The following is a 58,277-nucleotide window of genomic DNA, read 5'->3' on the forward strand; positions in this document are numbered from 1 at the left end:
CATCAAGCTTCTAATGAGAAAGATCGTTTCCATAGTTGAACGACCGGGCATGAAACCAAATTGATTGGGAGAGATAGAAGTATCATGACGTAGTCGATGCTCCACAACTCTCTCCTACAACTTGATAGTATGCCTCCCTTATTTTTAAAAATAGATACTAAAATACTCCTCCTCCATTCATCAAGCATTTTCTTTGAGTTTAGAATCTTATTAAATAATTTAGTTAACCATGCCACTCCCATATCTCCCAAACACTTTCACCCTTCAATTGGTATTTCATCAGATCCACAGGCTTTATCCACTTTCATTCTCTTAAGTACTTCCTTTACTTTTAAATATCTAATCTTTCTAGTATAATTCAAATTTTTTTCTATTGTTCTATAGTCTATATTTACGCTATTACCATTTTGACTATTATTAAAGAGATCATTAAAATAATTTCTCTATCTTTCTTTAATGTCCTCATCTTTCACCAACACTTTTCCTTCTTTATCCTTAATGCACCTAATTTGATTAAGATCTTGACATTTCCTTTCTCTCCTCCTTGCTAATCTATAAATATCTTTCTCTCCTTCTTTAGTTCCAAGTTTCTCATATAACTTTTCAAAGGCTTGTGCTCTTGCTTGACTAAGTGCCTTTTTTGCCTCTTTCTTTGCTATCTTGTACTGTTCATATGCCTTATTATTATCATATTTAGGTAATTTCTTATACCATTCTCTATTTCTCTTCACTGCCTTTTGTACTTTCTCATTCTACCACTATCTCTCTTTTGAGGGTGGTCCATATTCTTTAGACTCTCCAAGTACTTTTCTAGCTACTTCTCTAATCTTTGACGCCATCTATATCCACATATCATTGGCCTCCATACCCAGCTTCCATACTTCGGACCCGAAAAGCTCATTTTTGAACTTCACTTGCTTTACTCCTTTGAACTCCCACCACTTTGTTTGAGCTATACTATTTCTTCTGACCTTACTTGAATTGTTACTAAACTTGACATCCAAGACCACCAACCGATGTTGACTTGTTAAAGCCTCTCCTGGATTGACCTTACAATCCTTGCATAGAGCTCTATTTGTCTTCCTGGTTAAGAGTAAGTCGATTTGGCTTTTATGTTATCCATTTTTAAAAGTCACTAAATGTGACTCTCTTTTTATAAAGTAGGTATTTGCTAGTATTAGGTTGCATGCCATAGCAAAATCCAGGATGCTTTTTCCCTCCTCATTTCGACTGCCAAAATCAAAACCTCCATGAACATTCTTATAACCTTGTTTATCACTTCCTGTATGTCCATTCAAATCTTCATCAATGAAAACATTCTCTTTATTCGGTATACTTTGTATTAAATCATTCATATCTTCTCAAAACTTTTGTTTACTCTCACTGTCTAGTCCTATTTGTGGGACATAAGCACTAACAATATTTATTGTTTCTCCTTCTAGTACTAGCTTTACTAATATAATTCTATCTCTACTCTTTTCACAGCTATTACTGCGTCTTTCAATATCCTGTCTATGATTATGCCCACTCCATTCTTGTTTCTCTCCTTTCTGATAAACCACAGTTTGTACCCTGAATTACCCACTTCCTTACTTTTCTCTCCTACCCATTTAGTCTCCTGAATGTAAGCAATATTCACCGTTCTCCTTTCCAAGGTATCCACAAGCTCCATTAATTTTCCTGTAAGTGATCCAACATTCCAAGTACCAACCCTGATCCTCCTCCTATCCTACTCCTTCCTAATTGGTCTCCTTCTATGATATCTTCTATTATTTTCTATGTCTATCTTATAGTTTGTTTTACTATCTGTTCTACTATCTGTTCTATAGACTAACTTATTTACCCACACTCGTCCATGATGTGGGAACCCTTGCTCACTTAACACCACACCCGAGCGCCGGCATGGCGCGTCACTTTCGGTAAATGCCCTACACCCTTGCATATTTCTCACTATACCCGAGCTCCGATATAGCGCGTCGTTAGTAGAGGACGTCCCAACGTTTATATCATTTGAATCCATATCATAAGGTGTGACGAAATTTTTACGCTGATTGTCACCTACCGCAATCCTCCTCCTTTATCCAAGCTTGGGACCAGCTAAGCGCAAACTACTTAGGCAGAGTTGTTAAAATTATGATAATTTTAATAAAATTTTGTTCTATATAAATCACATACACACTCCACATTTGAGGTAAAATCTCAAAGGATTAGTCCCTAAATATGTCTGACTCATAAAACTAACAGAATATTTATATCCCTTCTTCTTTTATTTTGTCAATAAATAAAATACATACATACATGAATTAATAATAAAAATAAATCACTGTTAAAATGAATTATGATAATTTTAACCAAATTTTTATTCCTATATATCAACCGCATAAGTTTAGTAAGATGAAATCATTGAGCAATAGAAAGAATGGCAATCAGACTTTGGGCTCCTGTCCAGCCCAAACCAAATTAATTGCCATGTTTGGCTTTTAGTTGCTCTGTTGATCAGGTCCCAGCCTGAGCCTGCCTAATTTAAGGGCAGTCTTGGACTCTTGGTTTTTTTCAGCAACCAAGCTTCAGAAACCTCTTCCGGAAGGGGAGAAATACGACCAAGCCCGATTCAAATTCAGGGCTAACGCCGCCGAACCTTAGCAGAATATTTTAAGCAGAGAGACGATTGTATTGAGCTTGGGCATAGATTCATGCAGCCTCTGCAAACAAATCGTTGCAATTTTAAAGATCAAACCCATAAGTGAGGCTGACTAAAGCAGTTTCCTTATGCAACTCCTGAAATGAATAAATGCATGCCCCCTTACTCTTATAAAAAATGTTATTGAATGAATGGATTAATTAACCATATTGACAACCCCAGTTTAGGGTACAATTATTTTACCCAGTTGAATTAAATTGGATACATGTTTTCCAAATAAAAAATATCTAGGAAAGTTCTTGCTCCGCAGGAACAAGCGAACTTTAGTGGCACGTATCAACGCAATAAATTTCACCCAGCCAGTTCACTTATAGGTGGACGGTCCAAGATATCAGATGCAGTCTTTGCAGTGCTTTGCAACATAGGGTCAATATCAGGCAATTTTGGAATCTGAGCCAGAAGATCTATAGTTCGTCTTATTAGTCGAGCTAGATCCCCATCATCCATTGCGCAATCCATCATCATTTCCCTCCAAGTTAGACCTGAAGCCCAGGCTTCAACCATACCAGAAAATTGGCTATCCAAACAACAGGATATCTCCACATCATGTTTTTCCTGAAGTTGCAAAAGAGAGCTTCTTTGCTCATCCAAGACACTAAGAACATTAATCACTGCACTAGAAGCTTCGTATATGTAGCTATTATTTTCCCACGGACGAACTTTGATTCCTTCAGAAACTACACTTGCACAAATAGCAGCAAGTTGTGCTGGTTTTAAATCCACCAAGATTCTGTTTCGAAGGACCATTGCAATCCAGAGTTCATTTTCTCCTCGAATTGCAGCTGCAGTCTCACCAAGAGGAAATATTACCTGCGTATTGATGTCCAATGCCCTAATTTCATGTACAACATTGCTGATCTTCAAGAATTCCTTCCAACCAGATGGTTCAATTTCGTCTATTCGATTGATCAGACGGTTTGACCTAACCTTCAGGCGTTTAATCTTATCCCCAGTAAAATTCTTCCAATCTAAAATCTTTTTATATTCTCTAAAACTTTCTGTACGGGCAATCTTTTTCTTCAAACGTGCAACCTTGGTTCTTTGGCTCTTGTAATGTTCCACAGCATCATGATAGGTTTGTGACATGTGTAATACCTCATCATCCTCAGAAAGACTATTTAAAACTGGCACATTTAAACTCCACGACCATGTCTCCAGAGAACCTTCCATGTACCATAAGCCACCAAGTTCTGAATCAGCAAGTTTTTCCCATTGCTTCTCTTCCTTATTAAGTAGCATCCACATAACTTCATGAGGTAAAGCATCCCCTTCAGCCAAAGCAATGTTAGGAAAGCCAGTCCTATAAATAGTTTTAACCCATTTCTCTGTAAAAAGATACCAAGAGTTATCTGAACCAAGAGCCGCATAATAAGATGGTTCAATATCTGCAAGACTTTCCGCATCACTAGAATTTGTCCCAGCTTTTACAGCATTTATTTCAAATGAATCTGTAACAGAAACCACATTTTTAAGTTTTGAACCATCCATAACATCAACCTTCCCCAAATAAACAGCAGGGACTAAATGTTCAACTCCCTCAGAATCTTTGTATTGCAAGCACAAAAAGGGTAAATGATCATTTCCTAACTCCTCCAATAAAGATTTAAGGGCACTCAATCTCTTCATGTCCATAATTCTTCTTAGTTCTGTTCGAAGGCGTTTTTCTTCTCTCAGTTGTTCCTGCAGATCTGCTATCTCTTTATATGCCGCCTCAGATAGGATTTGCCTGCTTTTTCTATCTATAGCATCATCACTGATCTCTGAAGTTAGTTTCTCAGTCTCTTTCTGTATTTTAGCAAGCTCTTCTTTTGAAGCAAGCATTACATTGCTGCCAATATAGGTCCCAAAACTTTGCTCCACTAATATCTTTGCTTCTTCCAAAGTTCTCCCAGCCCGAAGAACTTTCATATTATCTGATTCATTTGATATATGAGTGACTTTTCTACCAGCAAGAAGATTCAGCACCATACCATAAGAAGCTGTAAACTGTGATACAAGAGGTTCTAGTCCGGCAAAAAGAAGTTTGCAGCACTCTTCAGCACCATCATTAGGAGTCTGAACCAGTACAACATGGCCCCTTTTATCGATACCTCTACGTCCAGCTCGCCCAGCCATTTGAAGCAGTTCATTGGGGCTTAACTGGATTCGTCCACTACCACTTCTCTTGCTCAGAGATGATATAACAGCTGTTCTAGCAGGCATGTTGATCCCAGCAGCTAGCGTTTCTGTGGCAAACACAACTTTAATGAGTCCTCTTTGAAACAGTTCCTCAGTAAATGATTTCCATACAGGAAGGCAGCCAGCATGATGTGCAGCAACCCCATTCAAAAGTCCTTTGACAGAAGTCTCCCTGACAGCATCAGGATTCTGAATGCTGAACCTCTTCAAAGCCAGTTCAACCTCACTCGTCTCACACTCATCTAAGAGTTTGCAACCTTCAAGGTACTGCACAGCTGCATCACATCCTCTCCTATTAAAAATAAACCAAATTGCTGGCAGCATATCCTTTACCTTAAGCTGTGTTAATGTATCAATTACTAGAGGCACCTGAAAATCATAATTTATTATGGATAAATACAATGCCTTCCCCCCTTAAATTATATAGGTATGTTACAAGTCAACCACAAGAAGTATATTTAAAAAGCATGATGAAAGAAACAATGGACTAAGTCCTTACCAGAGAACGGCGGATTCTTCCTATGTTGTTCTTTGAGAGAGGTTCTCCAGACATATTACCAATATTATTGATTTCTCTGTCATTCCCATGTTTTCTTGAATTTCTCCTTCTGGGCCCATCATCCTTGAAAGATTTAACTACTGAAGCAGAAAGTTGTAAATAATTAAGTGACAGCTTCCTGTTCCAATGCAAAAAGCAAACCAGAATTATTGTTAGTCAGAGAGGAAAAACAATATACGCGACTATCTAAAAATGATGGCATTAGAAATAAGCAAATTGTGAGCACCACAAATTCAAAAACAATCACAAGTACTTAGTATAGCAGATGATATCTTTGTAAGTCAATTACTGTTTCCACAAAGGAAATAGTATAGGATTATAATAAGTTGTTACAGTTATTGGCTTATACTAGGAGCCATTTGTCCAGTGCAGTGGCAAAATTTGGGCTTTAGTTTACAACTTAATCTCCCCTCCCACTCCAAGGACTGTAAATGAACAAGAAGGCACTAGGAAACAGTTTTTCTTGGCATATACTAATATTTGCAAGGTGTTACATAGCAGAGTTTCCAAGACCCTAAACCTGCAGAATAAGAAGAAAGAGAAAGGAAGAACAACAGAGGAAGAATATCAAGAAGGAAAGAGGTAGCGAGAGAGAAAGAAGTAGAGAGAAAGAGAAATAGAAAGAGAAATGTTTTGTATTATTCAATTCTTGGCTGACCCTCATTAGTTACAATGCTTCCTATTTATAATATTTCACTCCTATACATTATCACAGCTCTATCCTCTTCATTATCATGACATTCATCAGTTCTCGAGATCATTCTTGTCCTCAAGAATGAATGTGAAAAGGTTCCATGAATTATTAAAAAAAAAAAATCTGTTGTGCAAGCGTCTTGAACGCTAAGGTGAAAGCTGCACCTGAACGCTAGAACTTGATTGGCAGGAAGCATTTTAGACCAAAGTGGAATGTGTAATGTGTGCTGAAAATGTTCTGCACGTACTGTCTTATAATCAGCGATCGTACATTCTCCCTCCAATGACAGAATCTCAATTTCATTTTATTTCTTTGCCATTTCTCATACTCATCTTCTTTGAGAAGTAAAATCTCAGAGGAATCCAACTCCAAATCATAACCAAGAAATCCAAAAGCAACCTCAATTACTTTTGAGTCATCTAGCTTATGCCATGTGGTTGGAAATGCCCACATATAGCAAAAACAATGCCCAGACATGTAGCAAAGACAATGCCCACAAGCGGATAAAAATCCATTATGTACCATAGTTAAATGCAGATGGAACTTCAAATGTACCTGATTATCATTATTCCCTTAACCTCCATTGGTGGAGGGTTTCAAGTCCAATTCCAATGGAAACTCTATATGCTTGCCAATCTTCTCAATAAATTATGATTTCCCTGCCTTGAATCTCTTCAAATGCAAAGCAGCAATTGTAGGAGCCTGGTCTACCATAAATTGCTGCTCCTTAGACACTTCCTCCACCTTGGTGAGAGATTCTAAAGCATCTTGAATAGTTACCACATCTTCAATGTCCACACTAACGTCAATTAGAAATTTATGTTTATTAGAATAGTTACCACAGTTGTAATATAGCAGCGATCCATCAATACATGCTCCATCCAATACTCTGCAGAAATCTGTTTTTGATAGCCAGGGATCTATTTTTCCAGCTTGGCCTACAACGGACTTTCCTCGAATTGGCAATCCAAATTCACCTCCATTGTTCCCCTTCTCAAAACAATTATTCTCACCATTTGCACCACTAATTTCATCTTCAAAACTTTGTTGGATTGAATCTTCAAGTTGAAATTTCTAAACAATCTCCTCTAAATTTTCAGTTTGAAATTCCTGAGCAATCTCCTCTCCATCATAAATAATATCAATCTCTATAACATCAAAATCCCTTGTCTCTCTGTTTTATACCAGCAATCCCATTTCATTGCCATTATTCCAAGAATTCTGAATTACATGGTCTTGAATTGGCTTCTGAAACTGTTCCCATCTCCAATCTCATTTTTCCAGAAACTCATTTTGTCTTTTAATATTTCTCAGCAAACGTTCAATCAGACCCAAAATAATCTGTTGTTGCCAAGGTTCTATTTCCATGGCCCGATAGTAAAAGGGCTTGGAGTCGGTTATGACAGAAACAAAAGGGAAAGATTTATTTCCAAGAAAATTGGGTGAAAGAGTTGAAAAATGAAAGGATTTGAAATAGACCTGAAACAGAGAAGAGATTCAAAGAAGAAATCCTAATTTCTGGGTTCTTGGGAAAAGAGAGAAATTAAGGAAAAGAGAAAGAAGCTATTGTAGAGAATTAGAGGAGGAAGAAAGAAATATAAAGAGAAAGAAATATGAATTTCAAGAAAGAAAGAAAGGAAGGAGAACGAGAAAGAATGAAAAAGAAGAAAGGAAGAAGAAGGAAATAGAAGAAGAAGAAGAAGAAGAAGAAGAAGAAGAAGAAGAAGAAAAAGAAGAATTAAAGAAGAAAGAAACCTAGAATTTGGGAAGATAGCCACTGATCTGGACTTGTTTGCGACTCCAGCAATTCATTTGGAAGCAAAGCCCATCCTCGAACAAAGCTCTGATATCAATTGTTACGTAGCAGAGTTTCCAAGACCCTAAACCTACAGAATAAGAAGAAAAAGAAAGGGCGAACCACAGAGGAAGAATATCGAGAAAGAAGGAAAGAGGGAGTGAGAGAGAAAGAAGTAGAGAGAAAGAGAAATAGAAAGAGAAGTGTTTTTGTATTATTCAATTCTTGGCTGACCCTCATTAGTTACAATCCTTCCTATTCATAATATTTCACCCCTATACATTATCACAGCTCTATTCTCTTCATTATCATGACACAAGGTTCAAATGATAAAACAAAAGGACAACTTGAGAGTTTCCCATTACAGTATGTCCGCAATTTATTTAAAAGGACAGTCAATATTGAAAGAAGTTTCCAACCAACACAAAGTGAATTAAAAAAAAAAAAAAAAAAAAAGAGAAAGCAAAATATCCTTCACCTTTAAATTTTTCTAACATGAATTACCCTAGTGGCTGGGATAGGGATATCAAGATTGAAAGAAAAAATCAACCATTATATATGCATGATATCAACTACTAATACAAGCAATTATCTCTTCAAGCATAGAAACTTTAAGATCACTTTGCACAAGTACTAGAGAAACAACGTGCTAAATTAAATGAAGTGTTCTAAGAAAAACAATTTTCTTGTAGGGGATAAACAAGGATGATGGAAAACCTATTCATGTTCTTTCCTTTCTCATCAAGAAGAGGATACAAAGCAGTCTTTGTGGAGAAGTGCCAAGTCAATGGAACTGGACGCTTTGATGATGTCACCAATTCAGTTTTACCATGAACCTAGAAAGAAAATGTAAGTAAGAATCAATGTTTTCACCCTTGAAAAATGAAATAAAGTTGAACGTGGCTTATAGATCACGAATCACAAAACATTTCATAAGCCAACACTGACATAACTAAGATGTAGAATTTAATGGAAACACATCAAAATATTTAACCCATTTCACATTCTAGAAGTCATCTCCATTTAGTTTACACTATCAAGTCCAATATAATTTTCATTTTGACAACAGCAGAAGTGACAGTTTGCATTAATTAATTAAGTTGTGTGCAGCCACTAACAAGAACCAAGATGCTCAACGAGATGCCCATATGAATATCATTAAGAATAGTAGATAGGCATGACAAATTATCACCATTGTGAAGTTTATTTATTAGGCATCTCACAAGTTTTTCATTAAATGAAACAAAAAACCTATTTGCTGTGCGTGCCCAAGGTAAGTTGATTATGTGATTGAATTTTGAGTGCATTCTAGCACATGAGAGAGAGGGAGGGCATCTTTGTTATCAACAATTATTTTGGTTGCATTGAAACTGTATGGAAATCCACTTTCTTTTAATTAATTGAATTCTGTAGACTAAAGGCTCTCAAACACAACAATTTACTTCAATTAAATTTCTCTTTTTAAGAAATATCCAACACGATGTAAAAAAGACTAGAGGGACACTGAAGACATTAATTCTGGATCCCTAGAGGCAATGGAAAACATTAAGAACCAACTGTCACAATAGGAGATATATAATTACCACCAAAAGCCTCTTAACTTCTAAAAAATACCTCTTAACTCCTAAAAAATAACAGCAAAAGACTCTCCTCTGTGCTCTCTTAAAATGAGTCTAGAAACAAAGTTAACAAGATCCGTATGCCTGTGTTCTATGAGAAAATGGATGTACTCCCCTGCCATGAACACCCATTAAGTAGAAGAGAAGTATAAAGAGGAACAAAGAAGATAAAGCACCATATTTGAGTATTGTAAATAAAACCCAATATCAGAGATATTACACACATTAATCTTCATTGACAAAGTCTAGTTCTTCAATGATTTTGCCCCATCACTATAACTAGGTGTCCATGTCAATCATGTACAAGAGTGAGCCTAAAAGAGTATAGTTCTGGTCTAATCAATTTAAAGAATGTTGGAGTGATGGAAATCCCACATGAAGAATGTATGAAATGAAAGGGGAAAATATAAATGGTTGGGTGGCAACATCAAATTGGTTAGTCATTTTTATATGTAAAGTAACTCAACCACTTATATACGCATATTAAAATGAATTAATGTTTAATTTGCCCAACATTTTCCGAATTTAACATGGTATCAGAACACAGTTTCAGTTGTGAATTTCAGCCACCTATAAGGTTGTACAATTGGGCCCATATTAGGTTATATTAACTATCAAGTGACAACCGTATGATTGCACTTCAAAGGATAGTGTCAGAGTGTTGGAAATCCCACATGGAAAACGTATTAAATAAAATAAAAGGGCAAAATACATATGATTGAATTGCAACATTAAATTGGTCAGTCATTTTGATGTATAAATCAACTCAACCACTTATATGCCTATATTAAACTGAATTAATTTTTAATTTGCCCAGTATTCTCTCTGAATTTAACAGATAACAACATGAATTTGTCATGTTGAAGATCCGTAGCAGTCCATGTATTAAATATTTGGAAGGACAAAATGTATTAAAAAAGAACTAAGATAAAAGCTTCTAAGGATGTAATTTATGAAAAATAAATCTTTGACAAGTTATACTATTATTGGACGAAAAGTAAAAAGAGTGGTTTTGGCTTTGGGTTTCGGAAATGAAAGTGCAAAATTTTTCATTTCATTTTATTCTCTTGGACTTGGCTGCCTACATATATATGGGCATAAGATGGAATATTGAACTAAAAGAAGCATGTTGTTAGAAGCTAACACGCATCACCAGCACATTACCGTGCATCAGTCATATCTAAGACAGCTCCAAGCAAGTTAGAATAGTTATTCACTCGGTAAAAAATCATACCTCATTAATCCAGCCAGCCAGTTCATTTGGATTCTTTACTGTTGCTGACAGACATATTAGTTGAACCTCCTTGGGGCAATAAATAACCTGAAAATATTTAACAACATAGATCAATCTGATGGCAATTGGTCTCTACGTGGGATCCTGTAGTATAAATTATACTTACTATCTCCTCCCACACTGTACCCCGAGATATGTCACTTAGAAAATGAACTTCATCCAAAACAATCACATCCACCTGGAAAAGCCCACTCCCAGAGGAAACCATTCCAATGCTGCATGAGAAGGTTAACCACCATGTCCATACTTGATTCAAATATCAACTTAAATGTTAAGAAAACTACAGGGATCAGAAGAGAAGTTTGGAAATTGCCACTGCATCAAGGAAGGATACAGATTTTATGATACAAGAATGAAATTGATAGCCAAACGATAGTTTTCTTCCAGAAATCACAATAAGAATCACAATAAGAATCACAATCACCTTTTCTATTTCTTAACATAAATAGCTTCATCATGATAGGGATGGGGGGAGGGGGGGGAGAAGGATAACCTCCAAATCTTCTTTTAAAGAGAGTTTTAAATTTAAGGGTGAAGGGTAAGGAACCCGCAATTCATGCACCTCAATTAAGTTACTCCATCAAAAAGGTAAAAGTTATGTTATTTTTTTTATTCCTACATTTTTTGGTAAGTCCTTTCTAAAAATGACTACCTTTTTTTTTTTTAAGATTAAGTCCATCCCTTTCCTAAACTCCTCCCAAGCAAAAAGAGGGCCATAAATTTTTTTACTTCCCTTCCCTTCCATTCCCTCCCCTCCCCTACCTTCTCCTCACCTGAACCAAACATAATTAGGACAATTACAGTCCGATGGATTGCCTAAAACTATCTTAAATCTACCAAAGACAGCAACAATTAGCAGTCTCCTAGGATATAGCTGCAACCAAGGATCACTTACAGTCAAAATCTTTTTATAGTCCAAAATAAACAATGGTTATTTCAATATTGCAAACTAATCCCCACTGTGTTACCTAGTAAGTGTGTTCATGCGTCTCTACGAATGATAAACTTTTGGACTACAATCTAATATACCTCTGATATAACATGTTGCGCAAAATCTCAGTGGTCATTATCAAAACTTGGGCATCTTTATTGACGGCAGAATCTCCAGTGAGAAGACCAACATTGTCCTCCCCAAACGTCTCCCTAGAAATTACCAAGAAAAAGAAAAGATGAAACTATTATCTCACAACTGGTGAAATTTTCCTTTTATTCGCGCCAATTCCTATGCAATTCATGACGATTACTAACCGAAAATCACGAAACTTTTGATTCGATAATGCCTTAAGCGGAGTGGTATAGAATATTCTCCTTCCTCGAGCTACAGTGGCAACGGCTGCAGCTTCAGCTATCAATGTCTTTCCACTGCTTGTTGGCGCCGAAACCACTACGGAAGAACCATTCAAGAACGCTTTTATCGCCAGTCGCTGTCCAATAACAAAAAATACTTATAAAACCTAAAACAAAACCAAATCGGTTTGAATTTTGAAAGGCCATTAGCTCTTATAATTGCGTATGCACACCTGAAATTTGTCAATACGGAAATCGTAAATGGAGGCGAGTTCATCAACATCTATTATGTCATTTCCAAACTCTTTGACTTCATTACGGATCTTCTCAACTCTCTGCGACTTGGTTTCCTTGCGCCAAGCTAACACTTCTTCTCTCGCATCCATCGACATTTCGGTTTCATCTTCACTTTGTTCGATTCCGTCAGAAACCTCCACGGGAATGTCGTCATATTCATCGGCAGCTTCGTCTTCGTCGTCGTCGTCGTCGCCGTCGTCTTCTTCTTCTTCTTCTTCCTCGTCGACATCAGATAGCTGAGATTCCGCGGGGAATGGGGAGTATGGGGACTTGAAGGAGCGTCGAAATCGAGTTGAGTATAAGGGTAAAAAGATTGTCTTGGGAGAGCAGAATCCTAGGGTTTGGGAGAGCGTGTGGAGTTGGGGAAACGAGGAGGGCTTGAAGGAAAAGGGATGAGCTATGGGAGGAGTACTGCGGATGGACGATAGTGTGTTCATGGCGGGAGAGATTTTTTGCTTAGGGGTTTAATGGAATTGGATTGTTTGGGACGGAGGATGATAATTTAGACATTTTGATGAAGATTCCCTTTCTTCGACGTCGTTTTAGTTGAGAATCATTCCTTCCGTTTTGGAGTAAGCTTTCCCCTAGTTTGCATTATCCGATTATAATTAAATAATTAAATAAAATTAATAAAAATTAATTATTTTAATATGAGTGTGTTTAAATCAGTTTTGTTTTTATTTATTGATTCGATTATTTAGAATTTGGTAATCGGAATAGTTAAATTTATATTAATTAATAATATATTATTTATAATTATTATTTTTATAATTTATTAATAATGTTTAATTTATAATTATGTTTTTTTAATAACAAATCATATTTATTATTTTTTATAAAAAAAATTATTAAAAAATATTTTTATTAATAATTAATTAATAATATAAAATATATATTATATTTTTTTCAAAAAATTAATTCAATTATAACAAGTAATATTTTTTTATTTCAGCTAAGTTTTGTTTTCACTTAATTTTGATTTGGTTCAATAAATATAATTAAGGTAAGTTAAATTTTTAGTTTACTCAAAATTTAGTTCGATTAATCAAATCATACCTTTAATTTCTTAGCTATTTGCTTGTGAAAAATAGTTTTTTATTTTTCATTTTTTTATTTTTTGTGAAAATTTTAATTTTTATTCTTTAAGAAAAATAAAGAAAAATATAGGAAACATATTGACATTCCAATAATAAAAAATTGATTGACATTCCAATAATAAAAAATTGTTTTTTAATCCAAAAAATTAAAATAAATGTTCATATATTTTATAATTAAAAAGAGCTAATCATTATAAAATATATTTAAAACTCTTTTTATTATTAAAATTATTTTAGTACATGTTATTCAATTATTTTATAAGAAAATAATTTATGTTTTATCATTATAAATAAATATTTTTTTAAATAATTATTTAATTTTAATTAAAAAATTATAATATAATTTTAATTATTGGAAAGTCATTATTTTTTATTTGAAAAATAATTAAAAAACATGACTTGTTAGAGAAAAAGAAAACATGACTTTTATTATAAAAAAAAATAAAAAAACAATTTAAAGTTACATTCCAAATCTTACTTAAACTTGGAAAACTGAAAAAATTAGTTTTCAAGTTCTTCGTTTAGAAAATTAATATATTATAAAACTCTGTTTTTCAGTTTTTTAATAAATTTTTTTTCAGAAAATTACTCTTTTCCATAAATGAATAGACCCGCGTCTCACACTTCACTTTGACCTTAGCGGCCTCCCTGCCCCATTTGGGTAAGAAAAGGTCTTCCTCCTTCAAGCTAGAATATGAGCATACCCTCCTAGCTTCTTAGTTAAGTGTAAATATATTTTGTTGTGATTTTGTTTCACAGCTCCGACGGTTCTCAGATTTAGGATTTTGGTTTGAAAATTTGTATGCTCTCTTGCTTGTATTTTCATTTATGTTTGTTCTGCTAGTGTCTTGTAGCGGGTTTTTAATAGTTTAGGCTTGAGCATATTCGGGATCACATGCTTATTCTCCTTTTTGGATGGCGACCCTCAAGACTAAAGGAGACTGAAAATGTCGGCGAACCCTTCTCAAGCTATCCTCCTGTATTTAAGAACTCTGATTTTCACCTGTAGATTTTAGTTTTTTAGCCCTTTGTTTGGATTGAGGGTCTACGATGGTAAGAAAAAGTAAGCGATAATTTTAAGAAAATTTTCATTTGTTTGAGATAAAGGATTGAGGGATAAGAAGGGTTATTTAATGGGTTAAAAATCTTCAAAATCTTTCTATTTCTAATCCACCAATTTGGTGAGTTGAGGGGGTTGAAAAAGTTTTTATTTTTTAATTTTATATATTACTCATTTCAATTTTAAAAAATTTATAAAATATATTTTTTACTGTAAAATAATAAATTTTATAAAAATAATAATTTTATAATTTTTATATTTAATTTTACCTTTCAATACTATTTAACTAAATAAAATAATATTATAAAATCTTTATTCATGTTACTTTTCTCGTAACATATAATATCTTTCTTTACTTCATCATACTTTATCTTATTAAACCTTCCTTCACCCATCCAAACAAACCTTAAACCTTATTTCACTAGGGCTGGTTTTATATGGCCTTGGGCTCCATTGATGATTGTTGATGGATCATTACTCTGCTTTTTCTAGCACTGGTAAAGACTTTTTTTTTGGGTCTCATATTTTCCAGCTCTATACTTATTTGGCGCCAATGTTTTTGTTGGAAGCTTCAGTGTTTAACAATGGTGCACCTGCTAGCCGGTTCCTTTAACAATGGTGCACCTGCTAGCCTTGTACTTCAGTGTTTCTCACTGCTTTGCTAGGGTTTGTGTTGTATGCGCCGGATGATTAGATTTAGTTTTAGCATTCTCTCTGTTTGTTAGGCAATAGGTTTGTTTGAGGTGTGCTCTACTCTGAGCTTTACTATGTATATGGAACCCTTATGCAATGAAATTATCTTCAATTAAAAAAAATCATAATAAAAAATAAAAATAATAATATTTATTTATTCAAAATTCATATTTCTCAATTCTAAATATGATAATAATTTTATTAAATCAAAGCTCATTAATAAAAAAATAATAATAAAAAAAAAGATAAAACCAAAGATAAGGACAATATTCAAATAGCTCGTATCGTATACGTAATGAATTCAATTTCCTTAAATTTCAATTTATTTTTTTTAAGTGGTAAGAATTTCAATTATCAAAAATATATCTTGTTAAAAAACATTTTGCCATAGTTCAGTTTTTTAAATGGATTTTTTTTTTCAAAATTTTAATTCATTTAATTTAATAGTTTTACAAAAAAAAATACATAAAACATTAAAAATATTTTTAAAAATTTATTTATGATAATTTATGTAGTGGTGAAATTTTCATTACTTATTTATTTATTTATTTTTACTGCATAAACTACATAAAACATTTATAATAATTTTTTCATTATTTAGGACAGTCCTCACTTAGACCTTATGTCAGCATCGTCAGCTTGCTTATCCTCTTGGGTTATCGTTCACGTTATAAGAAGTCAGAAACGTCATTGACTGCGTTAAACTCGTTCGCATCTAATATAATATTATTATAATACATTAATTTTTAGTAAATAATTAAATTGAGCTCTTTAATATCATAATATCAAATTACCGTAATTATATTATAACTAAGGTAGTAAAAAATTATAAGAAAAATAAATTTAATAAAATATATTATTTAATCAATTAAAAATTTTATAAATAAAATGTGAAGTGAAAAAATACGTTTTATTGCTTTATTTTTTTAAAATAAATGAAATAGATTTAAATGTTAGAATTTCAATAAAATTATGCTTTGTTTATTTTGCAGAAAAATAATTTACATATATAAAATATTTTTACATGGAAAATGTTTTCTTAAAAATATTTTTTATTATTTAGTTACAATGTTAAATTAATTATGTATTTATTTTATATATATATAAATTTTTTTATATTTTAATAAAATTATTAAAATATATAAAAATGAAAAATGATTTATACTTTAAAAAAAATAAAATTATTTTCTTTAAAAATAATTTAATTTTTTTATTGTTGACTAATATTTTTAAATGCCTCAAATATTAAAAAATATAAAAAATATTTTCTTCTACAAAATAAATGGAGCCTTAATGAGATATTTGAAGGTTTTTTTTTTTAATCCCCAAATGAGGATGATTATACAAAGTTTTAGCAGTAAACAAGAACAGGAGGGACAGGGTGAAAGCTAATCATTCTCTCCCTCTAACTGTTTCGAGAAATTAACTCTCTCTAGTTCTTTATGGTCCAGCCCTTTATTCGAACAAGCCAAAGCTCTTTTTTTTTTTCTTTTTTTGATGTGCTCCCTTGCCTAGAAGTGTGGGCTTGTTTTCCTCACCACCTTCTGGATGGGTGTAGATATGGTTTTTTTGGTTTTCGTTTCTTGGAATGACAAATCTAGAGCTTCTTAGGGGGGGGATCCTGATACGGTGATATATTTGATGTAGTTTGAAATAGGTTTCGAGTTTGGAAGTATATCCAACGGGAGGCAACCCAAGGATTAAGAGCCATCGTTTTAGATATTATTGCCGGTGCTCTTTGGCTAGAAGAGAGTGAGATGACATGATCTATACTTCTCTTCTGTCCCAAGTTGAAAGTTTAAAGAGCCTAATATTCCTAGAGAGGCAATGTTATGTTTGTTGAGTTCTTGAGTTTCCTTCTTGGCTTTACTTGATTGTTTCAACCTTGCATGGCTTTCCATAAACTTCTTTTCTTCTTGATCTCCAACAGCTTCTTTGATTCGAAAGCTTTCCAATGAATAATTTTCTATCAGTGTTTAGGAACGAAGCTAGGGTTTTACTGTGAAGGATACTTAGCCTCTTTTTGCTCGTACGCCTGCTATTGGATTAGAAGCTCCTTTGTAATATGGCCTCTTGATCTTCGTTAAGACTTTTATTCATGTTAGACTTTAATTCATTGTCATTCACAATTAAAAAAAAAGTGAGAAAGAAAAAAGAAAACATGAAATAATAGAAAAAAGGTTTTATTCCAACTATAATCTTGAAGCATTGAAGAGACGCAGTAGGAGTCCCGACTAGACTCCAGGGCAGAAATTCAAATGGGTTGGCATTGGCTAGCCATGGGCGCCTTTAAATAAAAAAAAAAAAAAAAGAAAAGCTAATCTAGGTGAGAACAAGAAAAGATGGGTTTTGTAGTGAGAGCCTTCGAGGCGGAGCCTCATCTTCTTGACAATTCCCTCTCCTCCAAATTCAACTTGGAAAATTAACCCAAACAGGCCGCCGTAAACTTGCAGTCGCTGCCCAAAACCCAAGTCCTTTACTTTTACTCATTCTCGGAAAAGTCAACATTCAAAAATAACATTAATAATAATACAATAATGATTTTTGCGTTAGTTAGTTAATTAATTAATTAATTCGGAAATTACTTTGCATTAATGCACTAATGTTGTGTATGTACACTATAAATTGAAAGAACAGAGGAAATATTGGCATTCATGATTAAGTCCTTCCCAATTTGTACCCTGATGTAGATGTTTTATTTGGCTGGATTCATATCATCACTGATTATCAAGTGATTATGCTATTTTTCATTTTAAACTCCCTGATATTAACTTTCCATGATTTGCTTCCCAATTAAATTTGAAAGTCAACATAATAAAATATTGATTAAATGCAATTGATTAATATTTTCACAGTTAAATAAACAATCAATATATAAATTTAATTCATTTTAATTATTTGATATTTTTCTCATTTAATTTTAATTTAAAATATTATAATTTTGAAGTAAATTTTAATATTATTAAATTAAAATTTATTGATTAACTATTTTTAAAAAATACAAGAGAGAAAATAATATTTGGGTAATTTTAGGGAGTCATTGTTATGGCTCATCTTTAAATTTATTTATATTTTATTTCTATCAATTAATTTTAATTTATTATTAAAAAATTTTTGAACTTTAATATTAATTTACAAAAGTCCATTTAATATGTTATCACATGTTTTCAAATTAAAAAAAAAATTATTTATTTACCTTAATTACTCCCACACTAAAATAAATTGATTATTTGTAGATATTATAGTGCAGTTTATAATGATTTTTTAATTTAAAAATTTATTATTATAAATTTATATAAAATAAAATTTAAATTTAAAAATATTTTAATAATAAATTAAAATTAAAATATAAAAATAAAATACAGAATAAAATTGAAGGATAATTCTATAAAAATAACCCATTTTAGGAAGTAGTTGATGGCTTCGGCACCGGGTGCAAATAACCCGCATCCAGGAGTAAAAAGTACTCCGCAAAATTAAGAAGGCATGATTCCCACAACAATAATAATAATAATAATAATAATAAAAATACTTTCCACTTTCCAATTCCAACCTGCAAATAATCAACCGACTCTTCATACCCCAACGGCCCAACCAACTCAGCGATCGTATACTTTTCTCTTTCTCTTGGCTCACACCAAATCCCTCCTCTGTCCTCTCTCCACCCAAACCCCTTTCTCAGATCACACCTCACTCGCCGGTCGGTATGGCTTTAGCACACCTCACTTCCTCTTCCAGATCTAATCTCCTAAAACCCCTCGCCACCGTCTTATCCTACACTGATTCTTTCCGCCGTCCGATCTCCACCTCCACCGACCCCCTTACTATCGAGACTTCCGTTCCGTTCACTTCTCACAAATGCGAGCCTCCTTCCCGCTCCGTCGAGACCACTCCTCAAGAGCTTATTTCTTTCTTCCGCGACATGGCTACGATGCGCCGGATGGAGATCGCCGCCGATTCTCTTTACAAGGCCAAGCTTATCCGTGGGTTCTGCCACCTCTACGATGGCCAGGAAGCGGTCGCTGTAGGGATGGAAGCTGCTATCACTAAAAAGGATTGCATCATTACAGCATACCGGGATCACTGCACGTTCGTTGGCCGCGGTGGGACACTTCTCGAGGTCTTTTCGGAGCTCATGGGACGCCAAGCGGGTTGTTCGAACGGGAAGGGTGGGTCAATGCATTTCTACAGGAAGGATGCAGGGTTTTATGGAGGACACGGGATCGTTGGAGCTCAGGTTCCACTAGGATGTGGATTGGCTTTCGCTCAAAAGTATTCTAAGGGCGAGACTGTTACGTTTGCTTTGTACGGAGATGGTGCGGCTAATCAGGGACAGTTGTTCGAGGCGCTTAATATCTCTGCTCTTTGGGATCTGCCTGTCATTTTGATCTGCGAGAACAATCACTGTAAGAACTGAATCTCCCCCCTCCCTCCTTTTTTTTTTCCTTCTAATTTAGTAAGGTTGCATGATTTGTAAGCCGTTTCAATTCGCTGTTGTGTGCACAGATGGTATGGGGACGGCGGAGTGGAGAGCGTCTAAGAGTCCCGCTTACTACAAGCGTGGGGATTACGTTCCTGGCCTGAAGGTTAGATTGAAGCTTTATATATATATATATATATATATAATTTACCTGGGTTGTTATACCTTTGGATTGAATTGAATTATCGTTGTATTCCTTCTATAAAGTTAATCAAGTGGTGTTTGCCGTTGACTTTTTCTTTTAGCAAGTGGTTGTAAATATTTGTTAGTTGTGGTTTTGATTATTTAAATTCAACTCTCTCCCTCTCATGAATTTTCTGTTTAGTACTATGCGTCCTGCTTTTCTTGTGCTGTCTATTAATCGTACTGACGTGACATTTTACCATTGGCTGTTGGTAATATGTTAGTCCTTTGTGCTAGAATTTTCATGGGAGGGTGTGTATTTATATTCCGCATCATGTTCCTTTGCTGCATACAATTGTTGGTTAAAGCATCATGTTCCTTTTCTAGTTGAGGTTGGTTGAATTCTCATTGCTAATGCTACCATAAACCCTCAAGTTCATGGTATTTTTTAGATAGCAGACATTTATTTTGCACACGCACGCTCTCTCCATTTTATGATGGGATACTGAACTTAAGGATTAAACACTGACATGTTTGTGGAAATATTTACTTTTGCTTCTTTTTTTTTTTTTTTTTGAGGGAGGGGGGGGGTGGGGGGGGTTGGGTTGGGGGAGCAAAAGGTTGCCGGCTAAACATTACAAAACCAAGGTATGGAAACCCCTTTATAGTCCCAACCCATTCTATCTTATAAACCGGACAGAAGTGATTGGATAATGTGCGGGCCCAGCTGAAGTTGCAACAGTTAGCTTGCAGCTAGCCTTGATGTTTACTTTTGGATAACAACTCATGTATGTCTTGTAAATCTTAACTGTATCCTTTCTGTTTGCTTTTTGGAGTGTTGTTGTGAAATGAGTTTTTAATTTCAGTGTTGGTTTTGGGAAGTGTTGATCAGCTTCATTCAAATTTCTCCTTTGCTTGGCAATTTATAAAATTAACCTTTCAGTTGAGTTGCTTGGTTAATTTTATGCAATAGTCAGAAAGCTATTCAATCAAAGGCTTTCTCATGGTGCATAAAGATTTTGCAAAATGAATGTCTTCAATTGTTAAGGTTCATCTATAAAGAAAGAAATGATAGAATTTTTACAGCAGAGACAGAGAATATGGATGACAAGATTATCCAATGAGAATGTTATTGCTTTGTGTGCTGGATCTGCTTGCTGTAGCCTTATTACGATGGACTTTAAATATATGATATCTGTTGTTGTTGCTCTAGGTTTGTTTGTGCCAGCATAAGATCTCCAATCTTTATGTGTTATAAAATTTTGGTCCTACTAAAGGGGACATCTAGCAGTGACCCTGATCAGAAAGTTCATTTGTATTTTATAACTACAATTTGTTCTAAGGGCTTCCATCTTGTAAGGTGCTTTTTCTTTTACTTTATGATGACATATTTAACTAAAATGGTATGTGACATGTGTCTTTTATTTCTTTCATTTTTTGAACAGGTAGATGGCATGGATGCTCTTGCTGTCAAACAAGCATGCAAATTTGCAAAGGAGCATGTCTTGAGGAATGGGCCAATTGTGAGTTTCACTTTGTATGACTGTGTTTTATAAATGATTCTATGTCCATACAATTTATTTTTGGCGTTCTTTGAATTATAGTGCATGCCAACCTAGACTATGAAGTATTGGAGTATTCAATATTGGAATCACTGCGAAGGAGTTGCCTTAATGGTTTTTTCTCCCTCATCTATTGTGAGGGAGTAATTCATTATCCTAGCTAAGTAGACATATGGAACAAAATTTCTCTCCTTAGGAAAGTTAAGGATTTAATAGTGAAAATTATGTTATAACTGGTTGATTGATTTTAAAGCATTAAAGTTCAACTAGTTTAAAAGAAAATTTGAGATACTCATAGAAAGGTGTAATTTTAAATCCATCTGAAATAAGTTTTGATTCACATTTATGAATCTAGTCACATCAAAATGCCTTAATTTGAAATCCTTCAATCCAAATGTGACAAACTTATTTGAATTCCATAAGAAGTGCTATATCTTGGCATCTTTTCATACCTATGTTCAATTAGATAGACAAAACGTATGTGATTTCACGGAATTCTCATTGGCTATATTGCTGGTCTTAGAAAGCTAGTTTGTTAAAATATTAATCTAATTGCTTGATGTATTGAACCGTTTTTCCTCTTATTGTAGTATCAATTGTTTTGTTTATTTTAATGTTTGATGCTTGTGTCAGATACTTGAAATGGATACCTACAGGTATCATGGTCACTCCATGTCTGATCCTGGCAGCACCTACCGTACTCGTGATGAGATTAGTGGCGTGAGACAGGTTGGTGCATAGTTTACTTAACATTTTTATTGTCTAAGCCTGGAGGTTAAAGTTCATTCACTATTTTAGTTGTTTATATACATGTTGCTTTGTGGTATTATTTTCAGGAACGTGATCCAATTGAAAGGATAAGAAAAGTGATATTAGCTCACGATCTAGCTACAGAGAAAGAGCTAAAGGTAATCTATTTAACTTGTTTTCATAAATGAATTCTGCACTACTTGCCATGTTGCTTGAAGTACTGTTAGCTTTCCAAAATTTTTTTTCTGCTCTATCCTTTCTTCATGCCTTGGGGAAGATTTTCAAATATTAATGTTGGAAATTCAGATACCATACTCGAATGTGTTGAGAAAACTGAATGTTCACTTCTTTCCTATTCTTTTCAGGATTTTGAGAAAGAAATAAGGAAAGAGGTAGATCAAGCCATTGCTCAAGCCAAGGTAAGAAGTGAAATATTGCTTTAATTCTGAATGTTATTTATTCATGTCTGTTTGAATGAAACTTTTCTTTAGCTTTCCTCTTTCTAATATGCTTAAAGTGATCTTGAATCTTCGTGGTCCTGATTCTTCCCTCCACTTTCTTCTTTTAAATTTGTGTTTACAGGAAAGTCCGATGCCAGAACCCTCAGAACTTTTTGCAAATGTGTATGTGAAAGGTCTAGGAACTGAGGTAACAAATATTTGCTTGTATCTCTGTTTTTTTTTTTCCCCCTTCATTATTTTGTTTTCCTTTTAGGATAATTGTGAACTCTGTATGATCACAATTTAATAGTGTTATGTGTGATAATCAGGATATCCTTTGAATCAAGGACACTGGAATGTGAAACTGCTCTACTCTTCAGAGTGAAAGAGGAAAATTTGAATAGCATAAGTTAGTCAGATGTAACTTTATCAACTGAAAGTTCATGCATATCTTATGCGAGTTTTATATTATGGTGTATGTTCCCAAGTGCAATGCCATTTTAATCAGTATGCCTTGAAGTGAAACATAAAGGTTTACTAATGAAATTTCTCTGTCCGGTCTAAGCAATCTCCTTATTAATTCAATCAGACTTTTGACTCTGTGCCTGTTGCCTAATGTAAATAATTTGAGCGTGTTACCGCAAAATTACGTCTTTCCTGTATTGGAAACATGAATTGTATCTTCAATTTCACGCAGAATTTTAGTTTTATTAACATATAGCTGTTATCTTTCTTCTTGTAATGGTGGTTTTATAATTTTCTATTGCAGGCATTTGGAGCAGATAGGAAAGAAGTCAGAGCTGTGCTTCCATAACTGAATATAAGCAGAAAGTGTTAAACAAGCCGCACTTCTCAAAATCCTTTTTCCAAACAAAAATTATCCGAAAATGATATCAAATAAATGTTAGCAAGGATGGGAATCTCCTGCAGGCTAAGAATTTGTTTTTCACAATTTTGTATAGAATACTAATTCTTCTCAAGTTGTGGGTTGGAATTGTTTGTGTAGTTTTATTTGGAGGAGCTATGGTTGGGTAAATGTGATCATCAATTGAATAGGTTGCTGATGTGCTCTGAGGTAGCAAGAATATTCATTGATATGACCTTTTTTTTTTGTGGTTTTCTGCTCATTTTCCATTAGATTATGGCAAAAATAAGCACTTTTTTTTATCATTTTGCCAATAAGAGATGTATTGCCCAGCCCTTAGATATATGAATGCGATTAAAAATTTTATGCCTTGTTGCGCTGGCAACTTGTTTTTGTGATGATGCACCTTAGATTGAAAGGAAAAATAAAGCTTTTTTTGACTTGGATCTGTTTCGATGATGTGAGCCATTTTATTGCAATGTGTTGAATGTTTGTTTTCTGTTTCCTCAGATTAATGGTGGATATAATCTAATCAGATTAAAATATTGTTAAGTGGAAAGTACGTCCCACCCATTGGATGTTTCCTTATTTTAAATGGCTGCGGCGCTGGCTTCTTAATAACGAAGGGTGTGCGCAGTTGAGTATTCCCAAGTCGACCTGCAAGGGGAATTTTAACTCTGGCTTGGAGTTCGCTGCAGAAGTTGGAAGTCTGAAACTCTGTTTACCTGAATAAATGTTTATGTTTACATATTTTGATTGATGTTCTACTATAGAGATTGAAGTTCGTATCTTATTAGTATTCAACTTATTTTAGGCTGACGTGAATTTTTCGCTCTTTTTAGTAATTTTGAGTCTCTACAAATACAAAAATGGTTTTATAATAGAATTCTACCATAATCAGGATTTGCCGTGTCTTGGTTCAGTTGCAAGCTTCAGTCTTAGCAGTCGGAGGCCTACTCCATATTCGGGACGACTCCGATTTACCATCTGTTATCACTTCTAAAAATCGAATTTAACATAAAATTAAAAACCGTAATTTACTATTACAAAAAATCAACTTTGTTGAAGAAAGAAAAACAAGAAATAACTTTGTTGAAGAAAGTAAAACAAGAACTTGGGGGGAGTGTTCTATTGTTGTGCTAAGTTCTCATACATATGCAGCAATTAGGCATATAAGAGAGTTCACTGTTGTTTATGAATTCCATTCAAATTTCTGATTACTACAATATAATCTCTTAATTTACTGAACAGAGAAAGACTAGGGAAATTTTTGGTAAAAGCTTGTTTTTTCCAAGGCTCAATTAAACAAAACAGCTCAAAACAAAATTGCCCATGAAGTGCTTCAGCTTGAAGGGTTAAATTTAAATAACAAAAACAGCAGCAAATAATAATCAATCTGATGGAACTCTTCTCTATATAATAAAAAAAAAAAAAAGAGAACTTGCTCATATTTCAATATAAATATTTAATTTATCGATTATTAAATTATTTTAATATAAATTTAAATTTATATTAAATGTACCTATTAAAATATATTATAAAATATTTCGTCAAAATAATCATACAAAGTAAGCATAAATTTTATAAAAACAAGAGAATGTAATAAATAAAAATATATAAATTATTAATTCTTTCAAATTGAGTATAATTATATATATGATATCATCAATTACATTAGTAGGATTAATGAATTCGATTATTGAAAATAAATTTAATTTCCATGAAATGATTGTTTGAATGGTGGGATATCATTAAAAAAAATAAAAATTTATTTATATTATTAAAAATAAATCAATCATACATTTTAATTTATTATTCAATAAAAATGATAAATATTATTCCTCCATTAATAAAAAAAATATCTCCATTGGTAGGTAGAAGATTCATTGTTGGTGGTGTTCTCATTATGAAAAAAAGTGATGGAATAATGACATTAATTGTAGATTAACTTTTTTGAAATTTCTATTTGGTTTATCTAAATCTAAAATGTCTCTTGTCAAGTTTTGGTTAATCATTTTTTTAATGCATCAACAGTATAGAATAGCCGCTCTTCGTTTAAAAGTTAAAAAATAATTAAATCACTTAAATTTTATGTCAAAATACTTTTTATCTTATTTAATTATAAAAAAAAAGAAAAATGTATTTTAAAAAATTATGCATATTTTTATTAATATAAGGATAAAATTAAAAAATATATATTTATTATTATTTTTTTTAAATAATAAATAATTATAAATAAAATAATTTAAAAAAATGATAAATAAAAGCGTAAGAAGTATTAATCTTTGGTTGGTGGAGACAGCAAGCCAAGATTCATTCAACTACCAAAATTGATTATGATGTACTATGCTCATTGTAACACGCCACTACATACATTATATCTTTAATTAATTAATTAATTAATTAATTAATTATATATTCATTTTCGTTGATATTAGCAAAATTCTAGATTCATGATACCAATAACGTATAGCACCATAAGACTAAGTAACATGGTTTTGAAATCCATGCAACAATGACATTTATAATTAAATATTACTTGTTTATATCAAATCTATCATCACCAAAATATAATAAAATGTTGATGTTAATTTTTCAATAATTATGTTTAAATGAATTGATAAAATATAATTTAATAATAAAAAAAATACAATATAAATGAAGTAATTATACGAGTGACAGTAACAATAATAATAAAAATTGATTTTGGCCATGTGTGGAATTGGGTAATTAAAGAATAAGGATTTCTCATGGACAAATATAATTGATTAATAAAGGTTAGGTTTTTCAAATGTAGGTATTAGCTTCTCATTCTACGTTACATATATATATATATATATATATATAAAAGAAAACAATATGTTATGAGAAAATAATGGAGACCCAAGTGAGAGATTCAAACTTTAAAAATTTTTAGTGAGTTTATCCATAAATAGCTTTCTAAAATTATTTCTTCTTCTTCTTAAAATTCAATAGTCTATTGCATTTCTAAATTATTCTCTAGCATGAATATGTTTTACACTTGTCTCGTTAAAAGGATTACGTGTATCAGAACGGCTATCTTAATTAGAAGTTGGAATATTTGGAAGCCAAAATATTTATGGAAAATTCAATATTAAAATAAGACAGACTCTGATATCATATAAAAAAAATTTAAGTCTAATTTCACCCCAAAAGTTAGCTTAAAGAGAAAATTTTATCCAAATCTTATATTTAGCTTAAATATTTCATTCTAAACTAATGTGAGACAACAATTAAATCATAAATAGAGGTATTTCCTTTCAAATTCTTTAAATTAAATTAGTGAAATAAATTTATTATGATATAAAAATTGATTTATAATATTATTTTATAATATATATAGATTCATTCTAATTTTTCTATCAATTCAATTATTTCAATAAATCTTCCTTTTCTATGATAATTTTATTTGATTATTAAACATTAAAATTTAACTTAATAATTAAATAAATAAAATAACTAAATATAATGGGAAAAAAATCTATCTAAATCGGCTAATCTGGCAAATAGTCCAAGCATTTTGATTTTTATAAAAAGCAATCGACCCAAGTTTGAACAGGAGAAAGAATCACTCAAACTAATAATGAAAAAAAATATTATCCATTAATATTAATTTAAATATTAAGAATGAAAAAGCTTATTCACACGAGCAGGTTATATATATATAATATATAATAAAGAACAATAATTATTTCATCAATGGGTACACTGAGGATTCTTTATTTATGGTAATGATCTATGAAAAGAAAAAAGATTATGATTATTGATTTTAGAAGGAAGGTCGGTCCAATCCTATCCAATTAAATATAAAATGTCAAAACCCGAATCTTGATTCTAAAACTTTTGATATGAGTTAATTGGTTTGCACTTTGGACAATTAAGACTTGGTGGGTGACACAATCAAACTTTTATTCATCAAGATTTTAAATTAGGTGTGACTGTGGAAAGGTGTATGAATTTAATAATTATTATATTAAATATTTGTATTTAAATTTATATATTTATTATACCCTTTTATTAATTTTATATAAATTTTAATATAAATATTTTATTTAATTATTATTGAGCTCGTTTTCATATGAAGTCGAGTTTATATTAATAGCACCTTTATAGTAATGATTTTTCTAATGAATGCAACATTATATTAATTAAAATTCATTAAATATGATTATTTATTATTAATTTAATTTGCATCAATGGGAGAAATTTTATTTTTTTATTTGATATTACATATTTTTCAATGTAATATTATATATTTGGGTGTGGTTATAGAAACTTTGAGGTCATATGATGGTGAACTTAATAATTATTAAATTAAATATTTGAATATAAATTCGTATATTTATTATGCATATTTTAATTAATTTAATATAAATCTGAATACAAATATTGGATTTATCGATTATTCAACACTTTCTCGTATGAGGTTGAGTTTATATTAGATACATTCTATATATTTCTATATAATATTATAATTTCCAATACAAAATTAATAATAAATAAATAATTAATAATAAATAATATATTTAATTAATTTTAACAAGTGTAATATTGTGCTCTTAGAAAAATCGTTATAGCAATTGAAAATGCATCATGGGATATATAGAATGTGGAAATGCTTTTAATTTTGGGAGACATACATGATATTCCCTCCCCAGCAAGCAAATCACCATAATCAAGCATTATTCTTTTGTGATTAGGAAACTAATGCTAATATTGATCATTTGCAGCATTAATTAACATAATCTAATCTAATCTAATAATGCAATTGAAGTTTTTCTCATTATTCACATTTTCTAAGGTAAAAAGAAAATTTTAATTTTCATCATATTATTTACATTCTTCCACTTGTTCAATTTTCAATTAATGGTGTTCTTGATTTGATTTTTAATTAGATTGTTATGCATAGATTATTGGAATAATTTTTTCCAAAGTCATTCCACTAACTTTCAATGAATTTCAAACTTGTCACTCAATTGAAGATTAGTTAATTTTGAATTATTTACGTAGAAATTTGGCCATATGTTTGAAATATTTATCTGGCTCTAATTTTAAAACTAGATTAAAATAATATTGATTAATTATATAAGAAAAAAAAACTAGATTAAAATAATATTGACTAATTATCATATAAGAAATATAATCTACTTCTTATTTAGAACTGAACACTAAAATTAGAATCTCTCTTATTACAATTTCTCTCCCCATTACTAAATAAATAAATAAATAATTTTTTTTAGCAGGGGTTAAAGCTAACAATGATATCACTAAAACATAAATCAAATTTGAGTAACTTTTATATATATATATATATATATATATTTACTTTTAAGGGTATTTTTGAGGTTAACCTTCATATATTGAAATTAAGTAAAATTTTTAGCAATATTAAGTGCTCAATCTTTCACATCAATGTGGTACATTCAAAATAAATAATTTTAAAGCTTTTTCCAATGAAATTAAATTCTGATTGATAGGAAAATTAACTTTTATATGAAAAGTGAAGTTTAATTACAACTTTGAAAAATATAATGATCAATTTAGTATACATGGAAAAATTATAGAATCACCAAAAAACAAAGAAGTATGAGCTATGGGACCAATAATTAAAACCTGCAGATCTCTTATGTTTCAAGATATGCAGGACCGGACGCCAGATAGAAAGGAAAACATCAGAGCCTGGAGCATTCCTGCAGACCAAGTCTGAATTATTTGGAATAATTTGTGCGCTCCAAAGATATCCATCAGGCTTTGTAATAAAGACTCCGACTGAACTAACGAGGCATAGACTAATTTGTAGTCATATATCTCCTACAGATGTTCTAATTTCAAATCTCTCCTCTTGTTGACACACAGAGATTGCAATCTTTGGATTATATATTTATAATAGTTGCAAATAAACTGAAATTAATGAGTAGAATACATTAAAATCTCGAGTCCCGAGTCCTGACCAGGTTCACCCCAAGTAATGTTCAACTATATATGTCTCACCATCGATCCAATCTGTGAGCTCTCCTTATCTGCACAGTGTAAATACATCGACCTTGTATTGCATGATTAATTTCATATAGGAAAATTGAATTATAGATGACATTACGTATCCAAATAAAATCTTCTTGATGTCTTTGACAGCAATCTTTGGGGTTAATAGTCTATCATGTTCTTCCATCCGTCAGGGAGTTGAAAGAAAGGTGTGGGGCTATTAATCTACACTAGAGCAGTTAAATCCTATTTCTTGTGGAGCTTCTAATATTTGATTGCAAGCCAAGGCCTAAATGAAGATCCAGAGATTTACAGGTTTGCTTGGAAGCAGGAAAAGGTGAAGGCTTCCTAATGACAGGCTTGTTCTCTCTGGATCGCTCAGGATCTGTTAAAGTGAACATACAAGATTCTTGTTGGAAAGGAACATGAGCAGGTATAGCATACCACTTCGATCCCTGAGACCCATTTAGGTAGGAATCTTGGTCGTAGGGATTGAAACTAATCTGAGACTCCTCATAGACGGTGAATTCAGGTGTACAGCAGGAAGGATCATAGAACCATTGTGTTGAGCCATGACAATTGTAACTGAGGTTGTTCTGGAGAGGTTGAAGATAACAGCTGATGCTGGCCTTCCTTGCTTGAAGCTGCAATCTTTTCTTCTTCATTCTTTCCTTCTTATGGGCATTCTGGTGACCTCCTAAAGCCTGAGAGTTTGCAAACTCCTTAAAACAAAACTGACACTCAAACTTCTTATCGTCATGTTCACCTGTCGAGCTCTTCTGCTTGACTGGTTTCTCCCTTTCAGACGAAAAAGTGTTTGATGAATTCACACTTTCATCTCCTTCTGCATACCCTTTCAGGCAGCTCTCATCATTCCTGTATGGATTCAGCTCAAACCCGAATAATTTGAGCTTCTTCTCAACACGGGATTCAGCAGAATGACGAATTTCTCCATCCAATGTGGAAGAAAGGATTGTAGAGGCCTCTTTATCCATCTATCTTGAACTGAGAAAACAAGGATATTTCACAGTTCTAATACACCGTCTAGTTGTTGGGCTTCTCTTCCTTTTATAGTGAACTCTGAGTTTCCAACAATGCATTGCATCACAAAACAGGATCAGTTTTATAAACATGAACACACACAAGGGTCAATATACTTTTTTTTTTTCAAAAAACAAAAAGGAAAGGAAAAGTCAGATCAGAGAAGCCGTCTCATGAAATATTGGTTTAAAAAATTATTTATTTATTTTTTAATTTTTCCATTTTGTAATAGATAAACCTCAAACGTTCTCCATCAAAGAGGATTCATATTTCATTGTGCTTTATTAACGAGGAATTCCATGGTCTATGGCTATGAACAATAACAAAGCATTCAATTATAGTACCACTTGGTTATTTAAAACAAATATTCCATGCTTAGAGAGAGGATAAAGGTTATTATATTAATAATTGTAATTAACAAAAAAGTCAAAGAAAGAAGGGGATGTAATCAAAGGGGCTCTAGCTCTGCAACAAATCTCCCACTGTACTTAAAATGCTTATCCAAAATTATTTTAATAAATCAACTAATGACTCAGTGGATTCATGTATTGCCCTCTACCTGAGCTTATAATGTAATATACCAAAAAATTATCCATATAATACTGCTGTGGGTACTAAAATTTATATAATGTTGAGAGGTGTAGAAATGTGATTATTCAGCATTTGATGAAGCTTCTGTGTAATTATATCCCACTACCCACATGATTAAAAAAAAAAAAAGAATGCTTTAATACTATCTATCTTGACCATATTTGGGAATGCTAATTTAGAATAATAGGGAAGAGTAGTTGCTAAACAAAGGAATATAAGAAGTGGGAAATGATGTAAGCATATATACTAATTAAGGTCTTTAATAAGATCTGAGCATATCTTCTTAAAGCAGGCAAAACCCTATTTTATATACCCAAAAGCATATGTTTTACAGTGAATCAAGTCATTAACTAATATTATTATATAGATGGGCAAAGCATTTGTGTTGGACAGTTGTTTTAGTTGGACCCCAGTTTTTGTAGCTTTGGAGACATGTTAAAAACTATTAGATTTTGTTGTTATTCCATTGTCTTTAAATAAATCTTCTGTTAGACTTCTTTCACCAATGGATCTCTCCTGCTCATCAATTCCCACTCCTTTTTTCTATCTATTCAAATCATTTTCTTGCTTTAGAGAAGAATTCCAACGAGGTATGCTGTCATCAAGCATTTCTCCTTCTTAAAATGTGGAATAAAATTGAAACCAAAGAGGAGAGATTGGCTTATGGTGGCTTGGTGGGTGGGTTGGTTGGTTGATTGATTGATTTTAGCTCATTTCATTTAATTTATCCATGTGTTGATAGAGGATCAAAAGGTGGGTCCCTACCATCAGCCAACCCCAAATCCCTGTTCCCATCCTGTATATATATTTTACTTTCCTTCTGAATAAATCCATGGAAATTTTAAGCATATTAAGAAACCGCAAAAGAATGCCAGGATTGACTAAGCGAAAATGAAAGAAAATAATATATTGTTTGTTGAAGATTAAAGCAAATGACCACAATCCAGGAGAAGCCATGGGTTGTTGTGGTATGCCATGTGGCATATCTGAAGCAAACCTTGCTGTGCATCAAAATATGACAGTACAAATCACAAGCGCCTAGTCTTCCTCTGCATATCTATCTGAACCTGCTTCACTGAATTAAAGCCTTCATAGGCTAAACAATAACTGCAAAATCAAAGAAACTATCACGAAAAAATTTTGTCCCAAGAATTCTCAACAATCTCATTCAATCAATTCAAAGACACTAAAAATTAAAAGCAGTAGAGAGAGAATAGATCAAACACATCAATTAATAATGGTTCAGCACTTACATCTACTTCTTAAAGATCTCGATTTGAGAGTTCTTATTTATTATTGGACTCTTTTCACAAACAAGAGTCAAGTACACTCAAGAGTTTTTCCTTGGAGTTTTAGAACCAATTACAAGAGAATCACAATCCCATTCACTCAATTTCCACTCAAGATACTTAATGACCTTTCCAATCAACAATAACTGAGCTTAATTAGTTGGTGTTTGGGTCTCTCACAGCTCAATAAATACATCAGAGCTTGATATAAAAAGAATGGAGATAATATATGCCAATAGAGCTCAAGAACTTTTGTTTGCAAGATTAATGCTTTGGTATGCTTGCTTTCATGCCCCTGATGCTTTAGAAATGATGCCTTGTATGGGCAAGTGTGAAAACCAGTTGTTACTCACATTTAAAGCGACCAACCAACATTGAAAAAGACAAATATAACTGTTGTATTGTCCTTTAGTGCACTTGGAAAAGTGTTGTTAATAGCCAAAAGTAACATATAGGTAACTTTCACAAAGCCTTCACAGCAGAGATAAATAACTCATAATTTTTAAAAGTAGAATATATACCTAATTCTGCTACTGTCTCAAAAAGATTCACTTTGAAATAATGCTTCAAAAATTTTTTCAACACTTTTGAACATCATTTCTTATGACATAACATACATAAACATTTAAGCTTAATAGTCTTTTGGAAAATTGATTAATATTGATAAGATTCTCTCTATTCTCCTTAAAAAGGTTCTAAGCCTAGGGTGCTAAGAGGTTTTACCTAACTCAAGCTATCTTCATGCCTTTGATTGATTTTCTTTGGGTGTTCTATCATTAATTGGCATGATCCTTGATGTTTATTTTTGCTTAGTAACCTTTCATAGCCATTTCTTATTACTTGTAAACCTGAACCTTACTTTTTTAAAAGTCAAATGTATTTGGTAATATTTAGTCGAGCGTAACGCAATAAAATATAATATAATTAAAATTATAATGTACTACAATTATTATTATATTCTTATATTTGATTGCAAATAAAAATATAAATAATATAAAGATAATTTTTGTATTAATATTTAATATATTTATAATGTTAATAATAAGTGATTAATAATAACTGCAGTGGTTGGTGGTCTAGTAATAATAATAGCTAAGTAATGGTGGCGATAGTAATTGTGGTGAGGATGGTGATTATTAAGGGGTGATAGTGGCAGGTTGGAGGGTAATGGTCAGGTAGTGGCGGTAGTAGTGGCTAAATGGTGATGACAATAATCTAGTGGTATTGGTAATAAAGATGATGATCAAGTGATAATAAAAGTAATGGTCAAATGGTAATGATTGTGACAAGATGATATGTGGTGATAGTTTTGAAAATAAATGAAAAAAAATAAAAATAAATAATTATAATTACGTCTATTTTTGTGCATGTAATAATCATTATATTGCTTTAAACATAATTAATTATATTATATAATTATCATTCAATTACATTGAAATTTTTTTTTATTATCAAACAATATAATCAAATATGAAATATAATCATATTACACGCTTAAAGTTTTATTATCACAAAAAATGCTCCTTTAAGCGATAGAGCTAGCAAAAAGTTAATGTAATCACATTCACTTTAGTTGAACATTTGGAAAAAGAGAAAGCTTTCAGTGACCAAAGTTGTTGCATTATTTTTTAGTTTTTTTAAATCTTGGTTTTGCTCTCAATTGTGTTAGAAAAAATATTGATAAAAAAAGTATATTAAGAGACTCTAAAATAGAATGAAAATTATTCAGCAAATGATCTCTTTATATACTAATATATAAACAACTAATAAAAGGAATCACAATCTCATGACTAATCAAAACTTCTAAAATATTAATTGATCTCATAAGGAGGGATTTTTAATAACAACCTACAATTACATAATCTCACGAAACTAACTCTAAAAATATAAAACTAAATCTAAAAATCTGAAATTATCAACAAATAAATAAAGACTGAATTAATTCCAACAAGTTGTTAGTTAATGTTTGGTAAGAAGGGCAAGAAATAAAAATAGAAGAAGCATCCACGAAACATCATTTAAATAATATGCCGTCATATCAAGGCAGGCAAAAAACAGTGCAAGGAACTTGGAAAAGAACATTGGAAGGAACTAGGAAATTCATCATCCTTCTGCAATAACACAACACACACCCACCCATCTTGACTATTTTATCAAACATCACATTCATAGGAAACTTGGAAAACACATGCATAACTAAAATAAGAAACTATGATTAATTAGTGGTCACTACACAAGAAATTAAATAATAGACTCAGAAACTGTTGATTTTGAGGGGAAAAATCAAACATATATAAATCTTCCAAATAATCGTATTTTATTATTAAGAAACCAGTGAAAATCTTGGCACCCAATAGAAGTAGGGCACCAAGCCAACATGTCAATTGGGAATACAGTAATTAGTAGTACAATCTTGACTAAGAGGAAATAAGGCCATCCCATCTCCTAGAGAGAAGAGAGCAAGGAAGCAAATGGCTTTTATTTTCATAATTATTTACCAAACTACAACCCGAGCATCTTCTTTTTGGCAAAAGAAAGACAAAAAGTTACTTGGCATCCTATGATTGTTAGCTACAATGGCAACAGAATTGAGAAGGCATACAATTTGAGAGAATATGATCCCAGCAAAAAGTCACTCTGCATCTCACTTGCCACTCTGAACATTAATGGTGCAGACATCAATTCTACTGATCGCACCATGCATGAACTTCTAGGACCCTAGGAGATAATGAAATGACCAAAATGTAGTGCAAACATGTCATCCCGTAGAAGTACATAACATATATAGAATGGATAAGAAGATATATTGGTTGGTAAATAGTAAACTCAACCCAGTTTGGCTAACCTTGAGGGCAATCAAACAAGCGTACGAGAGAGATACCATCAAAATTCAAGATTTATATTCTGAGCCGATCTCCTACTGGTGAACATGGGAATTGTTTTACTAAATTGCTTCTAATTGGCAATCACATCAAATTGTGATCTCAGCAGAAAAATTCTCATATTTTTGTTTAAAATTTTTTGATGAACTAGGTTGGCAACCTAAGCCTCTTGTAGGATAACTATCTAAGCAGTAATATATCTTCAACTCAAGACCATGGTTCCTACTGCTTGGATTTTGTTATGTTGTTGTTGAAACTCAATTTCGGTATAAAAATGAAGTGGATTGTAAATTTTGTAAATTGTAAATACAACTACACAAATCCACATTGAAATCAAGATATTTAATTCCAATCAAACCCATTTGCAACCACCAAAAAAAAAAGTCACCGGTCAAGAAACCAATTATATATTGTGAACAGATTTCTCACTTTGAATAGTACAAAGAGGCAGACTTGTACGGAGAATCACAAATAGTCTTCGAGAATGTAAAAAAGAATAATAGAATTTGATAATGCAGTTGACAAAATCAAAGAAACATACATATATATTAAAAGATTGGATGGAGATGGAGAGAAAGGAAGCAACAATTGACGAGTAATAGGAAAACCCGATAATTTTCGCTGGCCTACCCATCAAAGTAAATATAAAATGCATAAACAACTAGATCTACAAGGGGAACATGCCAATCTTCTACAACAACTTATAATCCTCCCTCAGGCTTGCTGGCGTTGCCGACACCTTTGGCCTTTGTTTTCCGTCCTGAATGTTTGTGGATCGTAACAACCTCAACCCCATCTTATCAATAAAATTTACAAAGCCTATTTACGAATCTTTTTATGGGTTCAAGGTTTCAAAGGAATCTTGTTATCAAGAACACTACCAAATTAACAATAGATATTTCAAAGCCAAAACTTGCTTCATGCATCTGGAAGTTTTTACCAATCAGCTTGTTTTCGGCTGCGATTGCAGAACGCCACATACTAACCCAAAGCAAAGGTCGTTCGTCATCCTATCAAAACTAGCAAAAACAATCGACAATGTTTTCCTACTCCAATACAACGAAATCCACTTCAGACGCTCCTAAAGATTTATATAACATCCATACCCAAGTTAATTCTTTGCATTAGCATCATGCCTCCATGAGCAAATTATATGGATAATAGTTTGAATACACAGCATGTCAAAATAAAAAAAAAACATGAAAAGCAATGCAACAATATTAGCCAATATTATACATCTCAAAATTTTTTTGCCGCGATCTATCAAAATGTTAACCAATTGAGCACTTGTTGGATTCAAAAATTTGACTATTGATTGATTCATGAAGTACTTCAATTGATTCTGAGGAGATGCAGGTGGAACTTCATGGGAAAAAGATATATATAAGCCAACCATCACAGCATTTGACCTAATTCCCCAGCACAGCTTGGCTTTGAAAATACAATCATCGAGGTTGTCTCTTGGAAAGAGGCAGGAGAGCAAGAAGAATCTTTTTTCTTGGTCCCTGCAATTCAAACATCCTTAATTAAAAACAGAACAGACAATACAACAACGCCTTGATCCCAAACTAGTTCGGGTTGGCCTTCACTAAAAACAATCTAGCAAGAATTTTATAACTGCAACAAATGCAATAATATTCACATCAAACATATTTAAGAAGAATTAAGAGTTGTGACATCCTGCCAATAAGTTACACCACATGCCTATATCTCTTTCTTCAACAAGGAAAAACACATGAAACTAGAACATTGGAAATTTAGTTGACTAAAAGAAAGCCTTTATTTTGTTAAGGTTGTAAATTTGAAATAGTCTTAGTGCCACAATAAGGCACCATAACCCTACAGTGTCTCGTTTCAGTCTTCACTTTAGTCAGACAACATATGCTCAGAAGAAGAAAAAAAACCCTAGGGCCAATTGCTTAATGTTCAAGTAGTTTGTCTTGTAATATAAGAGATAAAGAGTTCAAAAAATTTCTGATACACCGAAAAAGGGAAAAAGGAAGAAGAGAAATCCACTAAGTATACTCACTTGAATATATAGTTTATTGATACAACCGAAAAAAGCCATTATGAATGGCTGCATTAAATTGAAAAATCAAACTAAAATTGAGAACGATAGACTTCTTGTCATCACAGAAACTTACCACCTAAATGGTGAGATGAATAATGATTTTTTTTTTTTTTAAATAAAGAAACTAAATTAATTCCTTTTAACTTTTCACAGTATGCTGATTGCCAAATTTCTAAGAGTTAGAGCACTGAAGCAAATAAATGAATATAAATAAATTAGAAAATCATGCATGCTTCAATAATTTAGTACTCAAGGTTTAAATTTCATTAGACATCAATATCTGAGATGCAGAAGGTTAAAGGTAATAAAGTAAATAAGAACTAAAAAGCGAGTTCAACAGTAGAAGTGCAAGCCAACACCATGCTTTTTTATTATTATTATTATTATTATTATTATTTTGGTGTGTGTGTGTGTGTTGAGGGGGGGAGGGGGGAGGGCGAGAGGGAAGGGCTGCATTTGATTACCATGGGTATTCCCAGCTCTTTAAGGTCACTTTCCCCCATCTGCTTCAATGCCGTCATATCCACCTGTTCAATAGATCACATGTATCATGAATCAGACAAAGGAGAAAAACAATATCAATCAATACCGGACCAAAAATCCTTCACAAATTTCAACAATGATCACAAGGAAAACCTTGCTACCAAACACATCCAAATCCACATGACATGTTATTATACAAGTATTGAAAACATTCTGACATTTTTCAAAATTTGAAACTTGCAATTCCGCAGATTTCATATTGACTACAGTACTGGGCATGGTTATGCCATGCACACATGCATGTGTGAAACTGAACAACACATATAAAACTTGACACAGAGAACAAAAATCCCATAGCAGTCAAATTGCACATCATAACTCTCATGCTTCACCCACAAATAGAACATGATTAAAAGGGAAAAGAAACAAAATTTATCCTTCTTCTAAGCCATTTCATTAGGGCAAGGAAAAATTAACATACTTCCTCAGCCTTAAAAAGAATGGCATATTTTCCCAATCCCAGTGAATGTAACAAGCCTTCAACAGTCTGCTGTTCTTCACCCTACATGGTAATAAAAAATAAACAAGGATGTTAGAAGATGTTTCTGAATGAATATTCTATACACATAAGATGCTAAAAATTGAGTCTTCAAGACACATCAGAGTTGGTAACTCACAGAAACTATGAAATTAACATCTAAACACTCAATAGAACAGTACAGCATAGAAATATTAATGTCACTAAGCAGAGAAGGTAGTGAATTTGTGATTGGCGGGGTAATAAAGAAAATCAGCATATAGGTAAAGTAGAAACTATCTCAATTATATAAAATGAGATTTTAGGTAGAAATTGAAGATGCTTCAAAGAGATAAGAGGATCACTTGAAGAACAAAAGACAGTTTAAGATTTAAATCACAAATAAACTATCTCTAATCATTACATCGTGTGTCAAATACAGTACACTCACATACACTTCTCTATAGTAGAGGTTTCTCCAGGGAGAAGCAATTAGGGCCGATTCACTTGGGGAAAACATCGTGTGTCAAATACAGTACACTCACATACACTTCTCTATAGTAGAGGTTTCTCCAGGGAGAAGCAATTAGGGCCGATTCACTTGGGGAAAACGGTTATAGTTTCATGAATAAATTTTTTAAAGAAAAACGAAAAACATAGTTTTGTTTTTATACGTACCAATTGTCCAAATGGAGAACTGGAAAACCAGTTTTTCAATTTTTCAAAATTTAACTAAAATTTGAAAAACAACTTTAAATTGCTTTCCACTGTTTTCTTTATAAGAAAAGTCCTGTTCTCCAATTGTTTTTGGTTATGTAACAAACCTGTAATGCCCTTCGAAACAGAGAAATAGGGAGAGAAAGAAATAGAAATAGACTGGGTTGAGAAAAGAAACAGAAAGGGGAGAATATTTACAGAGAATATAGAGAAAAGAGAGGTCATTCTTGCATTTGATTCTTAAATGAGTGATTATAGGTACTGTTTCTATTTTTATACTTCTAGCTAGTAACTGTGTCTATAAGTTATAACTATACTTCTAAGACATCTGTAACTGCAATACTAGCTTTTCCTTCCATAACCCCTTCTCATAATATTTTTAAATGAAAAACAATGACTTTTTTATAACCAAAATTATACTATATCCGTTCCATATTTATACTGAATAATTATTTAGGAAGTATTTATTTATAATGATAAAAAAATTAATCATATTATTATAAAATAAATAAATAAATAACACATTAAAATTTTTTGAAGTAAAATAAGTTTCTAAATAGATTTTATAATATTTTTTAATTATAAAAGTTATGAAAATTTTTTTAATTAGAAAATTGTTGTCTATTACTAATAGGTGAACAAATTTTCCATGCTTTCATTTATTTTCCATTTACAAGTTTTGGATATTGAGGTAGACATAGTGATGCAGTATAGAAAGATAGAATTTAGGAATTATTCTCATTGTAAAATTAGGAAATTTAAGGGTTTTATTATTTAGAAATTTTTATCTTATTAAGTCTATTATTTAGGAATTTTATTATTTCCTAATTTATTTTGGTTTAATTTAGTATTTCTAATTAAAATTGAATTGGGGTTCTAAAAACCTAATGTGATTGGGATTCCTACTTCTATAAATAAAATCTAGGGTTTCTATTATTATTAGACAAGTTTTGTTATGACAATTTTATGAATTAATAATATTTAAGAATTAGTTCTCTCTTCAAAGATTGGTCCTTATTTTCTCTTCTCTTTGGTTCTTTCCCTTGCACAACACTCAAAGTACTTGCAGAGGAAAACGCCAGAACTAGAACCATCAGCTTGACATGGGTTATCGTCAAACTTGATTATTTTGCATTGCTTAGGTCAATGGAGTCCTCCAATAATTGAAACATTATAGGTTTCCAAATTGTGCTCTATAGAATAAAAAATGTAAATATTCTTTCTTTCTAAGTCAGCACAAGCTCCAAAGAAGTGCTCCATAAGTAGCATTGAAAAAAAGATCTTTTTGTGCTTTTTATTATGATAAAAAAATATAAATATTCTTTCTTTCTAGGTCAGCGCAAGCTCTAAAAAAGTGCTCCATAAGTAGCATTGAAAAAAAAGGTATTTTTGTGCTTTTTGTTATATTTACGATATTTTTAAAAATCATTAAATTTCATCATAATAAAGCAAAGAGTCATTATGAGCTAGAAATAACAGCCTTTGAAATGCTAACCTATAGTTTCAAAACAATCATCGATATCCTAAGTATTAAACCACATGCTTGGTTTGAACAACTCCAAACATGGATTGCTAGTAGATAATTGGTCTTTTTATTTTCTCTATGACCACGTCATCAAAATACATTCTTGTAATGACCTTTTGTGGAACAGAGAAGTGAGCTGCCTTATTTTGATCCAGTAACAATGTTGAATTCATTCGCACTCTTCAACATCAAATTTTTCCAAGTGATATTCACTCTCTCAATCTGATTCTGCATCACAGGTGCTCCATCCATTTTATCAGCCTCATCTGATGCCCTTGTCATAACTACACTGGATTCTGGAACACAACTTGGAGAGTTCAATTCTCTCTAATCATCCTTAAGTAACTCAACAAACTCAGTCCAGCTTGTTGGTCAATTCCATTTGCTTTTCTTTCCTCATTTACATTTTGGTGTAGCTCTTCAACACTCTGATGGATGAGTAACAAGAACTTTTCATTTCTCACAAAATTTGAAAGCTGCAAGAGGATTCTTTTTCTTTTTTCATTTTCATTTCCATTTGTATCTTCTTCCCAAGACTTCCCAAGAAGATCGAGAACTTTTCATTTCCAGACAAATTTGCAATCTGTGTCACTCCATCCAATTTTTCCAAGTCACCTTTCATGGGAGCTTTGTTTTCTTGCCTTTTCCACCCTACCATTTTGACTGCCAAAAAAGTGTGGTTGGTTAGTCATAGCTTGACGAGCGGCTGCACCGACCTTGCAAATAATCCTCCAATGAGATGGTTTGCTTAATGCTACTCATATAGAGTGAATTATCCTCAACATCAAGTAACACCTCTTGCGCAACATAGTATGGACTCTCAACAACATCAAAGAAGGTCTCACCTTAATAAGAAGCTGCATCCTAAGGAAAAGTTGGGGGCAACAACAGCAATCAACAAGATGCTGCTTGAAAACTGATATCTACTAATTATCCATTTAACCTTTGCCTTTCAACAGAAGTATAATAAAAAAGAGAAAGGCTTGGGGATCATCGTGTTCGAGCTAGAGTTCAACAAATTTCAAAACTCAAAAACCTAAATCGTACAAGAGCTCAATGGATTTGGCCAGAAGATGATGGAGTCGGAGGAGTGGAACCATGGGAAAAAGTAGCAGCACAAGAGAGGGGGACAACAGGAGAAAGGGAAACGCTGAACTGTAGAAGGCAGACAAGGATGGGAGAGGAAAGAGGGAGAAGGAAGATTTGGGGGGAAGGAAATTTTGGGCCAAAAATATGGCCAAAAATTTAGGGCTTTAAGGTTCTAAATAAGTTTCCAATAGATTTTTGATAGCCAATAATCTATCATGCTTTTTTTTTTGTATCAGAGAGAAATGAACTCTCCAGCCTGTGTTCTAGAATCCAGTGTAGTAGTGACAAGGACATCGGATGAAGCTAATAAACTGAATGGAGTGTCCATGATGCATAATCAGATTGAGAGAGTGAATATCTGTGGAAAAAATTTGATGTTGAAAAGTGTGAATGAATTTAACATTGTGACTGGATCATATAAGGCAGCTCATTACTCTGTTTCACAAAAGCTCATTACAAGAATGTATTCTGCTGACGTGATTGTAGAGAAAATAAAAGAGCAATTATGTACTAACGGTCCATACTTGGAGTTACTCAAACCAAGCTCGTGGTTCAATACTTGGGATATTGATTATTTTTTTGAAACTCTACATCAGAATTTCGAATACTGTTATTTCTACCCCATCATGACTCTTTGCCTTATTATGATGAAATTTAATGATTTCCAAGAATATCCTAAACATAACAAAAAGCACAAAAAGCTCTTTTTTTCAATGCTACTTATGAAGCACTTCTTTCGAGCTTCTATTGACCTAGAAAGGAAAAAAATATTTATATTTTTTATTCCACAGAGCAAAATTTAAAAACCTATAAGCCATTATTTTTTTGATGTTTCAATTATTGGAGGACTCCATTGACCCTAAGCAATGCAAAATAATCAAATTTGAGGATAGCCCATGCCAAGCTGATGATTCTAGTTGTGGCGTTTTCCTTTGCAAGTTCTTTGAGTTTTGTGCAAGGGAAATAATAAAAAAGAACAGAAAACAAAAATCAATCATCGAAGAGAGAACTAGTTCTCAAATATTATTGATCTCATAAAATTATCATAACAAAACTTGTGTAATAATAATGGAAATCCTAGATCTTATTTATAGAATTAGGAATCTCAATCAAATTAGGATTTTAAAACCCTAATTCAAACCTAATTAGGAATACTAAATTAAACAAAAATAAACTAGAAAATAATAAAATTTCTAAATAATAAACTTAATAAGATAAAAATTCCTAAATAATAAAATTCTTAAATTTCGTAATTTTACAATGAGAATAATTTCTAAATTCTATCTTCCCATAATGCATCACTTAGCGTCTAACAAAACTGAATAGCGAAAAAGGATCCATATAGCCGACTGTAATTAGCTTAGAATTAAGGCTTAGTTGTTGTTGTAATTGTTTCCCTTATTTTTCATGGAAAATGAAAACTTGAGTTCTTAGAAAAAGAAAAATGCAAACATATAACTTTTTCCACAAGTAAAAACAGGCCCTTAGCTTCTATCCTAATACATGGAAAACTACAAGAACTGCAAATGTTTACAATCACAACATGGTTACCAAAGATCTATCAAGTTGCTACCTGTCTGAATTATGATTATTTGACTCGAGTCAAAACAGATCTAAATAATTTGGCCTTAACTCTTCATAAATACACTCCATGTCACTAATGCTCTTATCAACCATGCAAAATTAGATTTTTCAAGAACCTGTAGAACAAAAAGATCCAACACCAAAACCTTGCCATAAATACAACAGTTAACAGTTACTGATGGAAGCTACTAACTTAATTGGTGAAGTCTCCAGGCATTATAACAAGAAACCTGAGATGAAATTCAGCTCACACTAGGGATTGTGGGGTAGGTGAAACACACACGTACAAAGCAGATATATAAAGGGTAAAAGAGAGAGGTCAACTCTTCTATATCCAATTGACCCAACAACAAGCTGAAACAAAAGAGCAGGGTCATACAATCCACACTCAAATCATTCCATTTCAAGTAACAAGCACAAGGGTAAAAAACTATATTTTAAAAAGTTCAGTCCAAATTATGTTTGCTGAAACCACAGAACAGACTTGGGGTATCCCAAATCCATCTCAATCTGCCAGGCATTACTTTAACAATTTTACTGAATAGAACGACCCACTTGTCTAACTATTTTTCGTCTTTAGAAGGCTATTTAAGCTTGAAAGTGACCCAACTACAAGGCTGGCAATGAAAGTACAAAAGAGATAAAGGAAGCATGAAGCAAGATTTTAACTGGGAAATATAAAATATTCACAGTTTCTTTATGTGACTCAGAAATAACATATTGTGTAGGACACCTAAGCTAGTAATCAAAAGATTTATAATCTTATTTCTTTTGAAAGCTGAAAATGCTTAAAGCAGCATCAATCTCCAGTAGGTAATAAAATTCATTCAGCAACTTAAGAAGGTGCAGACCTCCATGAGTAAATCTAATCCCAACCTTGAAAATAAAATTCAGGAAGTCCAAAAATGGCAGAATCCATTAGTTTAGAGTTAAGAAAGAAAGAACAGCAAAGATACAATGCATCAGAGTATTTGACAGAAAAATGAATTTTCTAAGAAGGCAAACCTTGCTATTGGCCACAGCCATCCATTTTCTATAGTTTCAAATCCATTAGTTTTAAACTATAAAAAGGTCACCACAAACGGCACCCTAGGTTTGGAAATAAACTTGACCAAAAACATGGCAGAAAAAAAAATTCTCTGTCAGTAAGCTAACTGTAACTAACCTCTATCCATATGAAGCACATCAGGGTCATGAATAAAATGAACTTATGCGCATGTTCATTTATGTACATGTGAAAGAAAAACATAAAACAACTTGTACCACATATGAGCTCTTCTGTAAGATCCCACTTGCAGTTGGTGGAGGAAGTTGGCCCAGAAGAGGTGCTGCAGGCTTTGTAGATACTGCAGGCAACACAGATTTAGTCATGAAAGGTGTGGAACTACTCACAGGCCTTGAAGCATCAAGAACATCCTTGTTCATGTATGAAACTGTTCTTCCATCATCAAATGTCCTGCTTAATGGTCTTCTTTGTAATTCTTCCACATTTCTGGGTGGGGATAAACCCCTAGAACTACCTATAATTCTATCTGGTGATCTCCTTCTTATATGATCCAAGGTCCAAGGAGAACAAGAATTCCTTGATGAATCAATCTGTGGCAAATTATCTGCACTTCTTGCAGGAGGAATTCGACCTAAGATACTAGTGTTCTTTGGATCAGGCATGCGCTGCATTGCATCAACAGTATTAAGGGGGGGACCTGAAGGCTGCACTGTCCTAGACAGCTTTTCACGGAGGTCCATGGTTTTTCCGTAATAATCACTCTGGGGTCTTCTAGAGACATTTTTTTGCATGAGTTTGAATCGAAGGTCATCCTTACCAATGCGAACATCTTAGATTATTCAGAAACACAGGTCAGTTCTCCAAAAATGGGTTGAAAATCTGAGAAAATAATTAACATTTCAATGCAGGACAGCAAGTGTATTACCTTCCACACCATTAGCACTCAAACTTGTCAAATAACTGTCTCCTCTTTGTCTGCACGAAGATAAAGTATATCCATAACATTCTCCATAAGTATTTACCAAAGCATGCACTTGAAACGCATATGCTAAGGACACAAAACCATGCCATGAAACATATACACTAGTAACATCTACATAGCATAGCAATTTCAATTTACACCCAAATGAAATTGACTAACACAATCTAAACACTCTGTAATCACCAAAAGTTTCGACAATAGATAATAAATAAGAAATTATGATGAAATAAAAGAACATTCACAAATGAGAGAACCCACCACAGATTGTGCAATATTTTAACAAATTCTTCAAACCACAAGGAAATATTAAAAATAAAGGGCATTATTCAACTCATTTCAAATTCAAAATTACAAAAGTGAAACATTAAAATGAAAGAAAAACACACCTTTTGTTGTTAGCTAGACTTCCATATGATGGGAAACTTTCGAAACTACTTCCTAACCTATCTCTAACAGACCGCTTATTTCCAGCACCTCGCAGAGGATCATCATAGTCAACCTCCGATACAGCTGCAGCTCTCTTTACCACCTGTGACGTTACACAGACAAGTCAATGCAATTATAGAATAGAAAGCTGAATGTGCTTGGTTTACCTGGCAATAATGAAGAATATAAACCCCATATTTTATAAAATAAGCAATTTTCATTAATAAAAGAAAAGGGCATCGAATCAATTCTAAACAATTACATGAACCTCAGCTCAAGTAGATATTTGTATCTGCTTAGATCCCAAAATACAACAGAAACATTCAAAACATAAGTTCATTTTCTTTCCTACACTTTCTCGGCAACCAAACAGCATTAGATATATCTTCCTTTTTTGTTGATTTTTTTCTAATGCTGTTTGGTTGCCGAGAAAGTGTAGGAAAGAAAATGAATATATATATATATATATATATATATATATATATATATATATATATATATAAACTGCAGAATCAACCAAAAAAATCAAAAACCTAAACAAGCAGCAAAACCCCAATTTAGAAATGACGATTAAAATATTAAAATAATAATAAGAAAATACCTGACCAGTACGCCCAAGAGTAATAGTGACGCGACCTTTCGAAGCTTCGGCCATTTCAAGACCCAAAACCCTAGATAATCAACTCACGAATCGGTTCTATATAATGAAGGGGTACCCCATGCATAATCGAACTTTAACCCAAGAATCAGAACCCTAACCTCATTACTGATTACCAATATAAACTCAACTATAACAAGTGCAGAGAAAGGATGGAAGATAGAGAGAGAGAGAAGGGATTGGCATGAGATAGGCTTGGAAGAGAGAGAGAGCGTGTGTCGATGTTCTGTACTTCCAATAGAAAATGAGAAGGAAAGGAAACGAAAAGAGAAGAAAAAGGAAATGCACGAGTGATGAGTGAACAATGGAAATTTTTTAGCGGTGATCTTTAGCTAGACGTTAATCAGGGTCAACCAGGGACGTCCGATCAGAAGACTACCATAACCTGTCTCTTTTTTTTTTTTTTTTCCCTAAACCATTTTTTATTAATAAAATAAAATAAAATATACTTTTTTTTTTTCCGAAGAAAATAAAATATCCTTATGTTATATTCCTCCCTCCGTCCTCACTCCGGGGTGGCGTGTATAAATCATTTTTAAGCACTAAGTCATAGAGTATCCAAAACTATTCATGAACCCAATTAGTTTATTTATTATTTTATTTTTAATATATAATTTAATATTTATTTTATAATTTTAAAATTTTATTAAAATTTTAATAATTTTAAATTTTGTTATTAGTTACATTAAATATAATTTAAATTTGTATTAAAATTTTATATAATTATATATATATATCAAAATTAAAAATTTATTTTTAAATGATGATTAATTTTTTTTTATAAAAATATTTTATATTTTAATAGCCATTGATAAAACTTTATATTTAATAATAGTGTAAAGATGTGTATTGTTTAATTTTAAGTTTTAAAATAAATTAATAAGTTAATTAATATATTATTTTTTAAATTATACTAAGTGAAAAGGAAAATAAAAGAAAGGGGCAAACAAATGTCCGTGAAACGGAGCAGCGATGGTTGGAGCTGATAATGAACATGGATGGTCTAGGCCCAATTTTCATTGGCCCAAGCCAGAGATTGAAATAGGCTTCAGCTGCCACCTTTCTACCATCCCAAGTTGTAATTTCAATTTAAGCCATATCAGAATTCTATATTTATTTATTTTATTATTTTTATGATAAAATATCAAATTGGCTTTTAATTTAACAGTTAAACTTTTTGTTTTTAATTGAATTAATTAATTTTAAATTACAATCAATTAAATTATATACATTTTAATTTTAATTTAATTTAATAATAATATAATAACAAACGTTGCGGGGAGCTCAAGAAATTAATAGCTTCGTCATCTTGGCATAATTGGTGGAAAATTTTCCCACTAAAATTATTTAAAAAAAAAAAATTTCTCTAACACTCATCAACCTTCCTCAACAATGATGACCACCTCTTCATCAACCTTATTCCCTTTCTCAAACCCATCCAAGAAACATAAATTGATAATTAAAGCATAAATCCTAACAGCGACACCGAGAAAAACAAGCGGATGAAGACGGAACTCTCCCAGGAAGAAAACCAAGGCTTAGTGCTTCAAATTTCGTGGAATTGAATTTCATGTTTTGTGTGTTGTATTTGAGAAAAAAAAAATTTAATTTTATGAAATTAATTATAATTAAAATTAATTCTTATAAAATAGAATTTGAAATGAATTTTATAAAATTTATATAATAATATTTTTTGAACTAAATTGTCATTATAAAAAAAAATTTCTCTTAATTATCTAACTTTTAATTATTTCACTTTTTGTTTGACATTTTGAAGGAAAATGAACTTTTGGTTGAGAGTTTTTTTTTTTTCTATGTGATGATGATTTCAAATTTCATTGGCTTAAAAAAAAATTACACAAATTAACTTTCTATCTATTTACTATTAATATGTTTAAACAATTACATATATGATATTTTATATTTTTTAAACTAATATTTTAATATATAAGTTTAACTTATTTTTATGTTGTTATATAAATCTTCTACTTGATTAATATTTTAGTTAATTGTTATAAATTTATTAGGTATAAGATTTTTTTGTGAAGTACAAAATTATAATTTTTTAATTTTACGATTGAGATTAGTTTAGGAAGTGAATAAAATAAGTCTATAAATCATTCTCACTTATATGTCTTTTACTTATCCCGTCTTTTTTCTGATGTAAGAATTTTATATTTACATATTCCTAATAATCTCCATTTCAAGTGTAAATTTCTTTTATATTAGACTTACTAGGCTTGCTCCCCTTCAAATGGAAGCTTTTTTTTTTTTAAATTAGGTATTATGGTGCCACCAAAATCCCAATTATTTCACCAAATCCACCCGAGCATGCCCTCTAAGAGCCACGTTAGTGCCATCATGTGTATCATGAATCTCCACTCCATCGGTCTACTCTTCTCTAGAAGATTATCTTCCATCCACATGTCAGAGCAGCATAAAAATCATTAACCATCGTTTCCATTCTTGTTTTTGTCCATCTATCGGCTCTGATACTGCTTGCTAAATATTTAGAGAGCCCAAAGCACAGAGGAAAAATATTTCTTGATGGCTATGAAAATATACACTCATAAGTTTGACACCATGCTTAACTCAAAATTTTAAAGTAATGGATTTATGGGTTCTTCTCACTTATATTTCTCTTACTTATCTCATCTTTTTTCAATGTGAGAGTTTCACACTTACATATTCCCAATAAAATTATACTAAATATAAATTATATGAAATTGAATTAAACTACATATTTTAAATTGTATCATATTAAATAGTAGAATTGATTTCATTTGTAGTTGAATTGAATCAAAACACTATATTAACTTGCAATTTGAGGATCTAGCAAGGAATCGAAACTGCGCTGCAAGAAGAAGAGGAGGAAAAATGGGTTTGTTAGTGCATGAGATTGAAGGGATGATTGGTTGTTGAGAAAAGAAAGGAAAATTACCAAAATTGTAAAAGAAGCCGCCATCGATGAAAGTGTGATACGTAGCTTTAGGGTAGTAGAGATAATTTGAGATGAGAGAGAAATGCAAAATAAGAGAGAAGAGGAATGATCACAGGAGAATAATAAAAAGGCAGATTTAATTTGATTTGGATTTTTTTTTATAATTGATTAAACATTTTTATTTTAAGAATATTTTTAACTAGTTAAATCTAAAAAATATATTTTCATTTCAGTAATAATGTACTTTATATTTTAGCTTCATTAGTTGAAATCACTAAATAAGTACTTATTAAACTTTTGGTACTCTTAGAAATTTTTATATAATTTTTCTAAAACTAACTTATAACTTGTTATGCTGGATGAAAATTCTTTTAAACACCAATTTATAAGTTTTAATCCAAGCCTCAAATTGTAACATTTTAAATGTTAGAATTAATCTTAATTATTGACACTAATTAATCTCATACTTTTTTTCCCTTAAAATCACCCTTTATGTTTGCCAAGAAAGAAAGTTAATATTCATTTGAAAAGTCATTTGAGAAAAAGGCAACCATAATTTACCTATATTTTTATAGTGGAAGACATATTGGCCTACACACCTATGATTTTCCCCTTATCAAATCAAAGAAAGATTAAGAAAAGGAGGAGACAAGCTTCATTTTTCAATCATCTTATGCGCACAACTAGCTACAGGTTTTGTAAGCCAAAACATCAAAGTTCAGGATAAAAGATGTCTAGAAGAGCAAACGGAATGCAACATCTCCATTGCCCTTTTCTTTTCTACAGAGATCGATGTGAGGTGTTTGACATTTGGCTATTTTGTCCTTATCATTCAGTGGCAAAAAAAGGCTCAACTTCTGAATCATTTTCCTCCTTCACTACCCTAACTACTGTTACCATGGCAATATATGTATATGTGCTAGGGATTAAAGACAAAAATCAAACATATTTTTGAAGTTTTCTCGGGTTCAAATCCTATCATTCAAGATATGCAGTAACCATTATTGCATAGCAAGAATCCATAGTTTAGATGCAGATTAGTTAATCCATTCATAACCTCTATACATTCACTATATATACAGATTTATATATCTGCACTAATAGTAATAGAAATATAGTTGTTGACTTAATTAAATTGGTGATAAGGGTAGGTTAATTGTGATTTATCCTGGTGCTTACCAGCTCACATGGCATCTTCTCCAGGGAATGCTGTGATTCTAGCTAGAAGTAGTAAAGGGAGCAACAAGAGAGATAGAAAACTAAGCATTTTAACTCAGAATCCAGCAACTGCATATTATGAAAAGAGTAAAAGAGGAGAAATTGATTTGTCTGGGAGTTGCTTGACAATAATTATATATCTAGACAAAAAGGAATTCAAAGTGGAGGAAAGGGGGAAAAAAGATTGATCTAAAAGGCACACAGCAACAGAAAAGAAGAAGTTGTTAAGTAATTGTTCACAGTGGTGATCTAAAAATGTATAAATCAGACAGTTTACTTTAAGATCGAAGTTCTTTAATCTTTTGAACATGGATCGGATGAGTATTAATTCCATAACTCATTGGATGAATAAATAAATTATTATCAAGAAGAAATAGCAAAAAAAATGAGTTGTTTGGTTAATGGCCTTAATTAAAAAAAAAATTGCTGGAAATTAAATTGGAGTAAAATTTTGCGATAAGCAAGCTTGTGAAGACTTAAACAACAAGGAAGTATGCATAAATCAAAGCCCCATCAGCATATATAAAAGCTACATGTAAAGCATCTCAAGCCCTTAATTTTTCACATCTTATATCTACACCTATCTGATACTTGTAAGTTAGCTAGGGTTCCTCAAGAAATAAATATGTAAGACGAGACTTGTCAGAATTCAAAAGCACACATCAAGCCCTAATTCAAAATATATGTAGCAGAGAAGGGTTTCACAGAAATAGATGTGTACTCATATTAACATGGAAATAGAAATTAAATATATGCATATATATAGGTCAAATTTACTCAAATGTTCATAGGTATATGTTTCAAAGAACAGTATTTATTGCCATACATTCACATATATAGAAAATCCAGATCTCTAGAGTATGCACCTCCTGCAGCTTTCAGAAACTTGCACCAATCGAGTCTCCAAACAAACGATACAGAACAGCCACGTAGAATATATCATCATAATAATCAACAGAAGAGAGAGAGAGAGAGAGAGAGCTCATCATGATTTTTTCTTATAACACAAAACACAACATACCGAAACAAATCGAGCAAATTCATGCCAATATCTTCAATCACCTAAAGAAAATCACTGCAGACAGTATCTAGCTACTTCAATAAAGAAACCCATATGGATAAAAGGCTTTGAAACTTGTATAGATACGCTTGATCTAGCAAATTAACAATCGGACCATGATGCTTCGATTCCCCGAGATACATATATATATATATAGAGAGAGAGAGAGAAGAAACTGAGATGCACTCAAATTCTTTCCAAGAAGAAGACCCTTTTTCTCATCATACTGGAATAGTAGTAGTAGTGGAGGCTACAGGAAGTGGGAAATAAGAGTAGGGTTTTTTCTTCTTGAGAGAAGCCATCTTCTTCTCCTAACTTTCCTCTTTCTTCTTCTTTCTCTTTCTTGTTCTTGATCTTGTTATGCTGGAGATGGAAGGTAGTTTTGGTGCGGTTGGTAGATGGTAAAAGAAGAAGCGATGATGATGAAAGTGAGGGACTAATGATGAGAGGAAGAGGGTAGAGGACATGATGATTGCAGCAGGGTGTTTTTGCGTTGAATAGAGTGATAAAAATCCAAAGATTTGCGTGCTCTTTCTCAGAAAGGATTGATGGTTTTTTTCCTTCTTTCACATGGAGATAATTATCATCAACCCCACTCCAAAACAACCCACCTCTCTTCTTCTACTTCTACATATATGAGGGCCTGTACTATACTGTATGACAGATAGAGAGAGATGAGAGATCTAGGGGAGCTCAACGAAGCTTGCCTCTTTTTAACTTTTTCCTTCAGAAAAGAAAATTCATTGTGTTTCGTCCTTGCAGTAAAAGATAATGGATTAGTTAAATATTTTTATTTTTACCTTTCAATTTTTTTTAATAATACACTTTAATTAAAACTAAACTTAATTTAGATTCAAATCTCCACTCTTAATTTCTTACTCTCTTTTAATTTTTTAATTATTATTATAAATGTACTAGAACCGTAAGAAAAATATGTAAAATAGACTGATCTTATTTCATATTTTATAAAATAAAATTAGTAATTATGAATTTTCTTCAACTTACACATATACATTCTGCTATTCTCTACAGTTCCCTGTCATAAATTTGGGTTTGAAAAAAAAAGGTACACAAAGAGCAACTTGAGTTATATACGAAACTCTTTTTTTCCATCAGCATAGTGTTAAAATTGGAATTAAAAAAATATTTAGTCTTACTTTAATCTCCAATTCTCCTAATTACCTGAGTTAAGGTTCAATTTATGCCATGACGCGATGGATAATATATACTTAACATTATTTCGAATGAAAAATCCTCTCTTCTTGGTTTATACATCAATGAAAAAAATTATAATTAATAATGTTTGGCTTATTTTGATAAATAAATAAAATATATGTTTCTTTTACCAAAGTTCTCATTCTGCCTTTACATTTAATACACATACATACATAAAAATTATGAAATTTTAGATTTCTTTATATAGTTATTAAACAAAAAAAAGTACATTTAAGTTTCGTTTATTTCATAAAAAATAATTTATATGTGAAAAATATTTTTTTAAAAATTATTTTTCATGAAAATATTTTTTATTATTTGATCGTAATTTAAATTAATGACATATATTTATACTATATATGTATAAGTGTTTACACATTTTAATAAAATTATCAAAGTCTATAAAATAAAAAATAATTTTCTCTTTTAAAAAGATAAAGTTTAATTTCCTTAAAAATGATTTAATTTTCCCTTCAACTAAAAAAATATTTTTTATTAACTTAATTTTTTGAGTGCCCTAAATGCTAAAAAATATAAAAAAATATTTGAGCCTTAATCTTTAGATTGAATCAAGTTGTGATAAAGGAATATTAAATAATGTAATTGCTTCCCCCACAATATATGGTTTATACTTTGTAGTATGAAATTTTTATGTGTATAAATATGGTTTATGCTTTTTTATGTTAATTCTTATATTTTGATATAAATATATAATAATTTTATTATTAATTGAATATATTAATGACTTATATTTTTTTTTAGTTTTTAATTAATTTTGATTCAATAAATATATTATTTTTTACTTTTCTCTATTTCATATTACTTTATTGAAAACCTTCTATTTCATTGTCAAAGAAAGTATGCATCTTCTTGCGTTTCTTCAGTCCCAGGCTCGTTTGTTTCACATTCACTTACTTTTAAACTGTTTGGGATGCTTAGAAAAATAATTAATTAATATAAATATTTTTTATTAAAAAAATTAAATCATTTCTAACGAAATATTTTCTTTAACACAATATATCCATTAATTTATCAGCCAGCTGAACACCTTTAGTCATCAACAGGTAATGATGACAACAATTTATAATTAATTTTATATATGTTTTATATTTAATAATAAAATAATAAAAATAAAAATTTTTAAATCTATGTTTTTTTTATTTATGTATATCGTATTCCTCACGTTCGAAACGTAGTATTCAAATAAAATTATTCCAACAAAAATAACCCTAAAATTTAAATCAAAATATTTTTATAGTATCATAAATTGAAAAAATAATTTTTTATTCCTCAAATATTATAAAATAATTTCTTTGTTTTTCAAACTTGCAACTAAAAATTTTTTTTCTCATATAATATTTTACTTAAAAAATATTTTTTATTAATAAATTATTTTTCTTAAAACAAATGAGCCTAAAAAGACTCATTAAATTCCTAAATTGGATAATTTGAAATATCTTAATGTTTTAATGTTAAAATGATTTTATTTAATTTAAGCATATTAAAATCAGATATGATTTTTTCTCACATTTGTGTTAGATTGTGAGCGTGCTAAGGATGTTATGATCCTAATTGTATTGTGTGAATGCATAAATCTGACTTTTAATTTGAATAATTAACAGAAAATAAAAGATCGAATTTTTCTTTAAATTTTTTAATTGATAATTTAAGTTTATATCTTGAATATATTAATTAATTCATATCCAAAATATAAAATTAATTAGATTGTGATGCCAACACTTACCTATCAATATTAAATTCTACCTATATATCAATTTGAGATTAATATGATTATATAAGTAATTCTCGTAATTATTTTTACTAAAAACTTCTTTTGTTTTGACAAATCAATTTATTATGATAATTAATCAAAAGATAATATTATAAAAACACTTAATTTTTATAATAAAATTATATAATTATTCTCATTATTTTATAATAAATATAAATTAGTTTATCCACAAAACATATCCATTATTAAAAATAGTGTTACGATTTTTCACTTTGTATATACCTATTATACATTCATTACTAGAGAATTGTTCGTACTAATACACTGTTTATCGATAATTTTAATTTATATTTTTTTAATTATAACATATAAAAATAATATAATGTCTTAAATTTTTATTAATTATTATATATTTTATTTTTACTATTTCTATCTCTCAATTTTTTTTAATAAAAATTTCATAATAAAAATAATTAATATATATATAATAAATATAAATATATAAATACATGTAATTAATATATGACAATATATTATAACTTATCTTATAATAATTACTATTTATTATAATATTCAGAATATAACTATTAAATAATTTATAATTTACTTGAGAAATTAATAATTTAATTATAATTTAAAATAATTAATTAATTAAAAATAAAAAATTTAATAAAAAAATCACGTAATAATATAATAAATAATACCATATATCAATACTATAAATAAAATCTAATGTATCGTCACTTAAGAATACCTTCCCATAGATATAGATTATGATTCAGTCATTCATCAAGTCAAAACGTAAATTTTACGCAAAATTAGTTCAATAATAAATTAAAAAAGCATTGATTGAAGCCTCATTTTCATACTTATGATAAACCTCGGCCATTAACCCCCTTAGCCGCCAGCTCCTTGAAATATACTTTTTTTTTTTCAGTGTATTGTGGTTTTTTTAATTAATTTTGCTCCCCTCCTGATTTAAAAATTTGGTTTATATAACTGTGTTATCATTTTTTTTTTCCAATTTGGTCAGCAGTTTTGAAAATTTTTTATGTGTGTCCCCTTTTTTCAATTTGATTTTTTTCCTCCTCTAATGAAAATGAAGCATTTTTTTATCATATTAGAATTATTTCATTAATTGTATTAATTTATATTATTATAAACCAAAAATAAAAATAAAATTAGCAACTATAATTTTTTAAATGTGAACTATTTCATATAGACAAATATTTTATATTTTATTCTTTTATTGGATTTATATTATATTATTTGATTTCTTTTATAATAATTATTAGTTGATGCTATTAGTTGAAAATATATTTCTCACCTTATAAATCAATGTTTGAATCCCCATTCTCCCATTTCCTATATAAAAAAAAAAAATTATCGTCTGATGAATGAAATATATAATTTTTTTTTATTTTAATAAATATTTATATATTCAAATTTAAATAATCTTAAAAATTTATTTAATTTTATCTCTTTAGAAAGCATAAAAGTCTTTAGAAAATCAATATTCTCATATTGAATATATTTGGGCACTAACTCAACCACTGATAAAAACATTTTTAGAATACTTTCAGGGTTGTTTTATGTACTAAAAATTTTAAGATGGAATTTAATTATAATTTTTAAAGAGTTACTTAATAAAAATAAAAAAGATTTAAAAAAAACTTATTATTTTGCTTTTTAATATATATTGAAGTGTTAAAATTAATATTTCCAATACGACTAATTTTAAGTTATTTTATATTTTTAAATTATACACACACTTAAATTTTAATATATTTGTGTCCTATATATATAATTTTAGAAATATGGTATTTTTTATATTATATATGTTATATATTTAACTAATATATATATATGATTAATCTAGTTAGTGAAAATGGAATTAAATTCTCCTTTTTTATGAATAATGATTTGCCATTGAAAAGCATTTCAAGATTATTTATTTTTATAATGAGTTTGATACAAGATTAAAAGAAATTAAGGGTTAAGTGCTACTTTTATAAATGTTAAGCTTTAAAAAGAGTACTTGTTAACCTAAAGCCCCAAGATTACATTTGATCCCTAAAATAAGAATAAGTATCAACATTAATTACTGCTTGTAAACGTAAACAAAGAATTAAAATTTGTAAACGTATGACTATAGAGAGCCAACAACGTATGCTGATGAGATCTATAGCCATTGATGATAAATTCTAAGGGTATGACCCTTATTCAGCAGTACATGCTCATTCTCTCCCAACGAGATGGGCTAACATCCTATAATTCATGGAATAACTAAATTATTATGATTATATAATATAAAACTATATGAAGTCTATGATAAATGATGTATAAATATAGAGAACTGTATTAAAAACTAATGCATCGGGAATATCCTGTAATTTTCCCTTAACAATTATTATTCAACCACTTCAGTTGTAATTATCTAATAAAAGATCTAGACAAATACTTTTTAATAAAAAAATGTTTTCCTATTCTTCTTCCAATTTGTGCAGTGGAATAAGATTTTATATTTATTTTTTATTCATTTTATAGCAACATTAATACTAATTTTTCTTTTACAAGTTTACTATTATTTTTATTTTCAAAAATAATTACAATCTCATATTTTTATTGTAAAATTACTAAAATTAGTTTTAAAAAAAATTTCCACTCGACAATTATTTATAAAAAAAATTCTCACCTTTACGATTATTACTCTATTTCTTAAAGTCTCATATTTATTTTTATTAATTTATAAAAAAATTTAAAAGGTCTTTTTTAATATGTTAATGAGCTTTAGTTTAGTAGCACATGAGTAGTCTTTAAGACTATAAAATCTCAAATTCAAGCATCAGTTTGACCCAATTATAAAATAAATATGTATATATATATATATATATATATATATATATATATATATATATGTTCCTATGCTATATGATTGGCTTTTCAACTATTTTGTTCTGCGTCTGTCCTAATTAGTACTGATGATGATGGTCATGTGACATATGCAATGACGATTAACATAAACAAAGAAGTATATTTGAAAAAAAAAAAAAATAGTGATCAACATTGAATATTTGTGAATATATGTAAAGCAAAGGTAAGGTCTCGTATATGTATTACTGTTGTTTGCATTTACAGATGATCAACTGCAAAATATATTTTTTATTATTTAGTTCTAATTTTAAAAAATAAAAGAAAATTATTTTCTATTGTTTGAAATATATTAAAAATATTTAATTTTTCTTGGATTTTTGAGGGGTTGGCTAGTGATAAATATATATAATCATCAGAGAAAGGGCAATTACGAGGCACATAATTAATTAAAGCAAAGAGGAGTGGGAGTCATTTCAAGGTAAATGAGCATAAACAAAAAGGCTTCTTCTTTTGAGCTGAGAAAGAAGGAATGGGAAACTCGACAGAAAAAGGTTTAAGCTTGTAATTAAAAGTTTCTACTTCTCTTTATTCTTTTTCCCACTTTAGAATCTATCCATTTCTTGCATTGAAATTCAAAACTTTGGAGCGCTCATTAACCAATTAATTAAACAGCTCTTTGCCTCTTAATTCTTCTGTAAAGCTATAACCTATAATATATAACAGATGACACACACACACATATATATATATATATGATTTTATAATTTTTATAAATGGTAAAGTGTCCATCAATATACAACCATCAACTTTGGCACTTCAAAGTCTGATCACTCGTGAAAAATTGTGATATTTTTTTAGAAAAATTTTCTAAAAATTAAA

General features: G+C 31.0%; 4 protein-coding genes across 6 annotated transcripts; 1 reads left to right on the plus strand and 3 right to left on the minus strand.

The window, feature by feature from the left end:
- Positions 1-2,809: 2,809 nt before the first annotated feature.
- On the minus strand, positions 2,810-12,913 carry LOC110645190 (DExH-box ATP-dependent RNA helicase DExH15 chloroplastic). Its single transcript, XM_058138002.1, has 8 exons — positions 12,361-12,913; positions 12,089-12,264; positions 11,870-11,983; positions 10,947-11,055; positions 10,781-10,867; positions 8,645-8,763; positions 5,379-5,556; positions 2,810-5,248 (listed from the first exon to the last, which is right to left on the minus strand). Exons 1-8 carry the CDS (start codon positions 12,859-12,861, stop codon positions 2,993-2,995), a joined length of 3,540 nt encoding a protein of 1,179 aa, XP_057993985.1. The 5' UTR covers positions 12,862-12,913; the 3' UTR covers positions 2,810-2,992.
- A 5,819-nt stretch (positions 12,914-18,732) lies between these two features.
- Positions 18,733-23,936, plus strand: LOC110645193 (pyruvate dehydrogenase E1 component subunit alpha-1, mitochondrial). Of its 2 annotated transcripts, XR_009144809.1 has the most exons (9): positions 18,733-19,680; positions 19,781-19,860; positions 21,323-21,400; positions 22,073-22,168; positions 22,276-22,347; positions 22,555-22,608; positions 22,772-22,837; positions 22,959-23,038; positions 23,399-23,936. XR_009144809.1 is itself a non-coding variant. In XM_021798257.2 (8 exons), the coding sequence occupies exons 1-8, from the start codon at positions 18,981-18,983 to the stop codon at positions 23,441-23,443; spliced, it is 1,191 nt and encodes a 396-aa protein (XP_021653949.1). In that variant the 5' UTR covers positions 18,740-18,980; the 3' UTR covers positions 23,444-23,936. The 2 variants fall into 2 exon arrangements, 1 of the variants encoding a protein (XP_021653949.1); XM_021798257.2 differs by lacking the exon at positions 22,959-23,038 and having other exon boundaries at positions 18,740-19,680.
- A 5,164-nt stretch (positions 23,937-29,100) lies between these two features.
- Positions 29,101-30,930, minus strand: LOC110645191 (zinc finger protein 5-like). Its single transcript, XM_021798254.2, has one exon. It carries the CDS (start codon positions 30,490-30,492, stop codon positions 29,737-29,739), a length of 756 nt encoding a protein of 251 aa, XP_021653946.2. The 5' UTR covers positions 30,493-30,930; the 3' UTR covers positions 29,101-29,736.
- Positions 30,931-36,387: 5,457 nt separating this feature from the next.
- On the minus strand, positions 36,388-46,715 carry LOC110645192 (uncharacterized). 2 transcript variants are annotated; one of them, XM_058138018.1, is made up of 7 exons: positions 46,302-46,715; positions 45,661-45,803; positions 45,218-45,267; positions 44,550-44,632; positions 38,336-38,416; positions 37,836-37,898; positions 36,388-36,805 (listed from the first exon to the last, which is right to left on the minus strand). In XM_058138018.1, exons 1-7 carry the CDS (start codon positions 46,353-46,355, stop codon positions 36,746-36,748), a joined length of 534 nt encoding a protein of 177 aa, XP_057994001.1. In that variant the 5' UTR covers positions 46,356-46,715; the 3' UTR covers positions 36,388-36,745. The 2 variants fall into 2 exon arrangements, with proteins under 2 accessions (XP_057994001.1, XP_021653948.1); XM_021798256.2 differs by having other exon boundaries at positions 44,550-45,121; positions 46,302-46,704.
- Positions 46,716-58,277: the final 11,562 nt, after the last annotated feature.

The sequence above is a fragment of the Hevea brasiliensis genome, chromosome 2, assembly GCF_030052815.1.
Source record: "Hevea brasiliensis isolate MT/VB/25A 57/8 chromosome 2, ASM3005281v1, whole genome shotgun sequence".
NCBI lineage: Eukaryota > Viridiplantae > Streptophyta > Magnoliopsida > Malpighiales > Euphorbiaceae > Hevea > Hevea brasiliensis.

Excerpts from the sequence above, each read along its gene's own strand:
- LOC110645193 (XM_021798257.2), top strand. The coding sequence starts at position 18,981 with ATGGCTTTAGCACACCTCACTTCCTCTTCCAGATCTAATCTCCTAAAA. Across the intron at positions 22,348-22,554 it reads CTACAGAGAAAGAGCTAAAG|GATTTTGAGAAAGAAATAAG; the intron begins GTAATCTATTTA and ends TATTCTTTTCAG. Across the intron at positions 22,838-23,398 it reads TGAAAGGTCTAGGAACTGAG|GCATTTGGAGCAGATAGGAA; the intron begins GTAACAAATATT and ends TTTCTATTGCAG.
- LOC110645190 (XM_058138002.1), bottom strand. The coding sequence starts at position 12,861 with ATGAACACACTATCGTCCATCCGCAGTACTCCTCCCATAGCTCATCCC. Across the intron at positions 11,056-11,869 it reads CGCAACATGTTATATCAGAG|CATTGGAATGGTTTCCTCTG; the intron begins GTATATTAGATT and ends CTTCTCATGCAG. Across the intron at positions 5,249-5,378 it reads GAAGAATCCGCCGTTCTCTG|GTGCCTCTAGTAATTGATAC; the intron begins GTAAGGACTTAG and ends TATGATTTTCAG.
- LOC110645191 (XM_021798254.2), bottom strand. The coding sequence starts at position 30,492 with ATGGATAAAGAGGCCTCTACAATCCTTTCTTCCACATTGGATGGAGAA.
- LOC110645192 (XM_021798256.2), bottom strand. The coding sequence starts at position 46,355 with ATGGCCGAAGCTTCGAAAGGTCGCGTCACTATTACTCTTGGGCGTACT. Across the intron at positions 38,417-44,549 it reads TACAGAAGAGCTCATATGTG|GGTGAAGAACAGCAGACTGT; the intron begins GTACAAGTTGTT and ends ATTACCATGTAG. Across the intron at positions 36,806-37,835 it reads AAGAGCTGGGAATACCCATG|GGACCAAGAAAAAAGATTCT; the intron begins GTAATCAAATGC and ends TTTGAATTGCAG.